We start from the raw sequence: 71,502 nt of genomic DNA, 5'->3' as shown, positions 1-71,502 counted from the left end.
CTGCATACTATCCCCTCTCCCTGGGGAAACCTCGCTGGCTGGCAGTTCAGCAGAGGCTAGGCTAGGTTGTGCCAGGTGGTCACCTGGGGCTTAGACCTGAGTGCCACAACCAGGTCTTCAGTGGGGATGGCTGGTATGAACATCAGCACCGAATATGGTCCCTGGTATGGGTCATAGAATCGGTTGGCCTTGTGTTCTTCTCACTCATACTGGCATGACTCCTTTGATATTGGTGGAGTTCACTAGTGGGACAGTGATATTAGTGAAGGTGACTCCAGTCTCTTCCATCAGTTTCACAGTCCTGTCCAGATTACAGAGATTTGTACTGCCCGAGAGAGAGAGGTTTTTGTTGCTTTTTTTTGTGAATCAGGTGCCATATCCCATTTAAAAGCTGCCACTTTTTCTGTAATTTATTGATATCTGAGCATTCGCACTAAGCTAGTTGGCAGGACGATAAATGTCCGTAACTCCATATATTAGCAGTGTAAAAGAGAAATAATGTAGTGTGTGCTGATATAATTCTAAGCTTATTACTGTACAGTGGTGACTGCAGGCAGGTAAATTATGTTAATAATTCTCATAAATAAACTTCCTTGTTAACTCTAATTAGATACTCATACCAGCTTAATAAATCTTACATGCTAATATGAAACAGCACTCAACAAGCACAACTCTGTAGAGATTTTTGGCTCTGGTTTTGCTCTCTGGGAGATCAGAATCAGGTAGTCTGGTTTTGTTGTTCACTATTTGCAATAACAATAAAAATTGAATTTCCTTTGCCATTCGTTTTGATCTTTTCCCCATGCTTTATACTGGAGAACTTCCTCCTCACTCCATACGTAACACAAGCCATGGCTTCTTTGCTTCCTTGTATGCATTAGCTTTTTCACATACAAAGTATGATCTTGTGGTTAATGCACTGTGCTGTGATGCAGGAGATCTGGATACAAATTCTTCCTTTGCTGTAGATTTCCTGTATTATCTTGAGCAAGACACTTATTTCATGTCTTAGTTCCACATCTGTAAAATGGGAATAATGACTTGCCTTTCTCCCAGCTTCTCTGCATCTTCTTTAGCAAGGCTGTCCTCACACATATACAATTGAGTAAGGTATCCAGAAATTCGGGATATCACTGGGTGTCAACCCACGCACGTCTTCCTATCTCTGTTCAGTGGTTTCACTTCATCTGGAGAGAGTTTAGGTAACTTAAAACTGAAAAAGCCCACCAGAGCTATTAGCAGACACTGAACCGGTGAAAGACCCATACAAGCGGTAATGAAGCCATTTAACAGGCATTTGCCAATCAAAAGTATATACTGTTAGTCTAACTTTAAAAAAACAACCAGTAGTCCTGTGGTATCTTAGGCTATGTCTACACTGGATGTATCCCAAAAAAAGCATAATCGTTATTTCTAAATAATATTTCTGCTGTCCCTGTAAACCTCATTCCATGAGGAGTAATGGACATTTTGGAATAGCGATTTATTTTGAAATAAGTGTTGTGTAGACAGTGACAAATTTTGAAATAAGTTATTTCAAAATTAACTCAAAGCTATGCAATTTGTGTTGCTCAAATTGCGTAGCTGATTTCACGTTTCAGGTGCAATGTTGACGCACCCTTAGAGACAAACAAAAATGTATAGTATTGTGAGCTTCATCGGCAAAATCCATTTCTTCAGATGAGGTGCACATGAAGTGGGCTTTGCCCATAAAAGCTCACAACACTATATATTTTTATTAGTCTCTAACGTGCCACAGGACTACTTGTTTTTAAAGTATCAGAGGGGTAGCCGTGTTAGTCTGAATCTGCAAAAGCGGCGAGGAGTCCTGTGGCACCTTATAGACTAACCGAAGCGTCGGAGCATAAGCTTTCTTGGGCAAAGACCCACTTCGTCAGATGCATGTAGTGGAAATTTCCAGAGGCAGGTATAAATATACAGGCCAGAATCAGGCTAGAGATGACCAGGTGGATCCAATCAGGGAAGATGAGGCCCACTTCTAGTAGCTGATCTGAAGGTGTGAATTCCAAGAAAGGAGACGCTGCTTTTGTAGTTAGACGGGGAGCAAAGCAGAGCAAAGCGGCGGAGCACGCGGGCAGCGGACAGCCCAGACACGTCTGGATTGTCCGCTGCCCGCGTGTTCCGCGGCTTTGCTCCCCATCCCCCTGGTCTGCAGACCAGGGAGACGGGGAGCAAAGCAGAGCAAAGCCGCGGAGCCCAAGGGCAGCAGGACAGCCACAGCGTGTCTGGGCTGTCCCGCTGCCCCCGTGCTCCGCGGCTTTGCTCTGGACGCCTGTGGTACAGCAGCTGGGGCGCTGCCGGTTGGTCCTGCAGCGCCGCTCTGGGCGCTACTGGACCAACCCAGCAGCACCCCAGCTGCTCTGCCCCAGGCGTCCTGATTCAGCCACTGCTGGTCAGTTTCAGCAGCGGCTGAATCAGGACGCCTGGGGCAGAGCAGCTTGGGTGCTGCTGGGTTGGTCCAGTAGCGCCAAGGAGCGGCGGCGCTACTGGACCAACCCAGCAGCACCCCAGCTGCTCTACCCCAGGCGTCCCCAAGTCAGCCGCTACTGAAACTGACCAGTGGCTGACTACAGGAAGCCCCTGCCCCGGGCTTCCTGGAATCAGCCGCTGATCAGTTTCAGCAGCAGCTGACTTGGGGATGCCTGGGGTTCTTAAATTGAGTCTGTATGTAAGTCAGAACTGGCGTCCAGATTCAGCCGCTGTTGAAACTGATCAGGCTGAATCTGGACACCAGTTCCGACTTACATACAGATTCAACTTAAGAACAAACCTACAGTCCCTATCTTGTACGTAACCTGGGGACTGCCTGTACTTTGCAGTTATTAGTGGGTTATGACTGCATCTGTCAGCTTCAGCTAACACAGCCCAGCGTTGTCACTACCTTGTGCCCCCTCTGCTGGCTGGCTGTGCAGCAGGAAAGCGTAAATCAGTCTTGAACTGTGCTTGGAGAGGCGCTCTGCAACACCGCGGTGTCTTGGAAAAGAGTTCCCCTCCTCCCCCAATTGTAAGGATGCAACAAGGCTCTCGTTGGGCGAGGTCTTGTCACCACTCCTCTTAATTTGTCAGGTCTCCTTTATCTGTGGCATCGAAGCAAAAATGGGCACAAGCCCTCTATTCCCCCACCTCTTTGCAGCTCACCTTTAAGCCCCAAAAGTCACTTGGTAAGAAGGCTGGCCACCAAGTCACCAGCCACCACATCCTACTTAAGGGGATTTTCCAAAATGCATCAAGGGCTTTGGGGCACACATCCATGGGACTTGTGCCCGATCCCTAAATCTTTCAGGTACATTGGGACTGGACAAAGTGGTGGACACTGATTTCCTTGTCATTCATGCAGACCAAACCCTGAAGTCTTTCCTTAGTAAGGGGTCTGCAGACAGAAAAAATATGCAGACTTTCCACCGCATCATTCTATCAGCAGGTATTTCCCCTTCTCTCCCCCCCCCCCCAAAAAAAAAGAACAAATGGATCCATCCTCAAACTCTGCTGATGCTGAGAAGATTGCACAGGTGGTCTGTATCTCTGCAGGGCTGCTGACTCCTTCCACTTCCTGCCATATTATTGGTTACATAGTACTTGTCTCTGCTATCACATAGCAGAGAAAGGGTCCCCAGTGCATTAGGCATTGGCAGGAGCTTAATAAGAGACATCTTGTCCATGGGCTGTGGGTGAAGGCCCAGGTGTGGAAGGCAAGCCCCAGCTTTGCCTCCTTCTGCTTGAGGTACCGCTCCTGTCACAGACTCATCCCATAAACAGCCTTGAGAGGAGACCAACATTACAAAACCACAGTATCTCGGCTAAACGCTGCTCTCACTTAATTTGGATTTACACAGACTCCATTTGGATTTACATAACTCCATTCAATCTGGTCATCTGTCGCTAAAGAAAAGATCTGCTAGACAGGACTGAATTTTTTTTAGCGCATGTAAGTTTGTTAGGGCACGTAAGCAAGCATGTCTCTACAATGAAAGGCAGATCAGAGGGGTTTAAACCTGCCCTCAGTGTTTCTTCACATAAGTCTGTTCAGATAATAGAAGGAAGTATTAGCAATATGATTATCATCCTACCACTTTCCAGTGCTAAAAAAGCTTGGACTTCATCTAAAAGGTCAGATTAAATGGGTGTATTTGCTTTAGAAAACCATCAAAACTATTAGTGTGCTTCACATCCTGCTTCCCTATTTTAGGGTGTCAAAGCGTGCCAACAATAAGGTACAATAAAGCCACAGCTCTTAGTCAAAGAGTTCCTGGATTCAAGAAACACCAGTTTTATTTAGCACAGCGTGACAGGGTCAAGCCAAAGGGCTGCAAAAGAGTAGAAGAGGGGGAGTATAATAAATAAGTCTATTTTTGTGAAGATGTATTTGTTTCAGATAAGTTATCATCGGAAAAGATTTTTGGAGAAGACCATCGTCATTTTTCTAGTGCCCAGTTTGAGACACCTTAAAGAGATCTGATTTTTAGAAAGTTTAGCTACTACCTTCTGAAATAAAACCATTTAAAAGTGCCTGAAGTTTGACGGCCTCCCCCAAAATGAGGTACCCTAAATTACTATCCACTTTTGACTATATGAGCAGTTTAATTTGCTTCTTTGAAAGTGACAATACTAATTTAAAAAAAAGAATCAGGCCCAGGGAACGTTGGAAGGGTCTCAAGTATAAGTCACTCTGCCATCCCACCTACATCTCCCGTCTCCACAACCAGGATGGGATGTATTTGTAACATATACGGTTGCAGAGTGCTTTCTCCAAACGCAAAGCCAGGGAAGCATTAGTCAGTGATCATAGAATCATATGTTGGAAGAACCTCAGGAGTCATCGAGTCCAATCCCCTGCCCAAAGCAGGACCAACCCTCTAGGGATGGAGATTCCACCCCCTCCCTAGGAAACCCATCTCAGTGCTTCACCACCCTCCTAATGAAATAGTATTTCTAAATATTCAACCTAGACCCCCATATACACACAGCACCTTGAGACCATTGCTCCTTGTTCTGCCATCTGCCACCACTGAGAACAGCCTCTCTCCATCCTCTTTGGAACCCCCCTTCAGGGTATTGAAGGCTGCTCTCAAATCTATCCCCCGCCCGCCCCCCTCGCTATTCTTTTCTGTAGATTAAAATAAGCCCAAATTCCTCAGCCTCTCCTCATAAGTCATGTGCTCCAGACCCCTAATCGTATTTGTTGCCCTCTGCTGGACTTTCTCCAGTTTGTCCACATCCTTTCTATAGCTGGGGGGGGTGGGGTTCAGAATTGGATGCAGTACTCCAGACATGGCCTTTCCAGTGCTGAATAATCACTTCTCTAGATCTGCCAGCAATGCTCCTCCTAATGCAACCTAATATGCCATTAGCCTCAGGGCTGGCCCGAGCCATTTTGGTGCCCTGCCCTCGGGGCGTGGGCCCGCACCCCTAGGGTGCACGGGCCCACCCCAGGACACACAGCGCATGAGCTGCCCAACCCAGCCACTGCTGCTGGCGTGCAGCCCAGGGCGGGCCACACCTGGCCGTGCTGGGCCCCGCACCCATAGGGGGAAGGATACTGCTGGCCAGCACTTCGGGAGCCGGGCGTGCGGTGCCTGATTGCAGCTATAAGGGATGCCATACACCCCTGACAGCTGCCATCAGGTGCCCCCCATCGGCTGGCGCCCCAGGCAGCTGCCCGGCTCACCTACCCCTTAGTCCAGCCCTGATTAGCCTTCTTGGCTAAGAGGACACACTGTTGACTCATATCCAGCTTCTCCTCTACTATAATCCCTAGGTCCTTTTCTGCTGAACTGCTACTTAGCTAGTTGGTTTCTTTCGGCTCAAGTGCAGGACTCTGCACTTGTCCTTTTTGAACCTCATTGGATTTCTTGTGGCCCAATCCTCTAATCTGTCCAGGTCATTCTGGACCCTATTCCTACCCTTCAATATATCTACCACTTCCCCTAGCTTAGTGTCATCTGCAAACTTGCTGAGGGTGCAACTCATTGCCTCATCCAGGTCATTAATAAAGATGTTGAACAAAGCCAGCCACAGACCCTCCCCCGGGGAACTCCATTTGATGCCGACTGCCAACCAGACATCAAGCCATTGATCACTACCCATTGAGCCCAACAATCTAGCCAGCTTTCTATCCATCTTACAGTCCATGTATCCACTCCATACTTCCTCAACTTGCTGGCAAGAATATTGTGGGAGACCGTATCAAAAGCTTTGCTAAAGTCAAGGTATATCACGTCCACCACCTTCCCCATATCCACAGAGCCAGTTACCTTGTCATAGAAGGCAGTCAGGTTGGTCAGGTTGCCCTTGGTGAATCCATGTTGACTCTTCTGGACCACTTTCCTCTCTTCCAAGTGCTTCAAAATGGATTCCTTGAGGAGCCCCTCCATGTTTTTTCCAGGGGCTGAGGTGAGGACGACCGGTCTGTAGGTCCCTGGATTGTCCTTCTTCCCTTTTTTAAAGGTGGGCACTGCGATACAATGAGATAAAGATGTAAATCACCTTAATGCAAGAAATCGACAAATGCAAGTGCCTCCCCTTTTCTAGGAAGTGCATGAAGACAACCCACTGCAAATTATTCTGCTGCTTGGATGGCTGCCCTGACCCAAGAGGCTGGAAGGCAGCAAAAGCTAGAAGAGCTTAAAAGGTTTGCAGATCTAGTCTCCATCGTGGTATTACAAAACACCCTTCCTTGCCCATTCCAACAGGTATGACGAATTGATGAGAGGCAGTAAGGTAAAGCAATAGCATGAGCCAATGATTGTCAAAGCAGGTGGGAGGGGAAAATCCCCTAATGTATTTAATGGGCTTTGGAACCAACCCCAAATTGCATGGCAAGTGGGAGGAAGGATTCTCTTTTCCTGGTGGGTGAAAGTTCTGAATTGGCACCACTATTCTTTACAACCTTGTTGCATGTGTCTCAACTACAGAGTTAGCTCAAGCTCCCCTTTGAGATACTTCATTCATGTTAGGCTGTCATAAGGGCAATTAGCCCAGGCGTTCCAATGTTCACCTCCACCCTGACACTCTGGTAGATTCAGAGACTGTAAGGTCAGAAGGGACCATTGTAGGGTAATCTAGTGTAACCTGGACATGGCAGGCCACAGAACCTCACCCACCCAGTCCCTCAGAAGTTGCACAGACTTCTGTTAGGGCACAGCTTATGGTTCTATAAGTCATAGAATCATAGAGCTGGAAGAGAGCTCAGGAGGTCATCAAGACCAGCCCCCTGCCCAAGGCAGGACCAATCCCAACTAAATCAACCCGGCCAGGGCTGTGTCAAGCCGAGATTTAAAAACTTCTAGGAATGGAGATTCCACCCCCTCCCTAGGGAACCCATCCCAGTGCTTCACCACCCTCCTAGGGAAATAGTTTTTCCTAATATCCAACTTAGACCACTCCCACTGTGCAGAGTGTTGTGGGAGAACTTGTCTGGTCCCTCTGGAGATCTCGGACAGATGCGATACAAGCCCAGCAGCTCATTAAAGTGAGCCAGTTTTAGTCTTCTACGGCCTTCATTCCAGCTAGTGGCAAGGCATGAATCCAACTCAGAGGAGTGAAACTGGGTGACTAATTGGTTTGTGAGTTCAGCCAGCAGAGAGAACCCCATACCAGAAAAGATAGTTGATCCAGTTCCAGAGAAATTTGGAATGTGTTGGCAAATCAGAAAAATCTGGTTTGGACCAGCAAACTATCTATGGACCCTTACAAATGTACAGACCCGGCCAAACAGTTCACAGGGCCCAAAGCAGCATGGCAGCCACACAGCCATGTGGCTCGCAGTCAGGGCAGCGAGTGAGCGGCCAGGTGGGCGGAGCTGGGAGGTAGGCAGCACAGGGCCCTGAATGCGTGAAGCCTAAGGCAGTCACCTCACTCAACTTGCCGCTGTACACCCATGGGAAGGGGCGCCCTACCCAAGCTGGAGACACATCCGAAGCTCCATTCTGAAGAAAAGAGATTCACTCCTACCCAGCAGGCTCCCGGCTATTCCTGGAGTGTGCTGCTCTCAAGTCTCTCCTGTTGATGCTGTTCCACTTCATTGCCATTGTCCTGGAGTCACCAGGAATTAATGATTAATCTTTAATTAGAGAATATGTCATGCAATGAAACCTCCAAAAATACCTCCAACCAACACTGGCAACCCTTCAGGAAAACCAGGAGAGGCCCTCGCTGTTTTGACAGATGGACAGAAGGCATTTGGGGCTCGCCCATGCTCAAGTGGTTGAGTACAAATAAAAGGCTGGACAGCCAAGCTGGTGCAGGAGGGCAGGGAGCATTACAGGAGTTCACTCCCTGGCACTTTGGCATGGAGGGGGGCTGCCCTATTTGCCCCCTCCCTAGAGCTGCTGGTGAGACTGGTCCACACCCCTGAACACTGTCATTGGGTCAAGGGAAAAATTCTTCTGCCGATCTAGTTGCAGCTACACCAGCGGGTAGGTCACCCTAGCAACATTAACTACAACCATGGGAAAAACCCTTTCCATCACTGGAGGAGGTGCAATGCTGCTGTCGTGTCTGTCGCATAGACAAGCCATCACAAGTACTCCCAAGTGCTGCTCAACTTTGCCACCACAGGGACAGTGCAAATAGCTGGCACCGATGTAAGAAAAGCAGGTTGAGCACCTCAATGAAAGTCCCTGTGAAACTGCAGTCATATAATTAGCTCACTGGGCTGGAATCACCCCATTAAATCATTGCAATTGAAATCAACCCTGGCCAGCTTGAGGATGCAAACAAACAAATCCCTCTACAGAACATCCCTGCCTGCCGCGGGAAAGAAGCCCCAGACGGTCAGACGGAGCGTGTTGCTTCCTGGCATAAGGAGGAAGACTCACGTCTGAGGAGCAGACGAAAGCCTGAGCCAGAAAAAAAGAAATAGAGCAGGCAGATGAAATAACTCTCCAATGTGGTAACCTCCTGGCAGATAGAGAGAAGAACCAAAGTCTAATCAACTCACTGGCGATAAATAACGCAAAGCACATGCTGAACCTCAGGATTAATCAAGTGATAGCCCACAGCTGCACATTCCTAGCAAGGCACAAGGCCTATTGAAATAACTCGGCTAATGATCCACATTCGGCCCTGAGCTACTATATGCAAATCTAATTGTGTTCATAGCAACCCCAAGGGCATGGATGCACTGCAGCAGGTGAGCTGGGCCCAGCAGCATTTGTTGTTGCTAAAGGGGCAGTGCTCTGGGCTGTAGTTAAATTGCAAGGGAAATGAATCCAGATCAGATCCATTTGAGGGAAATGGCTCTAGACTGCAGAAAGTCCTGTTATGTCCAAGAATACTGACACCAGAGGATTGTCATGGGGTGGAACTCACCACCACGGCGCCTCCTGCTGGTAACACTGGGAACTAGCGCTGTCTGCAGAACACCCAGAGGAGGGGGAAAGGGTGTACTGGCAGTCCTTAGTTTCTGCGGCCACTGTGGCCAGCTATGGCCTCCACGCCCAGCCCCTCCATCTCAGGGGCAAGCCACAGTTTGTACAGGCCACACCTTGAGGGCAAGATGTGATGCCAGGGCAAGGAGGGGACACAGGCCTGCCCACTACTCTGGGTCCTGACCTAGGGACCCGCTGGTGGCAGCCTTGTCCTGCCCTCCTCTACCACCCTTCACTGACTTCTGTTCCCTCAGTCATTTCCCCTGTGACCCTTTGCACCCTCCTGGCCTTGTAGCAAGATCACAGCCTGGCAGGAATCAGGTAGAAGCCTCCCTCTCTAGACTCCACCCTGAGCTCTCACAAAGGTTCTTCTCCAGGAATCAGGCCCTGCACCTTCCCTGGTCAGTGCCTGACTCTGCTGGGCAGCTCCTTATATACTAGGCTGCCCCAGCAAGCTGCATCCTTATTGTCTACTATCAGGGAATAACACTATTTTTGAAATTATTATTGCTAAATAGCATTAGCATGGACTCTCTGGTGCTGCTATTTCAAAATAACAACTCCCCTGTCTAATTCAAACTAATTACTCCCCAGGGCTTCCTGAGGCGCTAAGTCGAGGTAGCGCTTCCACATAAACGGAGCCTTCCTCAGACTCATTTCAAGGCTTCCCTGGCATAAGGGCACGTTATTTCAATTCTGTTATTTCGGGACTTATTAATCGATTTGAATTATTTCAAAGGAGTTTCCTAGTGTAGACGTGCCCTCAGTGACCAAACCAGAGGCCCTCCCCACTGATATTGAACTGTTACTGTGGGAAGCAATAAGGCCTGGTGCTGCAGCCCCCACTCTCCCCCTCCCCATGCCTCAGGCCAAACCCAGTGCAAAGAGCCCTTTGTGGCAGGAGAGGAGCATGGCCAGAAGGGAGCCATCTCCCACCCACAGTGCACCTCCCATCCGTGGGGAAGCTGGTGCTGAGGCCTTCATCAGCTGCTTCTTGATCAGGGTTTCGTCTGTAGCAGAGCAGCCACTACGCTGCCACCTTCTTAAAGTCAGCCATTGATGCAGACTATCAACTCAACAATGAGAGGCTTAATAATCAAGCTGCAGGAAAACAAGGGAGGCGCAACAGTCCATCTCCGGCGGGTACTCTGAGGACCTGGAGGCTGGAGATCCTGGGATCCCAGCCTCCCACGCACTGCAACACAGACAGCTTTCCCCAAGCCCAGAATGCTGCATCCGTCTATAAGCAGCAGGAGCATCCTTCCATGGGACCAGCAGCACCCTAAGTCTTTGCTTTTGAGTCAGAGATTTTTCCAAAACTCTGGCTGACGGGGTCCAGTTTTACTTTCCCTGGACTCAAGTCAGCAGCTGGCCAAGCACACGTGGCAAGGCAGCTTGGTAAGCAAGCATAGCATGTTCTGAGCCCTGCTCGGCCACTTAGCTCGATAATTACCCAAAGTGAGAACCAGAGCATGCCCAAGACTTCTCTGGTGAGGGCAGTTGATGCTGCTCTCCAGAATGATCAGAGTGGTTGGAGCACTAGATTCAAGTCGCAAGGTGCGTCTGTGTGGATTTGAATCCCATGCCTGGTAGGGCGGTGCTGCCTGCTGCTTCCCTTTGGTATCAGAAAAATGAGCTTTCTGCTTCTCTTTAAAACATGCTCTATTCTGGTCGGCCTGCTGTGTATGTTGCACAAACCTGCTCACCCGACAAAACAGGGAAACAAACACCTTATGGATGGAAGAACAACAGAAACTGCCCATTTGCTACCTAGGTCCCAGTGAGATTTGAACTCATGACCCCTCAGTTTCTAAGAGCAATGCTCTAGCCCCTGAGCTACACAGCCAGATTGCTTGGCCTACACACCCACGCAAGTAGGTTCCCACCAAATTCATGGTCCACTTACCTCCTCCTCCACCCAACCTCCATCCCAGACCCTGCACCTCCTCCTTTAATATGGTGGAGGAGTGCAGCTCTTGGCTTCTTACTAAATCCTTGAAGTGTCCCTAACAAAAAGTATTGCCCTCCCCGGTGCCATTGAGAGGGACGTCTCCTCTGTATCATCCATCTAATGAAATTAGACAGACAAATTGCTTGTAGATTCCAGCCAAAATGACTACACAAGGGCCGGACAGTGGTGTCAACTCACCCACACACACCCACACATTAGCTACTTATCTAAGGTTTATAAGAACTATTTGGTTAGCTTCTAAGAGTCACAATGGATTCAGTGGAAATGGATGCAGGAGAGGGCTCGGGTCACGATACGATTACAATTCTTGACATTTCCAGCATTTCCTGATTCTGGCCAGGCACAATACCTTGCCCAAACAGGCTTCCTTGCTGTTAGCGTTTTGATTCCAACCAGGTTGGAAACTCAGAAGTACAAATAAATCTCTCGTCAGTGCCTCTGGAATCTCTGGCACATCTGCTTGGCTGGGGATGTCTTGCTTTTAGAGCCAGACCTCCCCCCAGACATTTAGGAGACTGTACACTATAAAGGCAGCTTTAACTGGGTCTATTTAAAAACGGATTAAACCAGAGCCCTTGCAGGGTGCCGCATGTTGCTGTTGCTTAAGCCTCTGGGTAGCATTGTCAAAGCCCATAACTGACTTCAGATCAGAGAACAAGTTCCATGGGAAGTCAGCTGGGCTTTCACTAAGCTATTCCCTGGTGTAGCCCAGGATGATCTGACCCCTGCAAAAACAAGAAAAAAAAAACCAAGGATAGCAGGGAGGGGAAGAGAATAAAGGGGTACAGAGGGGTACAGAGGAGTTCAGCTGATCACCTACACCTGACAGTGTTAGTCTCATTTCCCCATAAGTTCTTCACACTTTCAGGCAAGTGCAAAGTCACTTAAGGAAAAAGCACCCACGGGATGTTCCACAGTCAGTACCTTCTCTCCAGGATGCTTACTGCTCCTATAGTACCTCCCTAGAAATGGTTTTGCTTTAGCAGCCCTTTGTGACCAGCTTCTGCAGCTCCTCGTGCCCTGGATATGCGCTGGGTCTGGTGTGGAAGAAAATTGGCACAACCATATATACCAAATTGATACAATCACAAAAATGAACCCATGTGAAACTGACAAATCAAATTTTAGAACAGAGTGGGGGGTGAGGGGGGATTGTTTTACAAATCAGATCGCTCTGGTGTGCTTTGCCATGCTACATGCTGTGTAGACAGGCCCTCAATTTATACACGGCTTGAACTTTAAGCTCTTGGGTGCAGGATCTGTCTGTTTGATCTGTGTTTGTACAGCACCTAGCACAATGGGATCCTGATCCTTCCCTGGGGTCCCCATGTGCTACCACAATGCAAATAATCTTAACAATATACATCCCCATGGGATGCTACTGGTGTCTCAGCTGGTGATGGGCTAATGTTTCTGTTTACTTAGCTGCAAAATGGGGGCAATGCGACCTTTGAGAGCTACAGGTGTAAAGTGCTATGGAATAGCTGAGTACTGCTGGCAATTGAATGGGAAAGGCTGATGTGGGCTTTCTCTGAGAGATGACGTGGCCTCAGTGCTCAGACAGACAGCAGAGGTCTAGGCACCGCTGGAGCACTCAAATCGGAGCACAAAAGTGGTATCCTGGGGATGAATTTCACCACCTATCATTTAAAACTAAGATTCCCCTTATTCCCCATAATCCCTTAACCAGCTCCTGAACACCTGATGAAATCCCAAATTAATCATTTTACTCAGGCTAGCAGGAGATATTTTTTGTGACAATAAAATGATAATTGGGTATAAAAACATGTATTGTGCTTTAAAGACCCTGTTATAGACAAGTAAGTGTCTCCGGTACATCCTAATAAATATATTGTTATAGGCACTTGATCTTTACCACACAATAACTATCCCTTTACGTTGTAAATTACACATACGTTCGGGGACTTTAATGAAAGGCAATTTCCATGAAGTCTCACTTTATCTGATGTATTGCTCAGGGGGGTTCATATCTCTTAGCTGCTTCTTGGTTGCCACAGGACAGGAGCAAAACCACAGGGCCAGCAATTTTTGGAAGAGTCGGTTTTCTTGGGGTGAACTGAGCTCTTGCAAAAGGTGCTCGAGTCATGAACAGCAGAGGCTTCTGTTTATCCAAAGAAGAGGTGGGCAGCAGCAGTGCAAACTTTCCCCACCCTGCTTGGGAATAGCCAGCTACCAGGATTAGCAGGACATTCAGTCTATGCCAGGGTAATCTATTATTTTGCCAAGGTCCAAATTTTTGGGGCGTGATTTAGTCACTGTCAACACTCCAGAGAAAATAATATTAAAATAGCGACGATAATGATAATAGTAAGTAAATGAAATGCTTTCAAAAGCATCTGGGAGTCCAAATTTGTCCCATGGTCTGCCTGTTGACTTCCTCTCGCCTACGCAACCCAGCGCTACTCTTGCCAAGGCCTGCGCTGTAACCGTTAGACAATAGGCCCTCTATATTCCATTCTTGAGTGACCATGTATGACAGGACACACAAGATACGTCTTGCAAGCCAAATCTGGCCAGTCAAGCCACAGGATCCAGCCCATGGACCACCTTGCCGGGACCCTCTGGCATGCAGCTGCCACGGTTTTAAGTGGAGGACTGCTCCGTGTGGCTCTCTGCTCTAGAAGGAGGGGGAAGCTTTGTGTGATCTCCCTACCCCAATCTTCAGCTCCTATTGGCTGGAAATAACCAGCCAATAGGAGCTAATAGATTGACCTAGGGGATGGGAGGCACGGGGGCAGCATCACTTTATGCTCTTTTTTGTGGGCTCCAGCAGTGCCTAGGACCTCTGCTATCTGTCTGAGCACTGGGGCCACGTCATCCCTGTGTGCTCTCCCCTCCTATCACAGAAAGCCCACATCAATCCCAACACTTAACTCTCCCATCCAATTGCCAGCAGTACATGGAAGGATAATCCTGCAGTTTTAAGTGATCTGGGGCTACAGCAGGCAGAAAGCCCAGCCTGTCCTGAGGGTGCTGCAGGGCTGCTGGCTGGGAGACACTTATGTAAGCACCTCGCAGCCAAAGCCTGCCTCTGGCACCCCTACCCTTCCTGCAACCCAACTCCCTCCCCCATTTCACCATCCAAACCCTCTGCACCTTCCCCCCCAGGTCACAAATCCCTCCCAGATCCTGTATCCCCCTCTTACACCTTACCCCCAAGCCAGAATCCTCTCCTGCACCCAGACCCCCACCCTGACCTACACCCCAATACCCTGACCCAGGTCACAACCCCTTCCTTCACCCAAACTCCCTCTCAGACCTCACATTGCCTCCTGCACCCCAGTCCCTTAACTCATGTGCTCTTCTGCACCCAACCTCCATCCTAGATCCCACATCCACTCTACAGAAAAGTGAGGCCCTTCACGACTTTCCAAAATCTTCGAGTAGCCCTCCACTGAAAATTATTGCCCACCCCACCCCTCTGTGAGGATCAGAGACACATTCCATATATGCAGGCCAGAGCTCTTAACCTCCAGACCTGTGTTGTAACCACCAGACCATTAGTATAATCCAGGAATTTCACAGCCTTCAAAATGGACTTGAGCCATTTCAATTTGCATGTTGGTGGTGGCTGCTGATGGAACTGTCACACTGAGTTAGCCCGATACAGTTCAGGGAGTCAATGCTTGAACCAGATAGCAATAAGGAATTTCATCTATTGATCTATTTCCTTTTTCTTGCAGTTCCTATAGTCTGTTATTGTTGGAAGTGCCGTTGTACATTAATATGAACTACAGCCTCACACTGGATTCAAGCTCAGAGTTAGGAATAAAAAATGTCAAAAGCCTTTAAAATTAAAAGCCACGTGGAGTCTGCTTCAAATGGCATCCATAAAACCTTGCAGTGTTTTTTCCTGCACATGAAATTCTATGCTGCTGACAACACACAATTACACAAGAGCCATTGAAAATAAAGCAGTACAGGTGGAACCTCTCTAATTCGGCACCCTAGGGACCTGACTGGTTCTGAACCAGATAATTTTCCAGACCACGGGAGGTCAATAGTGTCTAGCAGCATTACCAACACTTCCACTGCTTACTGGGCTGTTAGAGGACATTTAGGGTATGTCTACACTACAGAGAAGATCGAAGCTGCTGCTGTCGATCTTCCACGGTTCAAATTAGCGGATCTAATGAAGACACGCTAATCCAAACTGTGAGGGGTGCTCTGGTCAATGCCAGTAGTCCTGCTTCCATGAAGAGTAAGGGAAATCAAAGGGAGAGTGTTCTCCCTTCGACTTCCTGCAGTGTGGACAGTGCCAACAGTTGAGTTAAGGTACTTCGACTTCAGCTATGCAATAATGTAGCTGAAGTTGCGTTATTGTAATTCAACTTTATCTCATAATGTAGACATACCCCTAGGGGTAAATTGAAGCTAAATAACAGCACAGAACACTGAGAGCTAGGACTGGTGGCTGTAAACAAACTTTATGGGAATGTGGGAAACTTGGACACACCCATGAAAAGTGGACATCCAACTAACTAAAATCATTCCGAGCAATGGATGCTTCCAAACCAGAGAGTTCTGGACTAGAGAGGTTTAACCTGTAGTATCACAGGAGTGTTCTTGGATTGCTACTTTGTAACACCCAAGTATTTTGATGCAGTGTTGTGCTTTGCATATTGTGAGTAACTTGCACCTCTCTTTGTAAATGATACACTTCAGATGGCACGGCCACTAATCACCAGCGGTGTTGGTACAAAATGAGCCAGTTGCATGGTGCACACCTAGCATAAAAGGATACAGATTTAAAAAAAAAAGAATTTTAAATTATTTCCTTAGACGTGTGAGTGTGGCCAGATTTGCATTCAATTCCCAACAGTAAATGGCCCCAGGGAGACCAGGATCCACCATCCAAGTAGCCCTTTATGGCCAGGGGTGCTCTGGCAGTGCTCTATCTCTTTTTGACCCTTCTTCAGGGCTTTTTAAACAATACTCCACACAGTCTTACTCAGCAAACCATTTTGGGGTCCCATAAGGAAAAGTGATAGAATGCTTAAATATATTGTACAGGTCAGACACCAGGTGGCACTGCAAGTAAATTACCTTATATAAACAACCTCAGCCATACCTTGCAGAATCTTAAAGAATCTCAGAATGAATACATCTGGGGCATATAAGCAAGTTCTGTAGCTGGTCCGTATGGGTTACCGGGACATGACAAAACACAAGAGAAGTCTTCCATGGAGGTACTGCCTCTTCCTTGAGTACCATGACAGTAGGCCATCTCTCCTTGCATTTCCTGCCTGCCCCATCTGTCTTCATTGGGAGATTTCAGTTTCCTAAACAAAATCAATGAGCTGACAAGAGAATAGTGGCCTACCAGTGCTAAGCCGCATTGCATTGCTGAACGTTGTAACATTGGTAATTTTCTTAAGGACACGCTGCAAGCCCAACTTATCTCTGGAGCTCAGGATGAAGTACTTCAATGCCCTTTCCTTGATGAGTTGAATGTAACATTCACTGACAGTCAGGAAAAGGCTGTGGCATCATTGTAACCTAAGAAAAAGTCTAGATGAACGTAGGAGATAGCTGTGTAGAGAGTCTCTGGGTTAAGCTAAAAGGGGTAAAAAATGAGGGTGATATCATGCTAGCAGTCTACTACAGGCCACCTAGCCAGGTGGAAGAGGTGGATGAGGCCTTTTTTAAACAATTAACAAAACTATCCAAAGCCCAAGATTTGGTGGTGATGGGGGACTTCAACTATCCAGACATATGTTGGGAAACTAACACAGCGGGGCACAGGCTATCCAATAAGTTTCTGGACTGCATTGGAGACAACTTTCTGTTTCAGAAGGTTGAAAAAGCTACCAGAGGAGAAGCTGTTCTGGATTTGGTTTTAACAAATAGGGAGGAACTAGTTGAGAACTTGAAAGTGGAAGACAGTATAGGGGACAGTAATCATGAAATAATAGAGTTCATGATTTTAAGGAAAGGTAGAAGGGAGACCAGCACAATTGAGGTAATGGATTTCAGGAAGGCAGATTTTGATAAGCTCAGAGAACTTGTAGGTAAGGTCCCATGGGAAGCAAGACTGAAGGGAAAAACAATTGAGGAGAGTTGGAAGTATTTCAAAGGGACGTTGTTAAGGGCCCAAAAGCAAACAATTCCGCTGTGTAGGAAAGATAGAAAATATGGCAAAAGACCAGCTTGGCTTAACAAGGAGATCTTGCATGATCTCAAAATAAAAAAGGAGTCATATAAAAAATGGAAACTAGGACAAATAACAAAGGATGAATATAGGCAAGCAACACAGGAATGCAGGGGCAAGATTAGAAAGGCAAAGGCACAAAATGAGATCAAACTAGCTACAGGCATAAAGGGAAACAAGAAGACCTTTTATAAATACATTAAAAGCAAGAGGAAGACCAAAGACAGGGTAGGCCCACTGCTTAATGAGGAGGGAGAAGCAGTAACAGGAAACTTGGAAATGGCAGAGATGCTCAATGACTTCTTTGTTTCGGTCTTCACCGAGAAGTCTGCAGGTGTGCCTAACGTAGTGAATACAAGCAGAGAGAGGGTAAGTTTAGAAGATAGGATACACAAAGAACAAGTTAAAAATCACTTAGGAAAGTTAGATGTCAGCAAGTCACCAGGTCCTGATGAAATGCATCCCAGGATACTCAAGGAGCTGATAGAGGAGGTATCTGAGCCTTTAGCTATGATTTTTGAAAAATCATGGCAGACAGGGGAGATTCCAGAAGACTGGAAAAGGGCAAATATTGTGTCCATCTATAAAAAGGGGAATAAGAACAACCCAGGAAACTACAGACCGGTCAGTTTAACGTCTGTCCCAGGGAAGATAATGGAGCAGGTAATTAAGGAAATCATATGTAAACACTTGGAAGGTAATAAAGTGATAGGGAATAGCCAGCATGGGTTTGTGAAGAACAAGTCATGCCAAACTAATCTGATAGCTTTCTTTGATAAGATAACGAGCCTTGTGGATAAGGGAGAAGAGGTGGATGTCATATACCTAGACTTTAGTAAGGCATTTGATACGGTCTCACATGATAATCTTATTGATAAACTAGGCAAATATAACTTAGATAGCGCCACGATAAGGTGGGTGCATAATTGCCTGAATAACTGTAGTCAGAGAGTGGTTATTAACGGTTCTAAATCCTGCTGGAAAGGGATAACAAGTGGAGTTCCGCAAGGGTCTGTTTTGGGACCCGTACTGTTCAATATCTTCATCAATGATGTAGATATTGGGATAGAGAGTACGCTTATTAAGTCTGCAGATGATACCAAACTGGGTGGGATTGCAACTTCTTTGGGGTATAGGGACATAATTCAAAATGACCTTAGTAAGTTAGAGAAATGGTCAGAGCTAAACAGGATGAGGTTTAATAAAGAGAAATGCAAAGTGCTCCACTTAGGAAGGAACAATCAGTTCCATACATACAAGATGGGAAGCAACTGTCTAGGAAGGAGCATGGTGGAAAGAGATCTAGGGGTCATAGTGGACCACAAGTTGAATATGAGTCAACAGTGTGATGCTGTTGCAAAAAAAGCAAATATGATTCTAGATTGTATCAACAGGTGTGTTGTAAGCAAAACTCGTGAAGTCATTCTGCCGCTCTACTCTGCACTAGTTAGGCCTCAGCTGGAGTACTGTGTCCAGTTCTGGGCGCCACATTTCAAGAAAGATGTGGAGAAATTGGAAAGGGTACAGAGAAGAGCGACAAGAATGATTAAAGGTTTAGAGAACATGACCTATGAAGCCAGGCTTCATGAACTGGGCTTGTTTAGTTTGGAAAAAAGAAGATTAAGGGGGGACATGATAGCGGTTTTCAAATATCTAAAAAGGTGTCACAAGGAGGAAGGAGAAAATTTGTTCCTCTTGGTTACTGAGGACAGGACAAGGAGTAATGGGCTTAAAGTGCAGCAGGGGAGGTTTAGATTGGACATTAGGAAAAAGTTCCTAAGTGTCAGGGTGGTCAAATATTGGAATAAATTGCCAAGGGAGGTGGTGGAATCTCCCTCTCTGGAGATATTTAAGAACAGGTTAGATAGACATCTGTCAGGGATGGTGTAGACGGAGCTTGGTCCTGCCTTGAGGGCGGGGGGCTGGATTCGATGACCTCTCGAGGTCCCTTCCAGTCCTATTATTCTATGATTCTATGATTCTATGAAAATGCGTATCACAGTAGCCAAGATGAATGCTGTCTGTCCCAAAAGAGGACTGTCAAGAAACTCAACGGCACAACAGGAACTTAGTCATATTGAGACCAGATTAGTCATCTGAACCCCCAACACTTGGCTTGGCCATTTAAAGACACTGAGTGTCATTTCTGCAAAAAGGAAAGGTCATTTCCAGTGAGCCTCCCAATCAAAGGTCAGCAGTGTGAAGCAAAAAACCCCCAAGATAAGTAGCCTCAAGCATCGAACAAATCCAATGCCTCCTTTGACAATAATGTCAAGCTTTTTCACATTGAAAGAGTCCACAGCAAAGATTCTCGGGGTTCTGAAGTATTTATAACTGCGTTCATCAATAACCATGATTACAAAATGGAAGTTGACCTCGCTTCTGGAATGACAATCATCAGTGAAGATACATTCTGTTGGTTTTTTTCTTCACATTGTCCTCCCAAATTATCCAAATGCAGCCTCTGAGACTGCAAGAGACAAAATGTCAACCTCCCTGGAAGTCGTGATGTGAATGTTTGCTCTGGCTCTTTCTGTGAACGATTGCCTTCTCATTGTCACAAAAGGTCAACGTAAAGGCCACATCCATTGGAACTGATTCACACCTTCGGAAATCAGCATCTAAGAAGTCCATATCATCAGTGTCAAGAGCAACTAAGACAGATCATTGATGAATTCTCATAAATGATTTGTGAGGAACTGAGAGTTTACATGAGACCACCAATGTCATTCCCCTTGGATTCAGGGGTCATGCCAATCCACAAGATGGTGAAGAACATACCATTTGCCCTTGTCCAAAGACTGAGGCAGAACTAGTCTTTCACTGTGTGAGGAATTCTTGAGTCAGTTATACATACAAAATAGGCTTGGCCAACCATTCCCATACTTAAACCAAATCATGTAGATTATGAGTGCACTTTGAACATGGTTCTCAAACCATACCCTTACCCAATGCCTGCTGTTACCCAGCTTGCTCACTGTTCTTGCTGAAGAAAAAGCCTTCACAAAACTTGACCATGCCAAGTGTATCAACAACTGATGGTTGACAAAGACACTGCAGAAGTGAAGACATTTATCAGTCTTCATGGGGCATTTTGAGTCAAGCATCTCCAGATTGGATTTTCCATTGCACTGGGAATTTTCTAATGCTTCATCAAAACTCTGCTTTCCAGAAGACTTCCACATGCAGAACCATATTTTGATGACATCCTGATTATGGGATTAACTGAGGACGGATTTGATGAGGAACTTTGAGAAGCCTCGTACTGATTTGAGAAGTTGGGCATGTGAGTCAAGAAGGAAAGATGTCACCTTCTTGGGCTATTCCATCAATGCATCTGGTGTCCATTTAACTGGAAACAAAGCACAGGAAATCCATGATGCTCCTGAGCCAAAATTCAAACATGAACTTCCAGCATTTTGGGGGTTGCTCAACTTCTTTCTTTGTTTGCTTCCAAAAAAGGCAATAGCCGTTGAACCTCTTCAACACCTTCTTGACAAGGAAGTCCCATGGTAATGAACTCGCCAGTGTAATCCTTCAAAAGTGTCAGGAAGGTACTATCGTCCAACTCTATCCTTGTCTATTATGACAGAGGCCATTGATCATTATCTGTGGTCAGAGCCATTCTTAGCCATCACTTTGCCAGGTGGAACTGAGGCACCTATCACCTGCTATTCAAGAATGTTAACATCCACCAAGAGAAACTATGCGTATTCGATAAAGAAAATGCTCACTATCATTGCCACAGTCAAGGCATTCCACAATTACATCTACAGTCATGCATTTGAGAGTTGCACTGATCCCAAGCGCCACTTCTAGATATTCTCCGCAATAACAAGATGATACTGCCGGTCGTGTCACCATGAATTCAGTGATGGAGGATCATGCTAAGTGCTTACAACTACATGCTTGACTACAAGTGAGGAAAGTCAATCTCCAGCACACTAAGCCAAATGCCAATATAGACACCAAATTCCTATACCCACTGGAGTTTTGACATTGGAATCCCTTCCAAATCTACATCTTAAGACTGACTAGGTCACAAAAAGGACTTCCAAGGATCTGATCCTGCCATGTATTTTAAGCTGCGTGTGGAAGGAGTCGACAGCTGGGGAACTGCCTGTTAGTTCATACCCTTTTAAAGCCATCCGCATGAGTTTTCTGCTCATAAAGGATGTGTTTTATGGAGACATTGCATTGTTATTCCAGAAAAAAGTCGCTGAGTCATCTTAGCTACATTAGACACATTGCATGGAAGGAAAAGGTCGCTGAGTCATCTTAGCTAAATTAAACATATTGCATGAAAGAAAGAGGTCACTGAGTCATCTTATTTACCATATACATTCAGGAATTGTGAGCATGAAAGTATTAGCCAGAAGTTTTGTCAGGTGGCCTGGAAACGAAGCCAACATAGAACACTCATAAATGAGTCTTGTGCATGCCAAATTACTTGACATAACTCATCCAAAGCCCCAGTGTGTCCTTGGGAAATGATCAAGAAACCATAATCAAGACTCTTTATTGACTCTGAGGAGACCCTTTCAGGGAAAGAACTTCCTGATTGCAGTAGACACATTTTCAAAATGGCTCAACATGATCTTAGCCTCATTGCAATGTCTGCAACTATCATTGCTCTATGTCAATTGTTTGGGACTCATGGGTTACTGGATACTATTGAGTCCAATAATGAAACTGCTTTTTCACTGACAAATCCAAGGACTTTGTGCAACCTCATTTGAGCAATGAAAGTTCCACCACATCATACCCAAGCAAATGGTCTGGCCCAACTTATGGTGCAGACAACCAAAGATGCCATCAAGGGAGACTGGCCAACAAGGTTTGCCACGTTCCTCATCACTCAACATGTCACTCAGGGTATGTCTAGACTACATGCCTCTGCCGACAGAGGCACGTAAAATAGGCTACCTGACATAGCCAATGAAGCGGGGATTTAAATATCCCCGGCTTCATTAAAATAAAAATGGCCACCGCGCTGTGCCGGCTCAGCTGATTGTCGGCACAGTGCGTGAGTCAAGACACGGATCGGTTGACAAGGGAAGCCTTTGTCGACCGCTCCCTTATGCCTTGTGAAACGAGGTCTACAGGAGCGGTCAACAAAGGCTTCCCTTGTCGACTGATCCATGTCTTGACTCGTGCGCTGTGCCGACAATCAGCTGAGCCGGCACTGCGCGGCGGCCATTTTTATTTTAATGAAGCCGGGGATATTTAAATCCCCACTTCATTGACTATGTCAGGTAGCCTATTTTACATGCCTCTGTCAGCAGAGGCATGTAGTCTAGACATACCCTCAGGCTGTGTCCAGACTCAGGGGTTTTTTCGGGAAAAGTAGCCTTTTTCCGAAAAAACTTCACCTGCGTCTAGACTGCAGCCGCGTTCTTTCGAAATTAAATCGAAAGAACACGGCTTTTCTTTCGACGGCGGTAAACCTCATTTCACGAGCAAGAACGCCTTCTTTCGAAAGTGCTTCTTTCGAAAGAAGGCGTTCTTGAATGTAAATAGGGCTTCTTCGAAAGAGAGCATCCAGACTCACTGGGTGCTTTCTTTCGAAAAAGCGGCTTGTTCTTTCGAAAGTTCCGCGTGCAGTCTAGACGCTCTCTTTCGAAAGAGGTCTTTCGAAAGTATCTTTCGAAAGAGCCTCTTTCAAAAGAGGCTTGCAGTCTAGACATAGCCTCAGTGCCCAGCTCCTGGAATTAGCCCAGCCAAGCTATTCATGGGATGACATCCGAACTCTGAGCTATTTGAGGAATTGTGGTTTATGCAGAATCAGGCTCTGGATTCCTCCATGTCCTCCTTTACCCTGCTTTCCTTCACACTACAAAAAAAGTCTATTTGCTAGAAGTTATGGAACTGGACCAAGGTTGGTGACTTTGACAATCATTGCGATCACCTATTCCATCTCATATAAGGTCTGAATGGCCAACAAACAAGTTTGGCTTTGCCAAGTGGACTGGCTGAGAAGATGCTCTTCTCCAAATAATATTACTCTGGACAGGCCTTCAGACGGGCTTCCTCCAGGGCCAACCATTGATTCCTCGTGATCAGTACTTCCTCCTATTTCCTTGATATTGCTAATCAAAGGGGACAATGCTTCTGAATCCCTGGGGGTTCACACTGACTCACAGTCACCAAAGATACCTGCCCTGCCGAGCATCACACAGAGACCGCAATGCAGGCGATTGTACCCACAATGGTTAGGTGGTGATGCGGCCCAAGTGGGTAGGGGTGTTGTGCATGTATGGGGGGGGCTGTAATTTTGTAAAGGGGAATGTGCTCACCAGAGGCACTGATGTTAGAACCAATGAGTAAACCTCTTCCCACAAGGCATAACAGGGCGGTCAACAAATGCCTTTGATGTTGACCGCGGAGCGTCCAGACTAGCGTGCTGAGCCGACAAACAGCTGATCGGCTCAGTGCGGCAGCCATTTTAATTTAAATGAAGCGGCGATTATATAAATTGCCGCTTCATTTGGGTATGTCTAGTAAACTAATCTACATGGCTCTGGCGACAGAGCCATGTAGTCTAGACATACCCTGAGTGATTATATGAATTCCTCCTTACCACCTAAATACAATACATGGAATCTGTCCCCATGGGATTTGGGCACCTCCTATAATATAGTGTGTAAATACAGAGAGATTTTTATCTCTGTCTTTCTCATTCCTCCCAAGAGAGACTGGGCCTTTTTTTTAATGACTGGGGAAAGGCTCGGCTGAAGAAGTGCGCTGTGCAATTTGCTTCAGGGTTCATGGTCATTTGACCCCATCTAGGAGTTTCAGATTCAAGGGCCGGTTATCAAGAAAACTCAGTTTCCTGCACTTGCTAGGCTCAGCCATGAGTCTAATGATCCCATTGTTCTAGAGGAATGTGTGGTGGGAGACTATAATCATGCAGAGCTAGCGGGTCCCTCAGGTAGCAAGAGCCAGTCCCATACAAAGATGAAACCTCTGACTGGATCTGGGATTCTGCAGTGAGACTGTGAGGAGAATGGAACGATAGGGCAAAGTGCTTTTCCGGCCCTGTATTGCTGACCAGATAACTTGCTCTGATCTGAAAAAAGCTTTGCCTCCTTCTTAGCATACGCACAATGTACCTCGAGTGACCAGGATTCAATGTCAAAGGTGTGTCCAGACTACATCCCTCTTTCGACAGAGGGATGTAAATTAGATGCTTTGAAATTGCAAATGAAGCCAGGATTTGAATTTCCCATGCTTCATTTGCATAATTGCGTCATGGCGCTCTTTTGAAAAAGCGCTATTTTGAAATTGAAACCGCAGTCTAGACACGGTTCTTTTGAAAATAGAAGCCTTTTTCGAAAGATCCTGTAAACCTCAAAAGATGATGTTTACAGGATCTTTCGAAAAAGGGTTTTATTTTCGAACAATCCCTGACTAATCTGCTGGGTTTTTTTTCGAAAAAGCCCTGTTTCGAAAAAAGTGGCAGCCACCATTATGCAAATGAAGCGTGGGAACTTCAAATCACAACTTCATTTGCAATATCGACATGCCTAATTTACATCCCTTTACTGAAAAAGGGATGTAGTCTAGATACACCCTACATGTGGTCTGCTGATGGGGAATATAAATAAGGAGCCCAGTAAAATGTCATGTACGGCAAATCAGGAGCCCAGTAAAATGTCATGTACTCCAAACAAAGATTTCCTTTCTTTTTCAGAGTGTCCAGTATTGGAGCGACCCGGTGGCCTGGGAAATGGCAAGATATTTGTGATAGATCTTCTGTTCCTCAGAATATGTTCCACAGAAGATCAACTGTAAATGTCTTGCCATTTCCCAGGCTTCTAGGTCACTCCAATATTGGACACTCTGAACCAGAAAGAACATCTTTTGTTTGGAGTACATGACATTTTACTAGGCTCCGATATACACTGACGACAATGAGCTTTACAGACACAGCCTGTGTGTCTGAAAAGTGCGTTCTTCGGAAACTGGAGTAAACACCCTTTGCATGTTTACAAAAGCACATCTTGCCTTGTGTTTCCTTACTATGAACTCCACTCAGTGCTATAAAGCAGCAGCTGCATTTTCCAAGGGCCAGCATCACTTTGACCCGGAGCTTTGGTTTTGCTCCATTCTTCTGTTTCCCATTAGCAAGTAACTGCCGCTGAATATACTTGTACACCATGTCTATTCAGCCAGAATTTTGAATGAATTATAAGATTGTAATGCCGGGTCAGACCCCTGGTCCATCTACTCCTGTATTGTCTGCAAAACAGCTTCTACCAGATACTTAAGAGGAAGGTGTAAGGAACTCTATACCATTAACAGGTCTGATGTACTTGCATTGAACACACTGCTAAAAGGCACTTGCATTCAGATGCTATGGTAATGAATGGTATCAGAACCTAAGCATAGAGTAGCGTACAGCACCATGCTCTGTAGTGTCCCTAGCCTACATTTGCCAGAAGCTGGGGAAAGCAACAGGGGAGGGATCACTTGATGATTCCCTGTTCTGTTCATTCCCTCTGGGGTACCTGGCATTGGCCACTATCAGAAGACAGGAAGCTGGGCCAGATGGATCACTGGTCTGACCCAGCATGATCATAGAACCAGAGCTGGAAGAGACCTCAGGAGGTCATCAAGTTCAGCCCCCTGCCCAAGGCAGGACCAATCCCAATTAAATCAACCCAGCCAAGGCTTTGTCAAGCTGAGACTTAAAAACCTCTAGGGATGGCGATTCCACCACCTCCCTAGGTAACCCATTCCAGTACTTCACCACTCTTCTAGGGAAATAGTTTTCCTAATTTCCAACCTAGGAAACATGATGGCTGTGTCTAGACTGGAAAAACTTGCCAGCTGTCTACATCGGCTGCTTGAATTTCCACAAGAACACTGACGATCTCATGTAAGAAATCAGTGCTTCTTGCGGAAATACTATGCTGCTCCCGTTCAGGCAAAAGTCCTTTTGCGCAAAAGGGCCACTGTAGACAGCTCAGATTTGATTTGCGCAAAAAAGCCCCGATCACGAAAATGGCAATCAGGGCTTTTTTGCGCAAAAGCGCGTCTAGATTGGCACGGACACTTTTCCGCAAAAAGTGCTTTTGCGGAAAAGCGTCTGTGCCAATCTAGACACTCTTTTCCGCAAATGCTTTTAACAGAAAACTTTTCCGTTAAAAGCATTTGTGGAAAATCATGCCAGTCTAGACGTAGCCGATGATTGTTCTTATGTTCTAATACAGTAGAATAACCTGCCTGCTGATATTGCATCTTCCTGCTTTCCATCAGTTATGAGATGACTTAGTACTTTTCCAGCTCTCAAAGAATTCATGGAGGATTCTCCATCTCTGCAAATACGGCCTCCTTAAACATCCGCCGGATAGCGTGGAGGAACAGTTTTCATCCTGTGCTTTGTTTGAGGGTGGCCCATTGTTTGCTAAGTCTGACTGGGTATTTAACACGGGATATTTTTCTGCACCCTGATTTGAAAACTGGAGCTTTTTCAATGGGAGAATAAGAAATAACAAAGGATGTTAAGTGGCACGTGGTGACCAGCACTTATCCTGGATCACACATGAATCCTTTTTCCCGCATGTGTACACAGGCATATGGCCCAAGTACAGCTGGTCCCCAAACAATCCTGCAAATGGAAAACTATTCACACGGGTGATCACGAACAGCAAGTAACAGCTCCAGCAGAGCATGTACTGACTCAACAGCTCGGTACCTGCTCCTTGACTCCCTAGTCCTTGGGCTGCCTCCAGCCACTTTGACTGGCATCCAGACTTCAATTACGGTCATGATCTGGCTTATCTATGGATTGTGACCCACGGCCTGTCCCTGGATTCCTGTTTCAGTGCTGCCCTCGGCTCACTCCCTACTCTTTGCCTGCTTTGACCAGCACTCCACTCACCAGGCCTGACTGCCTAGAACCCAGAGCCTGACAACTGGGCTGGAAAACTCAGGAGAAAAAGGTTTTTTCATGTGATTTCTGAAATTTGCTGCTTCCGGTTAGACTGAAAAGCCCTTCTTGCAGTACAGGGCCAGCCGGAGAGGAGGGAGCTAAGCTCAGGGGGTGCGGGGGGTGGGGAGGGGGCCCAGGCAGGGACTTCAAGGAACAGAGAGGGCAGGAGAGGTAACAGAGAAGGAACTGGGCTAGGGAAAGCCGGACTGGGCACTGAAGTCTGAATAGAAGGGGGAATAGGTACGGAAGAGAATATGGTTGCCAACTCTCCTGCTTTCGCTGGGAATGTCCCAGAACCACGCCCTATCTCCCACAGGTTACCTCAGCCAAACTGGGACGTTTTGGCCACTAGCACTGGTGAATTGGCTCCAAATACCTTTTACTTCTCAGGCTTAGAGGGAAATGCTCTATTTGAGGGAGGCCATTTGGGAAGCGATGGCCCACAGCAGCTGCAAGCAAGGGCCTGGATGAGGGCTAGACTCAGCCATTTTTCTTTGTTATCATTCAAATGGATTTGGGGTCATGGCTGACCTCCCTGCCATCCTATGGCCTTTGCCATGCACAGAGTGGTATCTCCCTACCAAGTCCCATTCCTAGGAAGGCTAGGGAAGGTAGAAGAGGGGGAAGGCTGCAGTGTGATCTCCCACCACCAGGCAGCCAGTGGCCTATGCTTGCCGCTGCCAGGCCGGAGCCTCCACATTTATTTATTGGCAAATAATTTGTAAATTGGGCAGAGTTTTAAAATATTGTGCTCAGAGTTTTTAATGTTGTTGGTGCTGAACTCCCTCGGGAACGTGGGGTGCTGGGCAGCTGTGGGGGGGGGGCTGTGAAAGGTGCATAGGGATCTGTGGTGGAGATCTCTGGGTGAGGGGCCACTGGGCATGGGGAGTTGCTAGGCATACGGGGGTGGCAGTACTGGGTGAGGCAAGGCATGCTGTTAGTGCATGGCTGGGGTCAGGGACACAGGCAGGAGGGAAGTGCAGGCGTTAGGAGTAAAGGCAGCACTGTGCAGCGGTTAGAGGCAAAAGCGGGCACAATGCAGGGGTTAGTGACAAAGGGGGTGCTGGGGCTGCGGAGCCCATCGGTGTCAGGGGAAATAGGAGGGTGCTGTGCCCATAGAGCCCAGGGCTGCCAAAACACAGGTTCACCCTGGGCGCCATTTTCCCTAAGGCCGTCCTGGTTGTCATCCTGGGAGTCCTCAGTGAGTGGCAGGCAGTGTCTGTGGTATTTCACTACGGGCTCCTCTCTAGCACATGGACTTGCTCAAGTCATGCACTGGGCTTGGTGAATTTCTCTGCCATAACTCATGAGAGCAGCTCCTACCTCAGGCCTTTTCTCTTTAATCTATCGCCATCTAGTGTGCCGAATCAGTAATGCAAAAAGCCGAGACTACCCTGCCTCATATAGTCTCCAAGGGCACGTCAACTGCGTAGCTGAAGACGAAATAGCTTAATTCAGCTTTTGGCGCTGTCTTCACAGCAGGAAGTCCAAGGAAGAGCACTCTTCCTTCGACGTCCCTTACACCTCGGGCAATGAGGGTTACCATGAGGCAGCGTAAGAAGTCCTGCAGCTCGACGTTATTTCGAAATAAAGGCTTGTAGTGTAGACGTGCACTATGTTATTTGGAATAACATCAGTTATTCTGAAATGATGCTGCTGTATAGACATACCCCAAACGAAAAACTCCTCAGAAACACATTCAATTCCGAAGGCAAATCAGACTCCGCACAGATGGATTCAGTCCTACACCCTGCTATCTGCACTGCCACAAGATGAGGGCTGCAATTATCCTTGTTCATCTTTACCGTTCTTTAGCCAAGGGGAAAGTTTGTCCATTGTGAAGGCTGCTGTCCTCTCTGCATCTGCAAAGCAGGCGTAACATAGGCAGCAGCAGAGGAAGCTGCCCCAGTGCTCATGTAATGCACACACCTACTGGGTATGATTAACTGTCCCATGCAGTGGCACTGAGACCACCTACAGAGAAAGAAAGAATGAGTTTGTTCTACAGCCTGAGCTGAGAGCCGGGGAACTTTATATCCCTAACTGTAGAGGCTCATGCACAAAGCTCCAGAGATCCCAGATTTGTTTCTGTCTGTCTAGACGCTCTTTGTCGACAGAAGCTTTGTCGACAGTATCTGTCGACAAAGCTTCTGTCGACAAAAGCCTGTAGTCTAGACGTACCCTAAAAGACCTAAATGGGGGGAGAGGGAGCAAGATATCCCATATGGGCCTTCTGGAAGGTTCTTACCCCTGCCTACGAAGAAAACAGGATGCTGGAGTAGATGGAGCTTGGGTCTGATCCTGCCTGGTGAATCCTCTGCAACCTCACACCCAATGCAGTGTGTGTTGGCAGAACAGTTGCTTTTCCACACTCAAGAGCAAAGCCCAGGCTTTCAGACTACACTAAGGAAAGAAATGTGACAAAAAAGAGTGCAGCTTGTGTATCTCTTTAGCAGCAGTCAGAAGCAACTCCTGGCTGCAGAGAGTCCGTCAATGGAGACACTGCCCTGCTGCTAAGAGATGCTGAGGGAACGGCTGCTCCTTAGAGCAACAGAACTGCCGTAGGGAAGCCAAGCAGCAGGACTCTGAACCCCATTAAGATTGCATTGGGCTGAGGTGCGGTGAGACCTCCTGCTGCAGGGAGATGAGACAAGGATGTAGCCGCTTCACCGCCATGGCAGATGTTTCAAGAGGAAAAGCTGTCTTTGAAAAGCAGCAACCTGCTGAGTCAGCTGTGCAGGCACAGTCCTTCCCTGTGGAGGTCTACCACAAACACTGTGTGGGGGGGATGGTTGGAGCTGGAAGGAAACCTCAGCCAGATTGGTGCCTTGCCATGTCTGTGGTTGCAGCTCAAAGCTGGAAGCACAAAACTTCTTTAATAAAGTGGGGGAGGAAGGAGTTATTCAAAAGAAGCCAGAGAACGCTTGAGGACAAAATGGCTGCCGACTCAGCTCACAGGCAGAATTCTGGGATGTTGCATTAGAGAAATCGGAGCCCCTTGCTGCATTTAGTCTCTCCGCTCTCGTGGGAGCAAATCTCAATTCCCTCATTGCCTCAGATATAGAGGGGCCTGGTGTTTGTGGAAATGGCATAGGGAGGAGATAGGATTGCGTGGGTGTGGGGGAGGAAGATGTGTGCATGGTCTGTGTGCACCACAGAGATCTTTACTCTAGAAGGGAGATGTGGGCAACTGGATGGATCAATACAGAGAGAGGATCTGGCTTGTTCTCCCTCCACTCCTGGTTTGTTCCACCTCCCCTCAGGTATTGAGGCAGATGGAGCAAATCCCACAGCTTGGGCATGCGTGCCTAACAATCACTGTATAACCCAGGCACCGTACCCAGGTAGGCCAGGGGTGGATCTGAACTCCGCCCCTCAGAGCCCTACCTGGAAGGCAGGACAGCACAGATTCACACAACACCCTCTGGCCTTTGAGCTACATGAGTCACGTTACTGGGGCAACAGTGGCAGAGGGAAGGAAATAGAATTGTAAAACATAAACCACAGCCCAGCTGACAGGGAGAGGAGAGGAGAGCGGAGCGTGGAGCCAAAGCAGCAGGGAAGCACAGCCCGGCTGGAGCCCCGCCAAGATGGTCTGAGTAATTATCAACGGTAAGGAAACCTCTTTGGTTCAGGCAAAATAGAGCAGAGGGGGGTGGTTGGTTTGTAAGTACAGGTGTGCCCCTTTCTCGAATTGGTGCCCCCGTTTGCAGGGCGAAGCACGATGGACGAATTCTTTGTAATGCAGTTGGAAGTGCTAGGCCTTTGCTAGCAGTCTGTCCTTGCATGGGTGTTGTCTTCATTACTGCAGGGGAGGCTGTTCCCCACTGCGTATCCCAGCCCTGGATACAGAAGGGTCTAGACCTCTGTGGTATCTGCTGTGTCACACAGCAAGGGGAGGTGAAGTTCTATCCGATAGGACTCCACAACTTTCCTTTCCCACAATAGGCTTTGTCGGGCTGGGGCGTGGGGGGTGTGTGTTAGGTCTGACCTCATCCACATGGGTGCAAAACAAGCATAGCTCCACTGAGTGTCTTTAGGGCCGATTGTGGACTCACACCACTGTGAATCGGGGTAATTCTGCTAGAATGACACAGGAAAAACCTGGAGCTTGTAAGCAAGCAGCCAGGCACATTTCATTCTGTTGTTACTTTACTTCTGTGTGATTTGGCCAAGCTCTTGCTCTGTTCAGGCTTTTTATCCAACTCCGACAGGAGCTGGACTTGTATTAGCAGAGCACGCATGGTGGCAGGTGCTGTAACACAGAGAGCAAAAGGAAAGTCCTTGCTCCAAACTTTCACCCTGGAGCTATCTTCTTATTGCAGTCTGGACATTTTGCTGACCGCTTGTTCTAGCTCCCCTAACTCTCCCTATGCCCGCTGGTCAGGACTGGGCTGAGACCGACTAACGGTGACTCGCTGGGTCACTAGCTCAGGTAGGATCAGAGGGAGGTGATTTGTTCCTGTGAATGCCACTTCCCTCTTGGTGCCTTGTGCAGCTTCTTTGCCCTCCCCCAATATTTGCCCCTTAGTTTGAGGAATACAAGCCCATGATCTCCTTTCTCTCTGCAGCCTGCAGGTATGTGGCAGCGAAGATTAGAAGCCTGTGTGGCCAGAGAAATGAGGAGCCCCTTGAGACCCACCCCGCTGACCACAGCCAGAACCAAAGTACGTAACAGTCTTGCTGGTGTGGAGCCGGGGAGAAGAGAAGGGCAGCAAACATATCGGCTTAGAAAGGTGGCGTAGTGCAGTGGTCTCTGCTCTGCTACTAACTCACTGCATGGCCAGGGGCAAGTTACTGCACCTCTGCTGATGTCTGTAACATGCAGAGTCCACTGGGGACTACTGTAAAATAACCCCCCCAATCTGACTCAAGGCTGGGTGTACCTTCACATTTGGGACTTCCAGGTGCTTCCATTCACTGTAGTGGAGACACAGTACATGTTGCATTTTTTTGTCATTCCCCCCTCCTTCCCACACAAACACACACACACACACACACACACACACACACACACACACACCAATCAAAGTAGCTTTGCCAGCTCTTAAAGTGGCCTATTAGCCTTCTGGAGAGCTAGAAGCTTTACAAGTAAGAGCTGTAGAATTGGGTCCTATTCAGAGTGCAGGTGTGGCTTAGCCCCTTACAGAGGAGACAAGCAAGTGGCAGGGGGTATGGAGGCCCAGAACTGGAACAGTAGGGCTACGTCTAGACTGGCATGATTTTCCACAAATGCTTTTAACGGAAAAGTTTTTCCATTAAAAGCATTTGCGGAAAAGAGCATCTAGATTGGCACGGACGCTTTTCCGCAATTTAAGCACTTATCACCCTCCAGTTCCCAGCTCTAGGACTCCTTAGGGGATTCCCTGTTAGATGCCAAGATGCTTCATCACACACCAGTGTCAGGCACATACGGATCCCTTCTTTTCTTACCAAATCACTCCCATCCACTGCATCAGTTAGAAGACGCTATTTAAATACACACAAGTCAGCATGACTTAGCAAATAGTTTACGTGTTACCCAAGAGGGCTGTGGTTCTCCCAGCTGCCTGAAATTCAGTACCTTGATACTAGCCGCTGAATCACCTGGGACACGCACTCCCCTTTATGATAAGCTCTTGGGGACACTACATATGACTATCACTTGACAGACTTGCACTTTTATTCCTGTTAAACTGCAGTAGAATACACCCAGCCTGCCCCACTTCCTGCTACAATGAGGATAACTGAATTGCTGTCCTAACTCTGACTAAAAGGGGTTTAGCTTGAATTTGAAAATGTGCTGGCAATTGGATAGTAGAGTGAGGAGACTGAAGTTCCAAAGAAGGCTCCAGATCATTTGCTCGAGCTCTAAAAGAAGCAGTGAGGGGAGGGTTTATATGGTCAAAGGTAAGAGCCTGAGTCTCCTCTAGCTGACACTAGTGTGACTCCATCAGTCTCAGTGGAGTTTAACCCCGATTTGCTGTACTGTAAGTGAGCTCAGAACTGGGTCCAATGGCAAAAAGATCGTGTCAATATCAACCTGTATTGCTGTATGCAGCAGCAGGAGATATGGCTAGGGCTATTGATATCGGTAATGAGGTATGACTAAAAACCAAACCACTTAAAACAGGCTGACTACAAATGGGGAGGAGGGGGGAGGAATGCTGAGCTTATGGAGGCCGAGAATTGGAGTAGCAAGCATTTAACAGAATCAGAGAAGTTGCCTTGGCAGTCAAGTATTTAAACTTCCCCTTTAAGATATCAGACTCCTCTTCAGCTGGCGTAAACCATCATAGCTCTATTGGAATCAATGGAGCTCCATTAATTTACACCAATGCTTTATGACAGAGCAAGCTAGCTCCTTAGCAAGTACACATCAATAAAGCTGTCGTGACTTCAGGGGAGCTATGATGATTTACGCCAGCTAAGGATCTGGCCCAGAATATCAAAGGCTAGGTCAATACTAGACATTTTTGCTAGTGTGGCAACATTAGTTGGGAAGGAGTGACTCTTTTGTGGCTTTTCTATCTCAGCAAGAGTGTGTCTACACTGTACCCATAGCTCAAAATAAGCTACCCAATCTGAGCTATGCAAATAGCGAAGCTTATTTTGAGTCAGTTTCAAAATAGCTTATTTCTAAATTTGGTGCTGTCTCCACAACACTTATTTTGAAATAAACCGCTATTCCAAAATGTCCCTGGCTCCCTGCGGAATGAGGTTTACAGGGACGTCGGAATAGCAAGCCCATTGGATTTCGAAATAACGGGTGTGCTCAAACGATGCAGAATATCTATTCTGGGATACTCCCGGTATCCCAAAATAACGCTGCGTTGTAGATGTAGTCCAAATGAGACTCAGACAACCTAAGTCCCCATGTCAACAGAGATAGTTCCATGGAATAATTCTTTGGTGGATCTAGCTACCCCCTCTCAGGGAGGTAGGTTAACTAGAGTAATGAGAGAACACTTCCCATCACTGTACTAAGTGGCTACAGCAGCAATGCCTTGAAAGCTGCCGATGTGCCACTGTAGAATTTTAAGCGTAGACATAGCCTCAGATTTACCTGCTCTGTGCAGTTTTGAATGCAGCCCTTTTGTAAGCTGATCTTGAAGCTTTGTCCAGACAACTAAAAGCCTTTTAATGCCCTTAGCTGATTCCTCATTTTTTCTCTCTTACACTTGCATTTTCAGATGTAAGTTCAGTGATATCAGAAGGCCCCCAAGTGACGGACCCTGTCAATAAGAACAAGATGCTTGGCTCTGAACGACCCTGCGGTCCCGAGGGTAGCTGATCTCTGCGCCCTTCCTAACTCTTCAAGGGCCTTGGCCTGCTGGTGTTCCTGTTCCACAGGGATCAGAAATGTGTGTTCTCCCCCAAATCCATCTTGCATTTGTACTCTATTCATTTGTATAACAGTATGAATTGGGCATGTTAATCCCTTGCTAATAAGGATTTCCCAGCATGAAAGACTAATTAAAACAAAAACTCAGCACCAGCCATAATTGCTGGCTGCAAAACTCACCCAATGACACTTGGCCTGGGTTGCTTATTGTAGAATGCATTTCCCTTCTCAATCTAAAAATGAACCACAGTCTTATGCAATTCATCTATGAGGCCAAATTCTGGTGTCACATACAGTGAGTGTAAATTCAGAGGAACTTCACTGAAGTTAACAGATTCTGATCCTCAGCTGGGTTGCATTGGCTTCCCTCCATTGACTGGAGCTATGCTGATTTGCACCAGCAGAGAATCAGGACCAGAGTAGATCTGGTGTAACAGAGAATAACATCTGGCTTTGCAGGCTAAAATTGGCTCTAACACTGTTATGAAGGAAAGAAACTCCATCGATTTCAATGAAGTTACTCTGGATTGACACTGGAGTAAGAGAGAGCAGAATCTGGCCCATAGAGAGAAGACACTACCCTTACTGCCTGGTTGTCGAAGCGATGCCATGCAATGTGGTCCCAGGGCACTATATGGATGGACGGGTCTGGCCTTGGTGGTTTGATTCCCTTTCCTCTGGAAAGTTCTCCCTGTACTGTCACAGTGAGCAATGACGACAGTTTCACAAACTCCTCCATGTGGAGATGAACAAGTCTGAATCCTGCCTGTGCTACAAACACAGAATTTAACCAACAATAAAGACTAACATGAGCATGAAGGCAGGTGTGCTGCACATTTTATGGCTTTCTGGTGGTGTTCCATTTGCGAGCATGTATTCCTTTTGAGGATATAGTGAACTATTTCCTAGTTATATTACAGGGTTGGTGTAGAGGCCCCAGCCCAGATTAGGGCCCCATAGGGTCTTACTGTATGTGCAAACACATGGTAAGAAAAAGTGTCTGCTCCTGAATTGTTTACAGTGAGCCCTCGCTACTTCGCGGTTCGACCATCGCGGATTCACGACTTCGCGGACTTTTTTCATTACGTATGTATATATTATAAAAGAAATATATCGCGGATTTTCCGGAAATTTCGAAAATAGCCGCGATATATGAAGACCCCAAATATTTCGTTAATTCCATTAATAATTAGTAATATCTGCTCTTACTAATGGTTCATTGCATTACATATGACATATAATTCAGTACAGAAAGAAATAAAAGTCTGAATATACATGTTAAATAAATACGTAAATATGGTGTCCCTACTTCGCGGATTTTCAGCTATCGCGGTCGGGTTTGGAACCTATCTACCGCGATAAACGAGGGTTCACTGTACTGCCTACATGGAAAGACAGACAGAGGATGGGAAGGGATTTAGCAGAACTGTGAGTGATTTCCTCTCAGTGCCCTGTGGGTACAAAGGGGCCATAACTAGGGTTGCCAGGTGTCTGGTATTGATCCAGACAGTCCAGTATTTTTGCCACCTGTCCGGTAAAAGAATTCAGAAAATACCGGACACCTAAAATGTCTGGCATTTTCTGATTTTTTTCTCCAGCCAGGAGGTGAAAATACCGGACACCCGGCAACCCTAGCATCCAGGCCCAGCCCCGGACCTCTCTCCTCTCTCCCTCCCCCAGTCTCCCACCCCTGGACCCCATGCTTACCTGGTTCCACAGGGGAGCTAAGTTCTGGCTTGAACAAGAACACTAAATGACCACTGGCAAAAAGCCTAAAGACCAAAGGGAAGCAATGCCTTCCCTGGGTCTTAGTGCTCAACCACTTCCCTGTTCCTATCCCTATTCTAACGCTGCACTCACTCTGAAAGGGGCCATGCTGTTTTATTATTTATTTAATTAGCTTAATAAGTCTCGGAGTCCTTTTTTTTTTTTTCCCTCAACAACTTTGGTCTCCCCCCCCCCCCTTTTATTTTCCCCCTCAGCACAATTTTTTCCCCAGTGTTTTTTTGTTTTTGTTTTTGCGGGGGGAGGCGTTCGGTATTTTTGGTTCAACCGTCTGGCAACCCTAGCCATAACAGGCCCTCTTGCCTCACGGGAGAGGGGGAGTTTATTACAAAAACAGAGCACAGATAATCCTTAAGAAAAAACCCCCAGACATAGTTCTGTGATCACTCCCTATGCTCCACCCCAGGGAAATAGTCTTTAAAATCTAGCTCACCAGCATAGCACATGCCATACTCCAGTGCCATCCACCACACCTGGGCTTTTCTTCTGTCCTGTCCTCTCCTTCTACTCGGACAACTTGCCAGCTGGAGTGCAGCCCCTTTTTTCCCCACAGGAACCCCGACCCCCCCATTGGTCTCTCTCCTGGGCAATTATCCATCACTCCCCAGCTCTGTTAACCTCTCCTTCCCGACAGGCCTCTCACTCCCACTACTCCCCTGGTATCAGCCCTCCAGCTTCAATTCGCTGGCTTTGGAGTCGCAGGAAAGTCCCTGTGCTGCTCTCCTGCCTTCTCCAGCTTGGGGAGGGCAGCCATAAACCCCTCTGCAGATCTTTAGCCACCAACTGTCCCAAGCATCTCTAACACAGAGGTGGGGAACCTTTTTGGGTCAGAGGTCACTGACCCACAGAAAACCAGTCAGGGTCCACACACAATTGAGAAACCAATCCCCCCCCCCCAAAAAACCCACAATCCTCACTGACATGGCTCCTGACTGAGAAGGAGGCAGACATTCCCACATTCCCCTCACACACCAGAGCCTGGGGGAGGGAGCAGACTAGTAGATTTTGTGTGCTCCAGCCCCCTGGGGGAACAGGGAAGAGGGCTGAAGCATCAGCCTGGGGTCCCCAGTGCTGGGGGATGGAGCCCCAAGCCTCTGGGGCTAGATCCAAGCAAGCTAGGGGCCACATCTGTCCCCCAGGCCCTAGGTTCTCCACCCCTGATCTAACAGATTCCTTCGAGGACCTCCCACTGCCGTCCTGTCCCCTTAACCAGCCAAACTGGGAGCACACGTTCTGGCCCAAAGAAGCTGAAATTGCTTCCTTTAAAAGGGCCGGCCACCCCGGGATAGCTGTGCAGAAGGAAGAGGCTTGCCTGTGTCCGTTGCTGGCCCACTGTAAGCACCAAAATAACCTGACTCCCAGTCTAGTGCCCTATCCAGACAAGCAGGGGTAACACTGTCTATCTACAGAAGCTTCATGGGCTTCAAAAATTGATTGAACACATACAGTGAGATAACACAGCTACCCACACTTAACAAAAAAATTACAAGGGGGCATAAACCACACATTTCAGGGCATACACCAATGATCAGCTGAGGGAGGAAGGAATTTCTCCTGGGAGCAGGTTACTTTATTCCCTATGGGTTTTCTTGCCCCTTCATCATAAATATCTGATAGTGGCCTCTGTCGGAGACAAGATACTGAGCTGGATCACACTGGGCTGATGTGGTCTTGCAATTTCCATGTTCCTATGTAATAGGAAGAGTAGATGGAGCTGGATTTAATGATCTTTATGTGCCTCCACGGAGAGGCAAATTTAAAATGCAGGTGTTTCATCAACAGAAATAAGATATCCAGGGGATTTTACAATTAGAAATAATAGTGCAGGAGCACATCATTACAGCTAGCCCCATACACCCTGATCAGCACTAGAAGTTAGGTCCATCAATGGCTATTGGCCAGGATGGGTAGGAATGGTGACCCAAGCCTCTGTTTGTCTGGAGATGGATGACGGGAGTGGGATTACATGAGGATTCCCTGTTGTGTTCCCTCCCTCTGGGGCATCTGGCATTGGCCAATGTCGGCAGACAGGATACTGGCCTAGATGGACCATTGGTCTGACCCAGGATGACCGTTCTTATGTGCATCTGGATATCTATGGCAGCTACTACACTCTTACACATACAACTCGTCATGCTTGTGAGTTCATATAAATCCTTATGCACTGATTATATTGGCTTTAACCCCCTGTGATAGGGTGGACAAGGCCCTGAGCCCAGTAATGGCCATAGAGAGGTCGTCCAAGCAGGCAAGAGTGGCAGAGGAACTGGCCAATCAGTGACCAGGGAGGCCTAAAAAAAGGAGCTGCAAAGCTCAGCAGCAATCAGTGCAGGCCAGAGCTCAAGGAGAGCAGATCATGAGGCTGGCTGAGAGAGCCATCTCCAGGGCTATGTCTACACTGGCGGCTTCTTGCACAAGAACATCTTGTGCAAGGGTTCTTGTGCAAGACTTCTTGCACAAGAAAATGTCCCCACTGCCATGTGCGAGCTGTGCTTTTGCACAAGATCATCCATGGCATTGTGGACGCTCTCCTGTGCAAGAAAGCTCTGATTGCCATTTTAGCCATAGGGGTTTCTTGCGTAAGAAATCCCTGCTGAGTGTCCACACTGCCCTCTTGTGCAAGAGCTCCTGCAAGAGGGCTTACACCTGATAAAAAAAGAGCATCGCGCGTGCACAAGAAGCCCTCTCTTACCGCACCATACTGGAAATTTCCTTGTGCAAGAGCGGGCAGGCAGTGTGGACGCTCTGCGGATTCTTGCGCAAGAGCGGCTGTACTTGCACAAGAAGCCACGAGTGTAGACATAGCCCAGGAGTAGAAGCCCTGGAGGCACCACTCTCTCCAAGTGGGGAAAGAGACGGAGGGGAAACAAACTCCATGTGGAGGGCTGGATAAAGACAGATGAACTGTGATAAAGTCCTAAGCTAGGGGCAAGGAGTTGCCTCCAGGAAGGGAAACCCTGGAGGTACCACTCTCTTTGGGTACGTTGACACAGTAACATTATTTCGGAAAAACTAACGTTATTCTGAAATAACATAGTGCACGTCTACACTACAAGCCTTTATTTCAAAATAATGTCAAGCTGGAGGACTTTTTACTTCAACTCATGGTAACCTTCATTTCACAAGGAGTAAGGGACGTCAAAGAAAGTGTTCTTCCTTCGACTTCCTGCTGTGTAGACAGCGCCTAGCTGAAGTTGTGTAGCTTAATTCAGCTTTAGCCCTGCTGTATAGACGTGCCCTTCCAGTGGGGAACAGATTAAAAGGGACATTCACAGAGGATACTGAGATGGGCTCCTTTTAAGTGTGTACCCTGGAAGGGGGTTGAGATACACAGGGTGTGACTTGGCTGGTGTGCTGAGTTGCCGAAGAGGCTTTCGGCTTTCAAACTGAGGCAGTGCAGGAACCTAGACTCACCAGACCGGGGTGAGCACTTCATTCACTTGCCATTTATTAAATTAACCCAGAGACAAGCAGACACTTTGTTCTCTTGTTTCAAACAAGTTCCTTTTCCATGTCATCTACAAATGATAGCCAAAAAAAAAATGCTGTCCCACAACTGTAGAAAAGATGGTCAGTAAAGAACTTTGCTTTAGTTTTTAGCGTGCTTCATGTTGTTGGTCTTTGGCTGCGAGATGCTGGATTCTGGTGGTTGTTCATCACCCCTAACTCCTGGTAGGGTCAATGGGAGCCAGGGATATTCTTATCATGCTCTTAGGTTAACAGTTCTCCAGCTCAGAGGGTGTGACATTCAGTGTTTCGTACAGTATCTGCCTAACAACTACAAAGAGAAGTCCATGGCAAATGGGATGCTAAGGTATTGTGTGTTTTTGCCAGGGTGGAACAAGCATGAGATACATCACACACTGATCTCCGGGGCCAAAAAATATATAGCATGCCTGTGCAAGGAAACAGATTATTTCCCCTGCTCGAAAAAAATGCATGGATCTCACATGCATGACGAAAGGAACATGAGAGGAGCATAAAAAAGGGAACTTAACTAGCCATAATCTGTCCATGTTCTTGCATCAAATATTCAGCAATCTGAATCTTACATATGGTGCATCATATAGGCATGATCTGATAGCTCATTACAAACACTTAAATGCAACGATTTGTAGTGGATGGCCACGAGACGTGACAAGAAGTAAGGAGGTCACATTCCTAAGCAGGACAATTTATTTCTTCAGGCAAGATTTGGCTCCTGAGCCGGGGGCAGTTAGGCAGTTAAGTGTCTGTCTCGTTTATTGTCTCTGAGTGGCATTTTGAATATTTAAGTAACGTCACATCCCCCTTATCATTACTGTCCTCTCATTGGTTAAAACAAATTCCTGATGCAGTTGTATCTCTCTCCAGGACCTCCCTATACTCTGGCTTCTTCCATGGACCACTGTATGTGAACTAACAACTCTTTCTAGGTTCCTCACATCACCTGACCTTGAAACAACAGTGTCCCGTATCAAGCACGTTGGTTTCTATGAACTGGCAAAGGCAGGGGATGTTTGTGTGTTCCACATGCCGTAACATGAGGACCTCAGGGAGCTGGCCGCTGATCAAGAGTCTGATATAATAGGCACTGAAGATCACCAAGAGCTGCTGGGCCATCACCTGGAACAAGCAGGAGATCAACATCAGAGGCATTCCACACGTCAGGACCTGCACAATGTCCTTGGTGACTGAGTTCTACGGCAGTATCCATGGTAATAGAGTCTTGGGGCAACCATAGGGATCAAAGATGAAAAAGGCCTTTTCGATATTGGTGCCTCTTCCCCATCAAGGAGACATTTATCCCACAGTTGATGATGGGTTAGATATTAAATCACAGAGGCTAGTTCTACACGGCTTGGTGAGGGGGTTGGAAAAAGGTACGCAAATTGTGTATCACAATTTGCGTACCTTTTTCCAATTCTTTTTTTCAGAAGAGGCTTTGCCGACATTTGGCCCATCTACATGGGGACAAATGTGGGCAACCTCCTTTTTCGTAAGAGCCTATATTTCTCATAAAATGAGGAACACAGGGCTTCTGAAAGAGTGCATCTGCTCTTCTGAAAAAAATTTCTGTGCAATGAAATTTCTGTGTAAGAAAAAAATTTCGGAAGAGCAGACACATTCCCTGGATGTGGCGGAGTTTTTCCGGGATACCAGAGGTATCCTGGCAAAATTCCGTAGTGTAGCCATAGGCAGAATCACAGGGTTGGAAGAGACCTCAGGAGATCATCGAGTCCAACCCCCTGGTAAAATGATCACACTGAATGTATTTCTCCTTACTATGCCTGATCCAGGCCCCCAAACAGATGCTTCAACAACAGTGGACATTGCCAAGTCCAATGAAGACATTTCGTAGCTCTATTGCTTTGCACAAAAAGGGGATGCACACGAAGGGCTGCGAATCCTGAGGGAAGTCCCAGTAAAGCAAGAGGTTAGGTCCATAAAAGGCTATTAGCCAGGGGATAGAAATGTGTCCCTGGCCTCTGTTCGTCAGAGGCAGGAGAAGGATGGCAGGAGACAAATCGCTTGATCATTGTCTTCAGTCCACCCCCTCTGGGGCACCTGGTGTTGGCCATTTTCGACAGACAGGCTACTGGGCTAGATGGACCTTTGGTCTGACCCAGTACAGCCGTGCTGTGCTGTGTTATGAGGATCCTTCTGCATCCAGAAGCTTAAATTTGTCTGGGCCCGATTTTTGTTTACACTTAGGCCCTCTCTCCATTAGGGATGTGAACAACTAGTCGAGTAGTCGACTATCCAATAAGCAAATGCTTATCGGATAGACAGCACACTAGTCGACTAGTTGTTTCTCCCCGCCTGTCAGAAAGAGGCAGCGGGGGAGGGGTGCTTCCACGCGGTGCTGCCGTTGTGAAACATGCATGCAGCCCGGGGCCAGCTGGGGAGTCGTCAGGCTGCACACAGCATTTCAGTGTGGCAGAGTTACATGGAGGCTGGGATCAGCTGGGGACTCCCCCACTGACCCCGGGCTCCATGCGGTGCTGCTGCTTTGAAACGCCGTGGAGGCGTACTTATCGACTAATCGAATAGTCGATGCAAATTGCATCGACTATTTGATTAGTCAGTTAATCAAAATTTAACATCCCTACTCTCCACCACTCTGGCTATGGAAAGTGATCGAAGTTACACTCATTTTAAAGTGTACACACTTTACACTGCCTTCCTGCAAATGTTGATCAGGCCCTCTGTCCTTAATGGCAACATTAGTGAGAAAACTTAAAAAAACAAACTAACAAAACATGTAGATGGTATCATGAGCTTTTGTGGGTACAGCCCACTTCTTCAGATGGATGAAGTATAAAAGTCCAGTTCCAAAATAAATAGGGAGGGGGAGAAGGAATGGGCAAAAATAATGAATCAGAGTGTTCATGTTACATGAAGCTGATAGAGAAGGTGCTTCGTGCAACACGAACACTCTAATTCACTATTTTTCCCCCTTCTTTCTTCCCACCCCACCCCCCTCCCAGCCATCCCCTATTTATTTTGGAACTGGGCTTTTAATATTCCATCCATCTGAAGAAGTGAAAGCTCATGATGCCATCTACATGTTTTGTTAGTCTTTAAGGTGCTGCAAGACTATTCGCTGTTTAAGTGTTTCCAGTTACAGCCTAACTCAGCTCACCCTCTGAAACTTTGGAATATAAGTGAGGTCACTAGATGTCTCAAAAGAACAGTAATAGAAAACCCTGATGGCTAGATCACTGCTTCAAACACAGCTCCAGTCAGCCGTGACAATGTTATTGCCATCCAAGAGCCATGGCGGGACCAATGTGAAATAATTCCGCATGTCAGCTGTGGTGTCGATCTCACAGAAGAATCACCACGCTTGCTGTTAGCTGACAGACCCCGCTGAGGGGCCAAGGATGAGGTGGGCCACAAAGACTGAGGAACCTCATCCTGACAGGGGCCAGGGCTGAGCCAAGTGGGCAGGGATGGAGCAGGGAGGGGAGTAAGCTCACTTTGCCACAATGCATGTTGTGGCTGTTGTACAGGTAGCCAGACGGCTTGAGTTTCCAGGGCTGTTACCAATATAAAAACATACACTAAATCAAACCCACCCCACAGAAGCTCTCTTACTAAGCCAGCGAAAGAACCCAGTTGCTGCTTAGCCTCCAAGTTACCTCCGGAGCTCCCTCTGGGATGAGAGGAAGCAGCTCATTGAACGCCAGAGTCCCTTTCTTGCCATTGGGTAGAAGAGGGGAGTCTTCAGACGAACTCTCCTCTGCTCTTCCTTGGCCCATCTGGATCACTGTCTCCGTGGTGACACAGAACTGGTCCAGCTTGTGTCTCAGGGCTGACTGAAAAAGACAAGGAGAGCTCTTGGGATCTCCAAAGGCGGGCCGCATGGTCCTTCTGCCTTTCCTCTTGGAGGAGCTGACAAAGCTAATTTATAAGGCGTGCTGCTGCACTGCTATCAACCGTTATCCACATTGGAAAAGAGGGCACGAAATGGATGTAGGCTTGGAAGGATTCCATTTTTATCAGTGAATGTCGGTAAAGTCATTTTTACTGCACTCACACACATACACACACACACACACACACACACACACACACACACACACCCCCAAGGGGAAGAAACTGCCCCAGAGCCCAGCAATTCAAAAGGGCCCAGGACTTCCAGCTGCTGCTGCCACTGCTACTGAAGCAGCAGCGGTGGTCAGAACTCTGGGCTCTTGCATGCTCCTGGCAGCTCTGACAGCTGCTGGGGGCAGCGGCACTGTTCAGATAGTGCTGAGGGCTTTCTGTCCCGGCCTCACTCCTGCCTGAGGCCTCCCCACTTCTAGTAGCACAGAGCCTCCCACCTTGCCCATAGGCCTGGCAAGTCTGTCAGCCCCCCCACGAATACACACATACAAAACACCAATGAAAATATATTTCCAATAATAGAAATTTACTCATAGGCAAAGTGCAAAAAATGCTAGCAGAGAACTACTGTCCAATTCAATGATATTTACTTTCTGTTTGGACATGCAAAGTTGACAATTTATGGTTTAATAGTCATCAAGCTTTAATGTTTTGTGTCTCAGGGCCTACTGTCCTTAAATAATGTATTGTCTGATTTCGGCCTCTATTGTCTGACACCTTGCCCCCATAATTTCCTGCAATTGTGAAAATTTAAATCAATAGACATTGAAAAAGTACTTACAAAATAAACATCAATATTCTCTGTCAAATTTATAAATAAAAAACACACTGAATTCTGCCAAACCTAAAAAAGTGTTAGAGACACTCACACCACTCTGAAACAGGAGCTAGCTGCCTTTCATTGAATGGTGCGTACTATGTTAAACAATTCTACCACAGAATGTAACCTGCATGCAGAAGAAACTAGATCTGTGTTTTATACAGCATCCAGCATAGTGCCAGGACTACACATAAACCTCTTACATACATGGGTGAGCAGTGGCTCACAAGAAAAACCCACTCATTTCAATGGTGTTACTTGTGTAGTGCCAACAGACCATGGTCGTTGGCTGGTGGGATTGAACCTGGAACCTTAGGGTTAAAGCAGTGAGGGACAACTTAGGCTAGTGAGTGGGCTGTATGAGTAGCCCTCCAGCTCCATGGGCTGCAAGACTGTTGTAACCAAGACCAAACTAGGGGAGTTTTGTCACCTGTGCTTGCATACCTAGAACTTGCAGGGTATTCCAATGGAATTGCAGCAGCACTGTGATTGGATGCAGAGGGAGCACGTGGTTCTCACAGTCAATGCTGTAGGCAATCAGCCTTTACCTCACTTCCCATGTCCTTTATTTATGTGCATGTCACTTTAGTAACATCGGTAGGGAAAAAAACTATGCCGACAAAAACCAGCAGAATCTGGCAACCTTGCCAGGGGAAATGGTAAGCAAAATGTCTCATGGGTCACACACTAAGCTAATACTAAAAAATAAGAACTAGGGGTCACCAAATGAAATTGATAGGCAGCAGGTTTAAAACAAACACAAGGAAGTATTTCTTCACTCAGCACACAACCTGTGGAACCCCTTGCCAGAGGATGTTGTGAAGACTAAGACTTTAACAGGGTTCAAAAAAGAGCTAGATAAATTTATGGAGGTTAGGTCCATCAATGGCTATTAGCCAGGATGGGCAGGGATGGTGTCCTTAGCTTCTGTTTATCTGGAAATGGGTGATAGGAGAGGGATCACGTGATGATTACCTGTTGTGTTCACTCCCTCTGGGGCATCTAGCATTGGCCACTGTTGGCACACAGGATACTGGGCTACACCATTGGCTGGTGAACCATGTTTCTGTCTTGTGTTACTAGTGTGGGGTAAGGCCATCAGGGTATACTTCAGAACCTGGCCTATGCACTATACCCATCATTTTTTCCAAATCCTACAGGTTGTTTGTAACACAGTCAGCTCGGATCCCTCCAAGCATTGTTTACCTGGTCGTTGCTCTTCAGTTCTGTAATACAGTCTGCTAAGGATTGAAAACACTTCTCCAGGTTGAAGTGGACAAAGCCAAGCTGGGAGTGGAGGGAATGTTAAGGAAGGAGCGTTTTACAAGACAGACACCCGTACAATTCCTTAATGCTACATCTTGTGTGCTAGTAGCATATCTACCTGTAGCTCTTGCCTGCCAGTCTGAGGGCTTCAGACACAGCTCCCCCAGGCATAGATTGGGACTGCCTATCTGCTTGGGCGGGAGGGTCACACCTAGGAACGAGACTGGCATGCCAGGGTGACCAACCTCTGGCCCCGAAGAACCTGAGATGGGCTGTTCTCTGTGAAGCTCAGTCTGAGGGGTGAAGTAACCAGAGAGGGAGAGACACATGGGAAGGAGGTTGGCTGTGGCTTTCCAGAGCTGCAGGAGAGGCAGCTATTGTGACTGACCCAGTGAGATGGCCACAGGCCAAACCAGAGACACTCTCCATAGTAGTGAGAATGAGCCCTAGGAAGCTGCATCCGGGGAGGGTGTGTGGAAAAAAAAAACAGTGGTGCCCATAAGCCCCCCCCCCGCAACAGGAGCCAGAGTTCAGCCAGCTCTCAGTACTGCCCAGGATGCCATGCAGCTGGACATGAGAAGGATACCAGCTCCAGCCCCACTGCCCAGGTTAGGCCTGCGAGGAGACTATAGTGGTGTATTTCTTGTTTGTGGGGTTTAGTTGTTGTTCTGGGAGTAGCTGGGGCCTTATTTATGTATGTATTTATTTTCCCTGAGAACATCACCTGTTCCCCCATCCCCCTCTCCTCCCCCCCCCCCCCTTCTTTTTAGTGACCTCCAGGGAATAAACTGTGGGTTGTTTTTCTGTGGGCCTTGATTTATGACCAAGTAACCTAGAAGTTGTTGGTTTTGTGCTCCAAGTCACCAGCACCTCTTCCAAGTGCTTGTGCAATAATCCACAAAAGGTGGAAGGAGTAGGGAACAAGGGAAGGAGACTTGCTTACATTTGGACCTCTGGGCCTCCATTTTTAAAATAACCTAAATGATGTAGTGGCCCTCCATTCAGGGAAGGGGCTAAATTGGAACATCTTAAAGAGACCCCATTTTTAGAAAATGCTGAGCATTCACCCTCTTAATATCAGGCCCCTTAAAAGTGTCTAAGGTTGGGCACACCGAGTCAGGAGGGACTTGTGTATAGTGTGTGCTATGTATCCGAACGAGTTTGTCTTCACAACCCAGAATGCTAGCTCATATTCCTTTAGATATGTACACACTTGAGTGCCCTGTTAGCAAACAACAAATAATAATGAAGAATTATCATCAGCATCATCAAATGTTAGCCCGCTCTTGGGAAGACAAGCCTACACAAAGGCATGGTCTCTACTAGACCAGGCAGGTCATCTTAAGGTACACCATCTGACTACACAAAATATGTAGCTGGAATTAGCTTACCTTAAGCCAAGCCACCATGGCATCTGCACAGCAGGAGGCCAATAGGAACACATGTTCCTGTCAACTTCCCTTACTCTTCACAGAATGAGGAGTACCAGCTGCCAGTGGGGGCTACCTTCAGCGTTCGATGAACACGTCTACATTAGACCCACTAGAAGATCGATCTCTGGAGGGTTGAGTGTACACATGCCGTGTACACTCTAGTGTACACATGCCGAAAGAGACTAATCCAAACCCCACTGAACTCAGTGGGCATCATTATTTTCTGTGAATCAGGCCCCCGATAAGGGGGGGGGAAACCTCCTCTGGAGAGCCTCTTGGATGATAAATCCCTCCAAAATCTATAGGCACCAGAGATAAGAGGAAACTGTCTCACCCGGAAAGGATACCTGTAGAATATTCTGGTGCCTGTCCATGACATCTGTGACCCCCAGAAGTACGTTGTGTTTCATGAAGACTTCATTGGCCGCTGCCAATCTCACATCAGTATTCACATGTATCTGTTAAATAACAGGGAAGATGTTAGCCTGTCCCACGGTGACTTGCCAGGCCAGCCTGCAACCATGAATTGACTCTGATGGTTCCAAAGTCCTAAGTCCCTGAAAACAAAATAAGGAGAGAAACTATCCATTTCAGGAAGTCTTTTCAGAAACTCCCAGCTCTGGCCATTGAAGCAGGTTTACGTACCAACCCAGCTCTATTCAGCCAGGCTGTGTCTACACTGGCAAGTTATTCCGGAAAATCAGCCGCTTTTCCGGAAAAACTTGCCAGCTGTCTACACTGGCCGCTTGAATTTCCAGAAAAGCACTGACAATCTAATGTAAAATCATCAGTGCTTTTCCGGAAAAACTATGCTGCTCCCGTTCGGGCAAAAGTCTTTTTCCGTAAAACTGTTCCAGAAAAGGGCCAGTATAGACTCATAGACTTTTAAGGTCAGAAGTGACCATTATGATCATCTAGTCTGACCCCCCGCACAGTGCAGGCCACAGAATCTTACCCACCCCTCCTAGAATAATCCTCTCACCTATATCTCAGATATTGAAGCCTTCAAATACTTTGAAGGCCCCAACATGCAGAGAGTCCTCCAGCTGTGTGTAGACAGCACAATAGTGTTTTCCGCAAAAAAGCCCCGATCGCAAAAATGACGATCGGGGCTTTTTTGCGGAAAAGCGCGTCTAGATTTGCCACGGACGCTTTTCCGGAAAAAGTGCTTTTCTGGAAAAGCGTCCTGCCAATCTAGATGCGCTTTTTCGAAAATGCTTTTAACGGAAAACTTTTCCGTTAAAAGCATTTCCGGAAAATCATGCCAGTGTAGACGTAGCCTGGGAGTTTTCACCACCAGACATGAGATAATCCCAGAAGATTGAGGGGGAAATGACTTGTAAGACTATCGGACCTATTCTTTTCCCCACCTGTCAGTTCAGGATAATCTGAGACAGGCCTGTATATCTTCCAGTCTACATTCAATACCTCCAACAAGGGAACTTCCACTACTTTCTTTGGAGGATTAAATCTATAGCTCTCATCATTAGACACTTGGCTCAGAGTCCATGGTAGTCAACAGAATGACTTTCGTTGACTTTAACAGACCGTGGATCAAGCCCCAGGACTTCTATTTTTTTTTTCCCGATAGGCAGTTTGTCTTTATCTTTGTGCTCCATTGCTTCTCCTAATATTCCCATTCTAAAATATTTTGCCCCTTCTTGACTATTGCGTTCTTGAAACGCGTCTAGACAACCACCTTGTTATCTGTTTTCTGGGGAAAAAATACATTGTTATGGAAGTGAACACATGAATAACTTCTGCTCACCTTCTTTTGATGTTGGTCAATAACCAGGATAACAATTATTGTGAGTGCCATCGCCGCCAACGTCACCAAAATGCTGACTTCCCAGTGTAATCCAAAGGAATACAGCTGCATGGTGGAGTAAATATTTGCCCAGATGGAGATGTAGAAAATCTATAAAGATCCAGAGAGACTCAGAAAACAAAACTCACAAAAACAACAAAAGCAGAAGAAAGGTCAAGAGAGCAGGAAAGTTCCCGTCTCATAAATTAGTTAAACCCCCAGGGATTTTATGAGGGTAAATGGACAAAAGATGCCTCTAAGAAGAATGAGAGGGAGTGGGGAAGAGGTGTAGACTGAAAGTCGGGCTTGAATGAGTTCCTGCGTTATATCCAAGAAGAACTGATCATCAAAGTCAACAAATGAATTCTTGATGGCGTTTCATACTCAAGATTTCAGTCGAGTTCCTCCATTTCAGTAAGGCATGCATTCGCCCAGACGGATGGATAATACTTATTATAGTCACTGTATTTATATCAGGTTACCACAACAAAGCACAAAGAGTACCACCAAGACAATAAAATAAAATAACGCACCAATGCGTGACATTTGCCTCCAGAGGCAATTCTAGAGACTAAGGAGGGAAGAAGAGAGTCATTCATTTGACTGTACTTTGGAGCAGCATCTTATGATGGGATTTGGATATGCAGCTATATTAGGGTGCATCTACACTGCAGGGCTTAACTCAAAATAAACTACGCAAATTGAGCTACGTCAATTGCGAATCTTATTTCGAAATAGGGAGCGTCTACACAGCACTTATTTCGAAATCGAGCACTCTTCCTCTGACTTCCCTTACTCCTCATACAGTCGGAGTAAGAAGTCCTTCAGCTTGACGACAGTATTTTGACACCATTTCGAAATAACTGCCTACTGTGTAGACGTGGACTAAGTTATTTCGGAATAGCACTAGTTATTTCGAAATAGTGTTTCAGTGTAGACATACCTTAGAGAATACAGCTTGGTACAATGTTATCTGGGAAGGATGGAGGGAACCAAATAGAAAACAATACAAATCCAAACATGAAAATCCCCTTCATGAAAATAAGGGGACTTGTTACATAAAGGCTGATATCTTTAATTAATTAATGGAGATTGCCTATCTCCTAGAACTGGAAGGGACTTGAAAGGTCATGGAGTCCAGTCCCCTGCCTTTAGAGCAGGAACAAGTACCATCCCTGACATATTTTTGCCCCAAATCCCTAAATGGCCTCCACAAGGATTGAACTCACAACGCTGGGTTCCGCAGGCCAGCGCTCAAACCACTGAGCTATCCATCCCCTCAGAGAAAAAGATCCGTGCACTCTTATTTACACAAGGGCCACTTCACCCCACTCCATGCATAGAAAGCGGGTGCAAATATAATGTAGTCCCATCTTAAGACTCCTTGGCCATGCCTGAGAAGCGTGAAGGAGAATGAGACCTGGAGTGTTTTCAGAGCTGGGAAGGAGGGGTAGATGCTTTCAGGTCCTGGAGTTCCACCTCTGTTAAAGCCAGCCCAGAAAAAACTGTGCTAACTGACAGCCTGTGGTAGTACTCCTAAAAAGTGGGCAGTGCACACCTACATCATTGTACAGCAATCTCCACAGGATGGGATTTCCAAAGGGGCCTAAGGGAGTTAGGTGCTCAACTCCCATTGAAAGTCATTAGGGGCTGGACATTTCCCCAGTTGCACCTAGGAAATGGCACCTAACTCCTTTGGGCTCCTGCGAACATCACAGGGGCAGTTTTCCGTTGCTCATCAGAACTAGCACGTACCACAGCAATGGCTATCCCGAACGCTCTGGAGTTGTAGAACATGTATCTTCTCACTTCGGGGTCCAGAATGGCATTTTGAATTAAACTCTTCCACTGATCCACTGGCATCTGTGCAGGAACCAAGAACAAACCAGCCCACTCACTTTTTCATGCAAAACAATGCAGCAAAAAGCTGAACGGCAGCAGTCAAGAGCCAGACCAGCACTTCACAACTCCTAGCTTATGAGACTTGAGACGCCACAGGATCCACCTGTGTCCCAGACTCTGCCTCCAAACAGAGGGAATTGGCCCACATTTTGATCTGAATTAACCTGGTGTAACAGATTTTTAAAAAAAAGGCTTGAAAAATGGATTTGTGCCTCAGTTTCCCCATTTGCAACTAATACCACCAACCTTTGTAGAGTGCTTGGAGATCCTCAGTGGAAAGGATGCTATGTCAACCAGCAGAACTGTATTGATTTCAGAAATTTAACTGACAGAATTCTAAGCCAGTTTCATGAAACCAGGCTACAAGGCTGCATGGACATTCGTATACTGCTTTAAACCAAACATACCTGGGTTGAACTGAAGGCAGTACGGAGCAGGTTTAAGCTAAAGTGAAGGAAGCCACTCAAACTGAAGTAAGACTGTCCCCACAAGGCTTAGCACCCATTTAACTAAGGTGCGTGTGCAAACAAGACTAAGAGTTCAGTAAGATGAGTCATTGCCCTGGAAGCAATTGAAACTCTTTGCAAGCAGATTCACTGTCTTGCATTGTCTCAAGGGATTAGGAGTCAGTGCTGTGTCAGATCCCATTGTGTGAATTCATGTCAGATCAAGATCATATTTAAGGGTTCATGGGAGTTCACCCCTCTTCCCCAGTCCAATTCCATGCAGAAGAAGCAATACTTCCTGGGATTGTGCAATTCCTGGCTCGGAGCTCAGAAGATACCTCCCCTCTGCTCCATCCCTTGCCGTCTTCAGCCCAAGGAAAGGTTTGTCTAACTCAGGGCTACTCAACATGCAACCTGCAGCCCATTTGTTTGCAGCCCACCTGTGGTTTGGGTTTACATGGGGCTCAACACATGGCCCGCGGGTGGGATCCTTTGAACTGGCCTCCACTGGGAACACGTTCCACAATGGCGATTCAATAGAGCGGTCTTCTGTTGAGATGTGATTTAGTCGTTACATTCCTGAACTGTCATTGCTTATTAAAAGTGCTGTCAAATGGGGGGAAATTGGGTAAATATTACATTTTATTAATATCAGCAGAACTGACTTAAATGGGGCCTGTGTGTTGTGTAGTCTTGCCTTAATCTTTGCATTCATGCCCATTGGCGTGAAAGACGCTATTTGCATCTATATTTGCATGTACATGCAACCACACTTAAGTTGTGGCCCTCGGCAAGCACTGTGAGTATCATCGTGGCCCCCGGGGCTTCCCAAGTTGAGTGCCCTGGTCTAACTGGTCGGTGATCACTGGGGAGCAGGTGACTTCCATTGGTCTCTCCACTAATAACAAGCCCGATCTTGGGAATTTGACCCTTGACTTTGGTGGGTGAAAGATGAGATCTTTTAGTGCCCAGATCAGGTCGTTCAGCGAAACAGACTAGAGAATAAAAGGGTTGAAAGGGCCCTCAAGGGGGCATCTAGACTAGTCCCTTGCACTCATGGCAAGACTACGTTTCATCTAGAGCAGGGGCAGGGAACCTTTCTTGGGTCTGAGGCCATTGACCCACAAAGAAATCAGTTGGGAGCCACTCACAAATGAGAAGAAAAAAAAAAACTGTCTCACATGGGGAAAAAAAAATGACACACCTCACTCATGCAACTCAGGCCACCAGGTGACCCCTCAGGCTCCAGACACCTGGGGACGGGGACTGAGGCACACACACACACACACACACACACACACACACACACACACACACACACACAGATTAACTCTTCTGGGAGCCCCAGAGGATAGTAGATGTTGAGGGATCTTCTAGGCTCTGCAGTGGAGCCAAAAATGAGGGGTTCAGTGTGCAGGCGGGGGCTGCACCTCATCTACCACTTCCCCCCACAAGACTTGTTACCTTGTCAAAGAAAGCCATCACATTGGTGTCACGTGATTTGTTCTTGACCAATCCACGCTGCTACTGATCACCTCATTATCTTATAGGTGCCTGCAGGGCTTCAGACCTTGTTTACCTGAGCCAGTTGAGACTCACGCCAGTTCAAGTGACTCAACTCCCCATGTGGACACGCCCTGAGCTACACAGAGCACTTGTCACCAGAGAATCTCAAAGCACTGTCATTGCACTTGGTAATACCACTCTCGCAGACTCAGCTCCAGGGGCAGAAATGTACACCCAGCCAACCCCATGGAAGGTGACAGATTGTGATGCTTGGGCCAACATGACTTCAGGGCCACAAGACCAGTGTCCCAAAGGTGATGGGGGAACGCACAATTAGAAGACTGGAGGGTGGGCTGCCACAGCTTGCTGCCCTTGGCGATGGAGCAGTCACATGGCCGAATAACTTCAGGCACACAAAAGCAGCCTGAAGTCAGTAGGAACGCACAGGCGTAAATGAAAGCCCTCTTCCTATAGGCCGTCTATACTTCTGAATGACAGCTATGAACCAGGGGAAGTGGAGAGACCAGGAGCTGCTGACCCACAGTAAAATCAGTCGGGGGCTGCACACGAGTGAGAAGCAAAGAAAAAACCAACTTCCCCATTGACAGGACCCCTGACTGAGAAGGAGAAAGTTTCAGAGGGGTGTCCATGCTAGTCTGTAATTGGAAAAACTTAAAAAACAACAAATAGTCTTGCAGCACCTTAGAGACTAACAAAAAATGGAGATGATATCGTGAGCTTCTTGGGCACAACTCACTTCTTCAGATGAATGGAGTTTAAGGGGTCAGTCCAGTTTTCAAATAAAAAGCACGAGGGGGGGAGGAAAAAAAATGGAGAAAGAAATTGCCAGTTAGATTGTCCATGCTAAGTGAAGCTGATAAGAGTACTTCGTACTCACTTTAAGTACCCTTGGTTCGTTTTTTTGTGTCATCCTGCCGACGTCTTTGTTTAGACTTCTGTTGTCACAATCAAACTTGTAAATGGAATTAAGTTCTGCAGTATCCCTGTCGAGCTGGCATTTGAAATTGGTTTGAAGTAATATGGTGGCTTTGAGATCCCTTAGACATTCCCCCCACACACCAGAGCCTGGGGAAGCTGGGCTAGTAGATTTTGTGTGCTCCAGCCCCACAGGGTGGCAGTGGCCACCATGGGCTCCCCAATACTGAGCAGGAAGAGCCCTGAGTCTCGGGGGGCCAGATCCAGGCAAGCCAGGCCTGAGATTCCCCACCCCTTGTTACACGGGCAAGTAACACAGGCATAATCTACCCCTCACCCCTGCTAGCCACCAGGGTAGCCAGGTTCCCAGGGAAGCACTCACCTGAATTCCAAAGGTCTTCAGTTTCTCTGCACAAAGCTCCATGTCAAAGGAGGTGGAAGAGCAGGTATTGTTAGCAGTGAGAACCAGAAGCACTTGGCCATTGTGAGGCTCTGCAAAAAGAACCAGGGGAGAAGGCTGGGTGTGACCACACGGGACAGGTCAGGGAGGAGGAGGTGTTTTCCTCAGGAGCTTGCAAAGAGAGAAAGCGCCAGACAACCAACTGCACTGAGAAGCTATCAGTGGGTGACGGCCTCTGAATTGTTCCTCAGCCATTTTTCATCAAGTCGCATTGAAAGAGCTGCACCGCACTCCAGCTATAATGCAGGGACCAAGGGCTGGAAGGTGAAGCAACCAAATCCTACCGAGGTGCAAAGAGGAAGCAATCTGACTGGGAAGGGGTCATGTGTCAGTCCAACGGCCCATGCACAAGAAGGTGACAGGGTCCACCCACGCGCAGTAGCTGCCAAGACCTGTGATAAATGGCTGTAAGGGCCTAACTCCCATTAGTGTATCAAGGTGTCTAAATACCTTTAGGACACTGGGCTTAAATTGAAAGTGGCTCCAAATCTGCTCCCTCAGTCCTGGGACTGCTCTGAGTTGTGCTGACAGCAGTACTCATCAGAGCATAAGAACGGCCAGACTGGGTCAGACCAAAGGTCCATCTAGCCCAGCGTCCTGTCTGCCGACAGTGGCCAATGCCAGGTGTCCCAGCGGGAATGAACAGAACAGGGAATCATCAAGCAATTCCACCCATCACCCATTCCCAGCTTCTGATAAACTGAGGCTAGGGACACCATTCCTACCTATCCTAATAGCCACTGATGGACCTAACCTCCATGAATCTATCTAGCTCTTTTTTGAACCCTGTTAAAGTCCTGGTGTTCACAACTTCCTCTGGCAAGGAGTTCCACAGGTTGACTGTGTTGCACGAAGAAGTGCTTCCTTTTGTTTGTTTTAAACCTGCTGCCTATTAATTTTGTTTAATGAGCACCTAGTTCATATGTGATGGGAACAAGAAAATAACTTTTCCTTATTCACTTTCTCCACACCAGTCATGATTTTATAGACCCCCATCATATCGCCCCTTAACCTCCTCTTTTCTCAGATGAAGTCTGTTTAATCTCTCTTCATATGGGACCTGTTCCAAACCCCTCATCATTTTTGTTGCCCTTTTCTGAACTTTTTGCAGTGCCAGTATCTCTCTTTTGAGATGAGGTGACCAAATCTGCACGCAGGATTCAAGATGTGGGCGTACCATGGATTTATACAGAGGCAATAAGATATTCTCCATCTTAGTCTCTTTTTAAATGATTCCTAACATTCTGTTTATTCTATTTCATAGAGCTGGAAGGAATCTTGAGAGGTCATCAAGTCCAGTCCCCTGCCCTCTTGGCAGGACCAAGTACCATCCCTGATAGATTTGCACCAGAGCCCTAAATGGCCCCCTCAAGAATTGAACTCACAACCCTGGGTTTAGCAGGCCAATGCTCAAATCACTGAGCTATCCTTCCCCTATGCTAAGAACTAGCCACAGTGACTCCAAGATCTCTCACAGCCCTTACTGCCTTGACTCAGAGCCCTGCAGTGTCTGCCCCACCTCCTCCCACCCAGAGCCCGCCTCGCCGCACCCGCTGCACCAGCTCTTCCCTACTTCATGATTCCCGTGTTGCGTAAGACGGAAGCCGAATTCCTTCCCCCAAGGTGTGGCCCATCCCGATTAAAAGCCAAGTAAGCACATCTCAAGACCGGTGGGGAATGTGAATGAAACAATGTTCTAAACATGTGTGCTGCGATGAACGTCATCAGAAGGTGAGTCGTGGAGTCTAGCAGACGGGTCTGGAGCCACAGTGGAAAATCTGGGTTCTTCTCCCAGTCCTGCTGCTAACTCACTTTGTGACATTAGATGAGTTACTTAGGACAAAGGCCAATCATTTGGGATGCCCAGCGTTAGCTCTGATTTTCAGAGATGCCGGGCATCCTGCAATGGGAGCAGTGACTGCTCAGAAATTCTGCAAGCAGGCACTAACCACTAGGCATCTCAAGAAGGGTATAGCAAAAACAAAGGCGCTCAGAATGAATGGACCCTGCTGTGAATGGGCTAATATCCAGGTAAGCCAAACACTGGCAGCTCCCATTGACTTCTTTCAAGGTCCCTTGGAAACCTTGGGCCCTGCTCCTGCAGCTGGATCGGCCCAATCTGACCACACAGTGATCTACGCATGAAATAGGGGAATCCAGGCGTTAATTACTATTGCGGCAGCATGTGGACACGGAACGTCAGTCCGTTCCTAAAGGAGTGTCGCAGTAAGCAATACAAACAGAGCACGGCTTTGGCTTTGCCAGTCCCATTACAAATCCAGGCAAATATTTTCAAAAGTGATCCATGATTTTAGGTGGCCAAATTGAAATGCTTTCAAGGGGTCTAAAATTTTCAGCAGACCTGAAAATCCATCCTCTTTCAAGTTGCCACCTCAGGCTCCCCAAACTCAGGGCACCCCAAATTACTGGTCACTTTATTTAACTCTTGGCCAGGATGCGTGTACTTTGTCTAATTATTATAATGGTTACATTCCTTCTATTGAAAATGATCAGAAAACCATTTTCTTAGTTTAATGCCATTTGTTTCAGCATGTGTCTGTTGCAATCAATAACTGGAGCTGTTTGCTTACCTTTCCCCCAGTGAAGGTCGCTTGCTTGGGTCCCATAGTAGAAGAGGGAGGCAGAGGTGGGATCTTGTTTCTCAGTTCCAGCTGGTTGGCTTTCACAGGCCATGGTGAAAAAGTAGGTTTAGTGCGGGCCCCTCTCACACGCCGTCATGAATCCAACACTGCATTCATGATTCTGCTTCTTTTTCTGCATAGAAACACCCGGGGAACATCTAAGTTAGCCTGGCATAAGACTGCACTGTGGCTGGGATGCTTTTTCACACGGAAGGAAAGTCCCAGGGATCGGCATGCGATGTAATACATGACTTGACTTGAGCAAGTGTGTCACAATCCTGCCTGCAAGGAGGAACAGAAATGACCCACCTTGCACAAAAAGACCATCCAGCACCACTGCATCCAAACTCTTGGGTGCACTGTGGACTCTGCTCCTGATGGACTTTGCCTGAATGATGAATGGAGCATTTTGGGGTCAGCTCCAGAGTCCTCATGGCTAACGTGTGCCCATATCAACCCTGCGTGTGTGTAGGTGGCGGCAGGATTAGTGCCACAAGGCCACACCTCAGTCCATGAGGCAACAGCTCCTGGGAAAGACCATCCTTTCATTGAACACGATCGGGCACATTTTGGAGGCAATTAATCCACAAATGGGCTTGTCCTGAACCTCTGGAGGCCAGTGGGAGCGTTGCCATTTTCATCCCTCAGAGGACCATCGGGACCAGGGAGAATTCACATTATTGGTGCTTTGAAGCAGCCAAGATATTGAACTGTAAATATTGGGCACTGCAATGGACTACAGGCCGGACCTCCCTGGTCCACCACCCTAGGGGCCTGAGTGGTTCCGAACCAGAGAATTTACTGGACCAGAGGAGGTCCCCTGCCACTGGCCCCCCCTTACCGCCAGTTCAGGCCGGGCTACCCTCCCAGGTGCCGCCACCCTGCCGCAGGCTCCAGTCCTGGCCCTGCACTGCTGGGGGATGCCAGGAGCTCTGTCCCTGGCCTGTGCTATCACGGGCTGCTGGGAGTTGCCAGGAGTTCTGGCCCCAATCTCGGCCCCATGCTGCTGTGGGCTCTAGCTCCGCACTGCCATGGGGCTCCGGCCCTGGACTTTGGCTGGGCTGCCAGCCCTGCTGCCATTAGGCTTCTGGGCTCTCTGGTCCAGAAGCATCCATGGTCCGGCGGGACCACAGATGTTATCGGACCAGAAAGTGCTGGTTTTCAGAGGCCCAACTTGTACTGCATGAGAAAGAGAAAACCACTTCAGATAAGAAATGATGAGGATACCGTGATGGGAACATCACAAACGCACAGAGAAAGAGAAAGTAGAATTTCCACCCAGCACCACTAAGGAACTGTTTTGCTAGGCCAGAAACATGGGGGTACCCCTTTTTTCTCCCCATTTTCACCTTCGCCTGGGCATTTCAGTTCTTAGTTCCAGAAATGGAAATGGCCCAGCCCTGTGAGAGAATCTGTGTGTATCAGGAATGATAACTTCCTGCAATATCCCAGACAAACCTTTTTGGATTAAGTGTAAGATTTTAGGAGTACAGTACAACCTCAGAGATCCAAACACCGAGATCTGGATTGACTGGGTAATCATTTGGGACCAGTAGTGTGCAATCAGGCAGAAGCAGAGACTGACCACACACACACACACACACACACACACACACACACACACACACACACACACACACACACACAGTCCTGTGTTAAATGTAAACTACTAAAAATTAATAAAGGGAAAGCAACATTTTTTCTTGTGCATCCTAAAGCTTCACAGCTGTATAAAGTCAACGTTCAGCTGTAACTTTCTGAACCACCACAATATTTTGTTTGGCATTAGGGAACATTTCAGAGCAAGAACAACGCCCCTTCCTGAGATGTTGTTAACACTGAGGTGCTACTGGATTGAATGTCTATGTATTACTGTGAGAGGCAGAGGTCTGTACGTGACCGGTGTAAACCCTGGGAAGTATGATGAGCTTCAAAGGACTCATTTAAACAATGTACTAGACACAAATGGATTTTCAGTTGAGCGGGTTTCCTAAGAAATTCTAAGGGGGAAGGGAAAGGCAAATTCCCATCTCGAGACCCAACCTCCTGACGCTAGGCCCTGAGGAGCAACCCCGTCTGCTGCTTACCTGTGCCCAACGTCCCAAGGCCAAACGTTCAAATGGTATAAAGGTGGGACTCTCAGTGGTGCCTGTTTTCAGCTAATGCTGCTAGGAACCTGTAACCACAGCAAACCCGTGAACGGACTGAAGGAGTGCTCCAGCCCCACAGTCCTTCCTGGTAGGGTGACGGGTGAGTTTTCTGGTAATCTTATTAGCATGTGTGTAGGCTCTTTTCTTGGCTTACTGTGTTTTTTCTGAAATGCGTTTGCCTTGTGAATAAAGGTGCTTGCTTAGAAAAAGGTGTGAGGTACCTTATAATTATGAGCAATTATGCTGCTTGTAGTCTCTGAGGAGAAAGCGAGCAGGCCAGCTTAGGCAGTCTGACTTGCTGGGGAACTCACAGTGTAGGCGAGGAACTGTTCAGCCCACTTAGAATGGAGTAAGACGGGGTCTCCGCCCAAGAGAGCTGATGACTCGGAGCTAGAAGCTGGAAAGTAGGCACCCTGGCTGGATACAGGTTCAGTTGCCATAGACTTATCCAATATGAGCATATGAATGTTCTGAAGCTTGTAATTAGCTTGTAATTCATCAGTCACTGCCCTGGGACCATGGGGATCACCTGCATCTCTAGTAAAACCTGGACCATGCTCCACAATTCTACCCTTTTCTCCTGTCTTACCTTTGTTCTCAAGTGTCTGTGTTGCAGCTGCCGGGCTCCCTCAGAAAGCCTGTCAGTGCTGTGCCACAGACACCGCACTTCCGTGGGCAGCCCCCGGTGTCACCCCAGTTTAATCCAGTCACCTCAATGCAGGACAGTCATCACCAGCCAAAGTGCAATCAAACAGGAAACCGACGCAACAGAAACTACATTCAACGATCAGCATGATTGCAACAGGCGCCCACAAAGGGCAGGAAACGCAGTTAAAGGAGCAACGCTCCGATCCTTTCAACAGCAGTGGAGGGGTGTCTGAACTGAACCCAGCAATAGGGTGTTTTTCAGACTGCGTTCTTAGGAGAGTGCGTATTCCTGCAACCCCTAGAAAGCAAGTGAGCTGCTGGGGCAAAGAAAACCACGAAATGTCTCCATTGTGACAGCAGCTGTCTTCACACAGACATGCACGCACACGCACCAAGCCCTTCACCAAACCACATCACCCTGGCGCGCGCCCAAAGGAGGGACGGTTTTGGTCTCAAACAATAAATCCTCACTCCAGCCTATTTCCCTTGGTGATTGAGGGTGAAAACCTCTTCTCTCCAGGCAAAAAGGCAGGTGGTGAATATCACTGCCCCGTGCCCTGGCCCTCAAATCCTGCCCTTTAGGGAGCAAGCAGGTAGGAGAATGAAAAAAATGAGAGTCATAACCCAACCACAGCAGAGAGTCCAATGGCATAGGCACTAAAGGCACCATCAATGCTGGTACCACGCAAAGCGAGAGTTGCATTGGGCTGCCCGTTTACACAGGCCAGATATTTCTGTCGCCTGAAAAGAGCTCCCTGTCGGAGGAAACCTCCCGTGGAACAGCTGGCTGGGAGCAGGCAGTTCACAGAGAGCATCGAAGCTGCTGCCAGGAGCCTGCCCCTCATATCGAGGGAGAGGGTGCAGATTCCATGGCTCCCCCCCCTTACCTTTTTATCCAGTGTGCATCTCGGTCCACTGGGTTCTCCCTTCCTGCTGAAGCAAGGTCCCTCTGTGGAGATCTGCGTCTCCCCCAGCTCCTTCCAGCTCCACCCTCCCTTCCTCGATTCCCCTCTTCCAAAGCTCCCTGGGATTCTGCCTTTGGCTCCTCCTATCTTCCCTCCCATTCCATGCGCTCTGCCAACCCTACCTTTGTGACTGCGCCCTTCACCTCCTTCATTCACTCCAGGCTTCCTTTTGCGACACCACATATTCTTCCCAAAGCTCCAGCCTGATGTTCAACAAGACCCATCCCCCCCGTCCTGCAAGAGATTTTGAAGGCTCACCTGTTCCCGGTTGTCTTCTGTATCAAGTGAGCCCTCCCCATTTGCTGCCTTCTCTCTGTCTTTTGCATGGTCCTGTCCAACAGCCTCCCTCTCGTGCCTTGGCACTGTTGATCTTTGGGATGGGGACCTCCTTCTTGTTTGCTGTTGTCCCGACTGGTTGTTGCAGAAATAAATCAGCCTCATTTACCCAAACTCCAAGGTCCAAATGAATACAGTGGGGCAACCCACGGCAATCAATAGGCTTGTCACCGCTGTGTATTTCCCCTTCCCTACTGCCTCTTGCTTTCATTACACTGTGTTGCAGGCACCAGCTTGCAAAATATCTCCTGTGTGTGAGAGTTTTCCCGCAGGCATATTGTATCTAGTGCTTTTAACCCTGTCGAGAGCCTCCACCGTGTTTCCCCATCTGTTACAACCCTAGCGATAGACTCCACTGGCAAAATGGGGATGTGGATTTCAAACGTCTCAAAGTCTGGGAGAGGTCAGATCTGGGGTTAAACCCCACAGCTTTCAGGGAGGTACAGGAAGCGGATGATCCACATGGCCCAAAGGGGGCACTTCGCCTTCAACAAAATGAGGGTCACCTTGGATGTGGTCCCCAGGTTGCATCATCTTCACTGCCATGGGTGTATTAGCCGAAGCAGGGTACCAATGCTTGTGCCTGCAATGAAAGCCTTCGAAAGACAACCGCTGACACTGAACAACGTGACACTTGTCTTTGCTCACTGCACAGTGACATTTCCTTAGACAGAGCAGCTGACTCATAAGATATAAGTGCTCCAGTGAAGGTTCTGATTATTGCCATGGAAAGCTGGCCCTAATCAGTCATCCCCAAACCACAAATGCACCAAGGCTGTTGTTGAGTGGTACTAAACAGTGCACTCACCCCTGCCAAACAAGCCCAGTGAACAAACCTGGATGGCAGTAGCTGTTGCCCTTTTCATTAAAGAAAACCATGGTCGTCACGCACATCCGCCCCCCAGTGACAGAGGCAGGAATTAGCCAAAGCTGTGGCTAACCCGTCTAGCTGTGAAATGCACAGAGATTGGGGATTTCACACAGAGAGCTCAAGGCTGGGAGTAATATACTAAGAAAATGGTCATGCAAATAAACAGAGATAAGAGGAAGGGGTTATAGAATGGACCAGCTAATTCGGGAGTTTTTCTGGCTTCCATTATGAATAAATTGCAACACAGAGACACTATGGCTACATCTAGACTGCACCCTCTTGTGCAAGAAAATATGCAAATGAGGCAAAACGGTGAATATTGCCACACCTCATTTGCATACTTAACGAGCCACCATTTTTGCACAAGTGGCTTTTGCACAAAAAGGAGCCATCTACACGGCTCCTTTTTGTGCAAAAACCCCCTCTTGCGCAAGAGCCGTTCTTCCTGGGGAAAAAAAGCAGCAGAATGGCTCTTGTGCAAGAGGGGGTTTTTGCCTAAAAATGGTGGCTCATTAAGTATGCAAAGGAGGCATGGCAATATTCAGCACTTTGCCTCATTTGCATATTTTCTTGCGCAAGAGGGGACCATCTAGATGTAGCCCAAGGGTATGTATATGCATTAGCTTTGCATTAGGGGAGCTAATCCATTTTGGCAAGCAGTGTTCCCTCTAATTTTTTCCATCCGTGTGTGGAATAATTTTATGTACATCAAAGTATGTGCAGAAGTGCACCACCAGTAGAAACACATGGTACCGGCTGTGGGTGCTCTGCCAATTAGCTGGACAGCACCTGAATCTCTCCTGGGTAACTTCCCAAGTGCTCAGCTTACAGGGAACACTGCTGGAAAGACTCCCTTTCATTTTAGTAGGCTTGGTAGTGGATCTTAGGAGACCCTTGTTTGTATAGAATACACGGCACTGGTAAGGCACTTCTTGTGGAGATGTAGCACATATTAGCAAAGCTATGTCAACCGAAGCAGAGTTTATTTCACACACATACACTGTAAAGTACCACGGTAAAAGCACAGATTTATCAGTATAACTGTGTCTGTTCTAGGGGCTTTTGCCAATACATGCACATCTCATTGCTTCTTTCCCCTAACTGGCACAGTTGTCCAGCAAAAGTATCCTGGCCTGGATCAGATCCTAGCTGGGGACTACTCATGTCTGCTTCAAAACAAGAGGATGAGCAATCAGCCGACCTCAAGGACTCTCACTGTTCCCCTTCCCTACCTGCAGCCTCCATCCCAGCCCCTCCCAAAGAAATGAGAGAGGGATCAGCCAGGAAATCAGAGGGAGAACCACCATTTCCTCTCCATGGTGTAACTCACAAGACTAGGATGACAGCTTCCCCCAAGCAAAGGGGTGGAGTGGGAAGGGAGACATTTCATTTTGCATTGTCTGTAGCCACCATGTTGCCATCCAATTGGGATATACCAGAAATGAGCGAACATGAGTGGTTCTGGGGAGGCATGAGATAGATCTAGTGTGCTATAATCTCAGACTTGTTTATACCAGCCAATGCAAATTAAAAAAGGATTAGTTCCAGTTAGTGTACATACTCCTCGTATGATTCTCTCGGAGCCTGGAATTTCTCTAGTTCAGCTTACTCTGACCGTTACTAGGCAATGTGTTGTTAATTGAAACACAGGAATAACTTTGACTTCATAGCCTCTTACCCACCTGGGGCCTTATTACATTGGCCACTGCAGGCTGTTACAGCAAAACCCATCTCTTGTGGGAAAGAAAATAAATCCTCTCTCGGTTGTCATTAGCACATAGTATCAGCTCCTCTCTACAAACACGGGTAGGTAAAGCTCGAGATGAAATTGCATAGGCATCACATCCAGACAAATAATTGCACCTACCGTCTCTTCTCTCCCAGATAAGGATCCAGGCACAGCAATAAAACAGTGGCACAGTGTATAGGAAGGACGCTGTAAACAGGTTATTATAAATGGCCTGTGGAAAACCACAGATGGGGAGCAATAAAAATGACATTGAATCTCCCTAAATGTTTACTTGCTGATTAGCTACAGTGTATAAACCATGGTACTTGTGAGAAAAACTTACTTGGAGAAGCTGATCTCCGAGCCAAAGCCTGAACCCCTTGATACAAAATGCCAATGGATTTCAAAGGAACCAGAAAGGTAGCAGAGGGGCAAATCCTTCCAGCCTCTTCCATGGCTGCAGGAGCCTTAAACCTAGTGCTTTTGTTGTGCAAGGAGAAAACTTGGGATCTCCTCCTATGATGGTGGGGAGGAGGGAAGAACGTGATTCCACCTGCTTCCATGCAGGTCAGTTGGTGTGGACTGTGGCTCATGATGTCATTTTGTGCATCCACCTGCCATTGCTCCTTGCCCAGCTAGGGTAAAGGGGCTGCTAGAGCTTGGTGGCTCCTAAACATTAATTCTAAGTCAACCCTTAGGCCCAGCATGGAGGCGCTTTGAGAAATCATAATCAAGTCTCAAAAGGAATGCACCCCCCAAAAGGAGGACCCCAGAATCCTGGGGCCCCTCATAACAGCAACAGATTTTCCTTTGAACCTTCCTTCCCTCCCTCTTTCCCCTCCCCAGTGCCAAGCACTGCCCATCAGAACCCAGGGATCAGGAGCCATTAGGTTTAATTTATTATATTCCAAGATATTTCTCAAATTCTACATTTGAGATTAAAAAATTTGCTCACACTTACCAGAGAATATGCAGTTCTTGCTTTTTCTACTTAAGTCTTACTTCCTGCTGGGATGAGGTGCTTTACTTTTTTTGATTACGGGGATACAAAAACCCTTTCTTGCATGTCAAATTAAAAATGAGGAAGCAAGCGGTTTTCTGTTTGGCTAATGGCTCTGATACTGAGCCAACAAATTCCTTAGTAGAGATTTTGAGGTAGCTGAATATAATTTCATATCTACTTAAATATAACTCGTAAGCCAGTCTGAGCAATCATATTTACTACACAAGATTAAAGTGTTAATGTCTCTCTTTTCATAAGGTGTTTTGCAGCATTAACTTTTTAGACAAACCATTGCTATTTGAGGATGGGGACAGGGTCCGATATTCTTTTTCTCTAACGTTTTAGGTCAGATGCTCAGCTGCTGTGGATCTTCTAGCGGAGCACCTTTACCATTGGTTTTGAATTATTATTAGAATTCATAATGAAATCATAAAGTGGAGGGAGGCGCAAAGAATCTAAAACAAAGAAGGAAAAACTGATCAAATTTCATCCTGGAAAAGATCTCCGTATATTTTAGTGTGTGTCCATCTGTGTGTCTTCAAGTCCATTTGTTCAAGAATTCCTGAACAGTAAGAGCTAGGATCAAATTTGGTATGCAACTTCCTTTTATTCTAACTTAAAGCAAGGTCAGAGTTTCATTGTGCCAGGAAAAGGGAAAGTGCTGGGAATGGGAGTGTTTTCCACCACATGGAAGGAAGGAGAGATGCAATACTCACAGTGACCACTGGGGGCAGTGAGCACAGGGAACAGCTACACTGCAGAGTTGACTACTGGGGGCAGCCTCGCTAGTAAGACACTGGTCAGATGAGGACAGGGCCCCGCATGTTGCCAGCCAACATAAGACCGGCCATACTGGGTCAGACCAAAGGTCCATCTAGCCCAGTACCCTGTCTTCCGACAGCAGCCAATGCCAGGTGCCCCAGAGGGAGTGAACAGAACCGGGAATCTTCAAGCAATCCCTCTCCCGTCACCCATTCCCAGCCCCTGACACCATTCTTACCCAGCCTGGCTAATAGCCATTGATGGACCTAACCTCCATGAATTTATCTAGTTTTTTCTTGAACCCAAAGTCCTGGTCTTTACAACAGCCTCTGGCAAGGAGTTCCACAAGTTGACCGTGCACTGCATGAAGTGGGTATGTGGCCCTCCTGCCCCAAATAGTGCTAAGGGGTAGGCCCCCATCCCCTGACTCTCATAAGAACGGCCATACTGGGTGAGAGCAAAGGTCCATCTAGCCCAGTATCCTGTCTGCTGACAGTGGCCAATACCAGATGCCCCAGAGGGAGGGACAACAGGTAATCGTCACATGATCTCTCCCGTCACCCACTTCCAGAGAAACAGAGGCTAGGGACACCATTCCTATCCATCCTGGCCAGGACTCCTCAGATTCCACCCAGGAGACTCCCCCAGAGGAGAGGCTAGGAACCAGGTCCAGCTCCACCCCCCTCCCAAAGGGAGACACCAAGGAGAAAGGGTCTGGGAACCATGGCCCGGGAACAATGACCCAACCCCAGACAGCCTGCAGGCCACAGGGAGGGGAGAGGTGGTGCTGTAGGCTGGGGCTGGCCTCCATAGCCTCTTCCACCCCCACACACCCAATAGTCTACAAGCATGCGTGGGGGGGGGGGGGAGGGCTTTTCTTCCATGTTATCACTTGAAAAGGAAAAAGGAAGTGAAAAATGAAATAAACTTCCCTCAAAACTGAAAAAGGTACTTTTTTGGGGGGGGGGTGTAAAAAACCCCACAAACGCCTGCTGTAAAAATTTTCAAACAAAATAAAAAGTTAGGTTTTAAAAAAATGCTCATAACTTACCATTTTACAAGGAGCGGCATCTCTAGCCTCGATGAAAGATGAAAGCTTATGCCTCCTGATCTTATGTTAATAAATCTGATTAACACACACCGGATGACCACTTTGCAAAAAGAGCCACTGTTTAATGTTCTGGGTAATCTTCCTTCCCGGCTGTCATGCCCCTCACACTGTGCCCCATGGAACCTAGACACTAAATGATCCAGGACAGAACAGTCGTTATCTCAGCAAGTGCCACACTGCAAACTACACCCGTTTGCTCTCAGTGTTGAATCCCTTTTCCTTCTCCTTTCCTTTCTTGTCTATTTAGATTAGAAGTGTGACAGCCGCCACCATGGCTGAGCATGCTACAGCTTTTGAAACTAACAGCACTTCAACCACTACCTGAGCTCAGTTTACAGTCCACCACACACAGCTTTACGATTCACCATCTGCCACTTGGGCAAACTTCACTCAAAACACTGTTAACAGCTGGTGTAGGCTTCACCTGTATTCAACAAGTAGCCATTAGGGAAAAGGTGGAATTTTAAATGATTCCGATCTGAGAGCTGAAAGACCTTTCCTTTAATGTATGCCCCTGCTTGCAGAAAATTGCACCCCGTCATACATTTGCTAGTGCACAGACTAATTTTAAAATGAAACGCTGTGCGAAATCTAGTAGGTGAACAATAATGGCACTAGGTGTCCTTTGCCCACAGCGAATCGGGAGGTTTACGCATCCTTTCATTCCAAAGGAAATCTTGACGTTGCAAACAAAGACACCCTGCCTGGAGAGAAAACACTGGAGAGGTTTGCACAATCAGATAATTTTAGCCTGTTAAAAAATGGCTTTTCGGGAACAGCACACCAACGGCGAGAAAAGTGACAGACTGTTGGCATTCCTAAAAAGCATTAGAACTTCAGCAGGAGCTATATCTGAAGTCTTTACAGTTCCAGCCAAAACAGGAACACTGGAGTGGAACAGAAAAATAATCCACCGCAGACCAGAGGAGGCAGAAGGAAAAAACAATGTCAACAAAGCAGCTTTGGGCACTTAGAAATTAACAATGAGGTGCTTCCAAATTAGTACAGCAAGAGAGAGAGATTGATCTACATCATTTCTGAGACTGGCAAGTGAGGGGGTGGAGGATCTAGCTACTGGAGAAGAGAAACCGCAGATAAAGATACATACGGCAGTGTTGAATTAGCCGGAAGTTCTAAGAATACAGAACCAGAAGCCTGCATCACGTGGCCATAGCAATAGTAGCACCAAATGCTTCAACACAAATCGATCTAGGGGCCAAGAACCTCTCCCCCAGGAAAAACAGAAGTCGCTCATCCAGCCACCAATATGGGCTATTTACAGTCCAGTGGAGAAGGCTGGATGAGCAAGGCTGAAGTAATTCTATGCCTCATATTCCCCTGGTTCTTCACCACCCCCTGCAGTGGAACACACAGGCTGCTCCAGTGTCCTAGCCAACTTGAGAGCTTGGCTTCTGAAGAGGCTCTTTCAAGATCTGTGATGAGAATTTAGCTTAGCCGTTCAGAGAGAAGACCAGGGAGGCAGCAATACCTGTTGTCAGTGCCTCCCCTCACTGTGGGCAAATCACCCTTGTCATCCATCACCCCTTCAAAAAGGTAGCGCTGAGGTGTGCTTTCCTACCCCCCGAGGGTGCTCTGAGGCTTCAGAGCGGTTTGGTTTGAGCCCCTCTGACAAACAATGCTACCTGACCACAGGGTGTTATTTCTTGTTACCACGCAACACACTTTTGCGCCAAGTAGAACGTTTCTGGCTTAATTATAGAGACGCCAACCACAAAAGCAGCCCATGCTTGGGTGGTCTCCCTCCCTCCCCCTTTACAGAGCTTTTATCCAGATGAATGATTATCACCCCCGCGCGCACACTAGTGGCGAGATGAGGCTGAAACAAGAAGCCTGTACATGGATTCTGATGCACTTAGATTTCTTTGTGAGTCAGGCTACAATCAGAGACACTACGACGTACAAGCGTATTTTGTCCCACGCTGTTCTTAAGCTCAGGAGGGAGCTGCCTAATCAGCAGGACCTGGGTATTACAGCACAGCAGAGAACGTAAGAGCGGCCATACTGGGTCAGACCAAAGGTCCATCCAACCCAGTATCATGTCTGCAGACAGTGGCCAGGTGCCCCAGAGGGAGGGAACAGAACAGGGAATCATCACGTGATCTCTCTCCTGTCACCCATTTCCAGACAAACAAAGGCTAGGGACACCATTCCTACCCATCCTGGCTAATAGCCATTGATGGACCTAACCTCCATGAATGTATCTAGCTCTTTCTTGAACCCTGTTAAAAGTCCCAGCCTTTACAAGGTCCTCTGGCAAGGAGTTCCACAGGTTGACTGTGCTCGGAGTGAAGAAAAACTTCCTTTTGTTAACGTGCTACCTATTAATTTCACTTGGTGACCCATAGTCCTTAGAGAGAGAGGAGACGGAAGGATAGTTACTCCATTCATATGTCTGACTACTAGAATACACTGGAAAGAATGACTAGCTTCCATTTCGCCAAGTGGCTGCACAAGAACCACTTCTTCCAGGAGCTTTTTGGGGAAACATGGAAACCTTGTGGCCAGGAGGAGGAGTCTGGACCACCTGAGTTTTATTCCAGGGTCTGTGACTGACCTGCAGTGTGACTTCAGGGAAGCCACTTCATCTCCTTAAGGCCGCCCTCCTACTCTCCGTCTTATTTACACTGTTAGCACCTCATGGCAGGGACCCATGTGTGTACACAGCAGCTAGGTGCTACTGTAACAGATAAGTAAGGGGGGGGGGGAGAGGAAAAATCACAACTGAAGAGACTCCAGAGTTAAATAAATTCTTTACTTTCAAATATAGTGCCAGACTTCAAGTGAACAGTAGACTATATGGAAGATGCTTAAGACAGTAATTCACAAGATCCTGAGGATTACTAGCCAGCACTGCGAACCCAGATGTTTATCTTACTGGAGTTAACCCTTGTTTTAAGGTTCCAATAGGTAGACTCAGATTTAAACTGATCCAGCATCTATTCCCCTTTTGTGTGTCTCATCCCTTTTTTAAGCAAGGAAAACCACTTAAGATCCACCCAGAAGCATGGCATGTTAACGCTCCTCTTAAATACCTAGATCATACTTAATGCATATTTATCTGAGACATGGCCATGAAATCTTTGGATAAGTTCTGAATCCAAATAAACTAGAGTCTCTCCAACAAGACCGAGGGCCTACAACTTACTGAAATAATTTAACACCTCTACAAGAAGCACACAGAGCTATCACATAACTAAAGGCTGTACACTTCATCTGACGCATCGCTGTTATTGCTAACACTTCCATAGGCCCATTCATTCCTCCTCCACTACCCGTTGATGCGGTAATTCATGTGGATTTCTGGTTTGATGTCACAGACAAACATCAGCAGGTTATTCAGCACTTTCTCCCTGTTCTTCTGGAAGTTGTCCTGGATTGTGCTCATCTTCATCTGGGTCTCCTTCTCAATTTCCGTGGAGCAGCTGCCATGAGACCCAAGAGCCTAACAGACAAGAGGGAGAGAGAAGCACACTTTAGAGTTCCTTGGCAGCCCTACAAAAGGAGCTCGATGCATGAGCTGCCACTCTAGGTGGTTACAGCCTCTGGTGTATGAACTCGCGGTGAATGGACTGCCCTGGGAGCCACGAGACCTGGGGTCCCTTCCCAACAAGTCACTTCATTTCTCTGTGCCTCCACTTCCCCCTCCCATCCTTAGCCTGTCTCGCGTACTTAGATTAAGCTTTAGGGAGCCAGGATGGACTCGCTCTAGGCATTTGCACAAGACGACCCTGATTCTAGGCACTATTCTAATAAAATAAATTCAAATGAAAAAATGCCACAGACGTTTACAAACAACGTACAGTAATTCCTCATTGAACGCGTTTTCGTGCTAAGTGAAAAGGTGCTATGCGGGGTCCATTTTCCCATTAAAAATAATGGAAAAGGTAGGGGTTGCGTTTCAGGTGGTGGTGGCAAAGTCCATTTTTTGTTGGTGCTGGGTCGTCAACGTCAGCATTAGATCTCGCAACACAAGTCACCGCGGTTTGTTAACACACAAAGATAAACACGTGAGAGCGCAGAGGAGCACTGTGACCACGTGTATTCATCCGCTCACAAGTATTACCACTGTTTTCACCAACTTATGCCGCCACACGAAGTAGTCTGCCACTTGATTATTTTCATGTTATTCCAGGGAAGGTCGTGATATTCGAAAAACATTCCATAAAACTAAAATTGTTCTACTGCAAAAACGTATTGAGCGGGCACGTGTTAAACAAGTAATTCCTGTAATGCAAGACATAAAGCCCTTCCCCAAAGCCAATTTATTTCTCCTTCTCTTGGAAGTTTTTCAAAATATCCCAAGTCTGATACTAAGCAGCCCTGTATTTATACCTTACACACACTTGCAGTTACCTCTGTGCAAAATATGACCGGTTAGAAGTTATTTGAAAACATGTAACTCCCTGATTGTTAGTATCCACGTGTGATGTAAGTAAGTGATGGGTATTACGAGATGCTGGAATAATTACTCAAGTGTTTTGAAAACAGACAGGTCAGGGAGTTGCTAAATGGGTCTGCACTACACAAATTAACATGTTTTCCCTACCTGGGAGGGATTTGCAAAGCAGTTTAAAATACAGAAAATGGATTTATAGACTGCGTAAACCCAGGGGTCTCAAACACTGATGGACCTATTGTCCATTAATTGATCCAGCTCTTTTTTATTCTTATTAAATTCCTGGCCTTCACAACCCCCTCTGCCAAGGAGATCCACAGGTTGACTGCGTGGTGTGAAGAA

General features: G+C 47.1%; 2 protein-coding genes and 1 long non-coding RNA gene across 6 annotated transcripts in view; 1 reads left to right on the top strand and 2 right to left on the bottom strand.

Annotated features, from left to right (window-relative positions):
• The first annotated feature begins 30,923 nt into the window (after positions 1-30,923).
• LOC102455202 (uncharacterized) lies at positions 30,924-35,613 on the top strand. Its single transcript, XR_332975.5, has 3 exons — positions 30,924-31,082; positions 32,042-32,137; positions 34,643-35,613. It is a non-coding gene; the product is annotated as an uncharacterized LOC102455202 (long non-coding RNA).
• A 4,390-nt stretch (positions 35,614-40,003) lies between these two features.
• On the bottom strand, positions 40,004-61,461 carry TMEM268 (transmembrane protein 268). Of its 4 annotated transcripts, none has more exons than XM_006137184.5 (9): positions 61,190-61,461; positions 57,118-57,301; positions 54,449-54,558; positions 51,032-51,139; positions 49,238-49,387; positions 47,817-47,927; positions 45,977-46,057; positions 43,704-43,880; positions 40,004-41,184 (listed from the first exon to the last, which is right to left on the bottom strand). In XM_006137184.5, the coding sequence occupies exons 2-9, from the start codon at positions 57,218-57,220 to the stop codon at positions 41,005-41,007; spliced, it is 1,020 nt and encodes a 339-aa protein (XP_006137246.3). In that variant the 5' UTR covers positions 57,221-57,301; positions 61,190-61,461; the 3' UTR covers positions 40,004-41,004. The 4 variants fall into 4 exon arrangements, with proteins under 4 accessions (XP_006137246.3, XP_006137245.3, XP_025034298.3 ...); XM_006137183.5 differs by lacking the exon at positions 61,190-61,461 and adding an exon at positions 60,854-61,009; XM_025178513.3 differs by lacking the exon at positions 61,190-61,461 and adding an exon at positions 59,908-60,127.
• Positions 61,462-69,497: 8,036 nt separating this feature from the next.
• The window catches only part of ATP6V1G1 (ATPase H+ transporting V1 subunit G1), a 9,897-nt gene continuing 7,892 nt past the window's right edge, over positions 69,498-71,502 (bottom strand). Inside the window, exon 3 of the mRNA XM_075905234.2 lies at positions 69,498-70,206. Coding sequence (XP_075761349.1) covers positions 70,033-70,206 — 174 coding nt within the window. The 3' untranslated portion in view covers positions 69,498-70,032. The remainder of the gene's footprint in view (positions 70,207-71,502) is intronic.

The sequence above is a fragment of the Pelodiscus sinensis genome, chromosome 23, assembly GCF_052426305.1.
Source record: "Pelodiscus sinensis isolate ZL-2025 chromosome 23, ASM5242630v1, whole genome shotgun sequence".
NCBI lineage: Eukaryota > Metazoa > Chordata > Testudines > Trionychidae > Pelodiscus > Pelodiscus sinensis.
The sequence above is the reverse complement of the archived record's forward strand: the minus strand, read 5'-3'. Positions and strand labels throughout refer to the sequence as shown.

Coding starts and splice junctions, on each gene's coding strand:
- TMEM268 (XM_006137184.5), bottom strand. CDS start 57,220: ATGGCCTGTGAAAGCCAACCAGCTGGAACTGAGAAACAAGATCCCACC. Junction 54,559..57,117: donor CGACCTTCACTGGGGGAAAG/GTAAGCAAACAG, acceptor TTCTTTTTGCAG/AGCCTCACAATGGCCAAGTG. Junction 41,185..43,703: donor TCCCAGAGGGAGCTCCGGAG/GTAACTTGGAGG, acceptor TGCTTGTTCCAG/GTGATGGCCCAGCAGCTCTT.